General features: G+C 45.9%; 5 protein-coding genes, 1 long non-coding RNA gene and 1 pseudogene across 7 annotated transcripts in view; 2 read left to right on the top strand and 5 right to left on the bottom strand.

Annotated features, from left to right (window-relative positions):
• LOC101765727 (ATP-dependent Clp protease adapter protein CLPS1, chloroplastic) overlaps positions 1 to 1683 on the bottom strand; it is a 4361-nt gene extending 2678 nt beyond the window's left edge. Inside the window, exon 1 of the mRNA XM_004973447.4 lies at positions 1456 to 1683. Within this exon, the coding sequence (XP_004973504.1) occupies positions 1456 to 1528 (73 nt within the window). The 5' untranslated portion in view covers positions 1529 to 1683. The remainder of the gene's footprint in view (positions 1 to 1455) is intronic.
• A 3026-nt stretch (positions 1684 to 4709) lies between these two features.
• On the bottom strand, positions 4710 to 7750 carry LOC101766145 (transcription factor bHLH30). The gene is made up of 2 exons (XM_004973448.3): positions 7037 to 7750; positions 4710 to 5854 (listed from the first exon to the last, which is right to left on the bottom strand). Exons 1-2 carry the CDS (start codon positions 7571 to 7573, stop codon positions 5231 to 5233), a joined length of 1161 nt encoding a protein of 386 aa, XP_004973505.2. The 5' UTR covers positions 7574 to 7750; the 3' UTR covers positions 4710 to 5230.
• A 14495-nt stretch (positions 7751 to 22245) lies between these two features.
• On the bottom strand, positions 22246 to 26038 carry LOC101766551 (GDT1-like protein 5). Its single transcript, XM_004973449.2, has 12 exons — positions 25767 to 26038; positions 25581 to 25649; positions 24652 to 24711; positions 24506 to 24553; positions 23851 to 23939; positions 23713 to 23749; positions 23582 to 23629; positions 23127 to 23195; positions 22982 to 23026; positions 22822 to 22883; positions 22664 to 22736; positions 22246 to 22554 (listed from the first exon to the last, which is right to left on the bottom strand). Exons 1-12 carry the CDS (start codon positions 25785 to 25787, stop codon positions 22477 to 22479), a joined length of 699 nt encoding a protein of 232 aa, XP_004973506.1. The 5' UTR covers positions 25788 to 26038; the 3' UTR covers positions 22246 to 22476.
• A 2940-nt stretch (positions 26039 to 28978) lies between these two features.
• LOC101766971 lies at positions 28979 to 31841 on the top strand. Its single transcript, XM_004973450.2, has 7 exons — positions 28979 to 29275; positions 29911 to 30137; positions 30218 to 30273; positions 30367 to 30445; positions 30546 to 30684; positions 31002 to 31115; positions 31300 to 31841. The coding sequence occupies exons 2-7, from the start codon at positions 29965 to 29967 to the stop codon at positions 31489 to 31491; spliced, it is 753 nt and encodes a 250-aa protein (XP_004973507.1). The 5' UTR covers positions 28979 to 29275; positions 29911 to 29964; the 3' UTR covers positions 31492 to 31841.
• Positions 31842 to 33067: 1226 nt separating this feature from the next.
• On the bottom strand, positions 33068 to 35578 carry LOC101776134. Of its 2 annotated transcripts, none has more exons than XM_004974670.2 (3): positions 33865 to 35578; positions 33414 to 33791; positions 33068 to 33325 (listed from the first exon to the last, which is right to left on the bottom strand). In XM_004974670.2, the coding sequence occupies exons 1-3, from the start codon at positions 35111 to 35113 to the stop codon at positions 33297 to 33299; spliced, it is 1656 nt and encodes a 551-aa protein (XP_004974727.2). In that variant the 5' UTR covers positions 35114 to 35578; the 3' UTR covers positions 33068 to 33296. The 2 variants fall into 2 exon arrangements, with proteins under 2 accessions (XP_004974727.2, XP_022683213.1); XM_022827478.1 differs by having other exon boundaries at positions 33410 to 33791.
• Positions 35579 to 35967: 389 nt separating this feature from the next.
• LOC105914596 lies at positions 35968 to 36758 on the bottom strand (annotated as a pseudogene).
• A 152-nt stretch (positions 36759 to 36910) lies between these two features.
• LOC111257581 lies at positions 36911 to 39094 on the top strand. Its single transcript, XR_002678096.1, has 2 exons — positions 36911 to 37222; positions 38453 to 39094. It is a non-coding gene; the product is annotated as an uncharacterized LOC111257581 (long non-coding RNA).
• Positions 39095 to 71089: the final 31995 nt, after the last annotated feature.

A 71089-nucleotide genomic window follows, 5' to 3' on the forward strand; every position in this document is an offset into this window, starting at 1 on the left:
TGGCCCCAGCAGCATCTTATCTCTTGGAGTTGGAGCTGCAACTCTGCAAGACTGCAAGCATCAGCTACTCGTTTCTTTTTCTCTCTGTTCATCATGGTCGGCAAGGGATGGCTGCAGGCTGCCGCCGGCCGCCGGCTGCCGGCTGCCAGCAACAGGCTGCGGTCTGCGGAGCAGAGCCAGCTGGTGCCGCGGGGATCAGTGCGTGCACCGAGGAGCACCGGAAGCCTACTCCGGGAAGCTCCCTCAGGGATCAGATTCAGTGAAGGGCGCGGCGGCGCTGTGCTGAATGGCTTGCGTGGCGGCGGCACGACAGGAGATACCACCGCCCCAGTAAGCTTCAGCACCTCAACTTCATCTTGCCCCATTTCTCTCCCGTCCTCGTCATCAGCATCGCTAGTTGGCACTTGGCAGTCGGCTGATGGTACTGCTACAAGCTATTGCTATTACTTAGATCCATTTGTAGGATTGTATAATATGTACTATGTGCCTTTCTTGTTTCTTCCTTTTTATCAATTAATTGTGATTAGAATACGTGCAATGAACTACAAACGGAATCCTGACTATGATTGAAATATCAAGCGAAATGGTCATTTGCTACTGACAGATAAGACTTGAGGTTATGGAACTGTAGATTCTAGCAAAAGCTTACAGCCTAGCGAAATTTCTGAATGGATGTCATGGGGTTTCCAATTATTTTCAGAATCTCTCTTTTCATGGGACCAACTATAATCATCAATTATCAGATATATATTATACCGGTTCTTAGTATTTGTGTCCGGTTCGATTCAACGGTCCAAAACTATCGAACCGGCGGTTCAACCGGTTCTGAACGGTTGAACCAATGAACCATTGAACCGATGAGCTCACCGGTTCGATGACCGGTCCGGTCCTAATAACTATAGCGCCTTCAGCTCATTGCTAATATCTACATAATCTGAAAACAAAAGACACACAAATCGCTTGCGTGTTCTTGGAAAAATGGACAAGAGCAGTAATGGAAACACAGTCCATGACTCCACTTCTTGACTAAAGCATGCTGAAGCAATCAAGCAGGGAACCAAAAGCTAGCTAATGGAAAATATTGTTGAAGTTAACCTCCACCTTCCACATTTGTTCTTGCCACTGACTAAAAAAGAAGCGATAACTTGACCATACACAAGTTCCGTTCCTCTTGCCAACTCTAGGCTGCCATTCCATACCACAAACTAAAGGATTTTCCCCTCCCAAACTTAGGAATAACGGAACAATTCTTGCAAACCCGCAATAGTACTTCTCGGGACTCATACTCCAATTGGAATCCCAACCCGAACCGCGTGGACATCGCGAACATCCACTCGCCCTATCAACCTTATCCGATATACGGACCCGAAAGGTACTGACTACTTGTTCCCCAAAATCGCATCCAACAAACAGATAAACAGAAGCCAAGAACTAGGAGCGAGGGAGACGGAGTACCTGCCACCGCGTGGCGATTGGGGAAGCGGCTTGCCGCGGAGAGCGCGACACGGCTGGGCACCGCGGCTTCCATGTCGCCGACCGCCGTCGCCCGCGCCTCGGACGAATTGGGTGGAGGTCGGAGCCTGCTGGCCTCTGAATCTCTGAATCTTTGGGTCCGAGCTGTGCTCAGACTGCTCTCGCGGAGGTGGTGGTGCTCTGTGGGCCGGGCAACGTGCCGCTTAGAGGCGCACGGAGAATATTTGTGGCCCAGTAATTTGGCTGGCGTCGCGAGAGTTCCACGGTTCCATCTGTTACTTCTGGGCCACTGATCCTCTTCAGATTTTTTTTGCTCCGTTCCGTTACTGAGACTTGATGTCCTCTCAAAAAACCAATAAAGAATTGTAAGGCTCGTGATTAATTACTATTGTGCCCTTGTGGCTGCTGGGGGCTGGAATCGGCCATAGGCTTTTTCTTTTCGCTCCCCTTTTCTCTTTGCTCCAAGTCTCTAACTACATGAATTTTATCGAAGTTCGAATCCATTTCAGGAATTTTATGGGAAACAAATCCTCTGTTGTGTTTTTTTCTCGTTTGCAAAATGGTCCTGGTTTTATGGGAAAAAAATTGCTCATCACTTGATTTTCTTTAAGATATTGCTACGCGAGACATTTTTTCATTTAAGTTGTTTGTACATGGTTAACTGACTCCGTAGCTGTGTTGCTCATTTTCAAAACAATTCTAGTACAACTTTAGTGAAACGAGAATTGAAACATGCCCTTAAATCCCAAAATAGTACATGCCAAATGTTTTTCCTTCACATTAATTAATTAAGTCACACCCTTAAACCTTTGCTACAAGAATTTCTACATATGAAAGTTCTTTCCATTAACAAAATGATGGCAAGCCTACAACTCTTATCTAAGATTCTTATCTATAAAAACTTTAATGTGTTATGCACAAGAATTATCAACATTATTATAGTTCTAGAGAATATATAAACCACACAAATAAAATCCTCTATGATTATCTCTACATCTCTAAGGTCCACAATAACAATGTGGGACAGGTAATACATAGTTCTTGGACGAGATGAAAGACAGGAGGAGAAGACGGATGTGAATGGAAGCAAAGGCGGTGGCTTGAACTAACATGGAAACAATATAGTTGTTAGCAATTCATGGTGGGGAAGGTAGCTTTGCATATGCGATGAAGTCTTGGGTTTGTACCAACCGATAAAGATTTTAGTTGAATATTTCTTAAAAATACAGTTTAACTTAGGATTTATAGTATATCTGAACAACATACTAAAAGAACTGAAACCTTTTTATTGGCCCAACTTTCTTCTACTTCTTTTATCGAACTTTCCCAACTTTTCAAACAAAAGGGGAACATTACTTAACTCCACGCTTTACTCCACTAATTTAACCCCGCAACTCCTCTCACTCTAAAAGGCTCTATCCATGTTGTTTCACGTCAATAATGCATGATTGCTTTGGGCAATCCTTCACATGTCTCAATTAACCCTGTTCCCAGGTGGGATCAGACAAGGCTCCACTGTGGTAATCATGGAGAGAGGACGGTAATCATATGGGGGATGGTGGGGTCGTGCGTGCCGATGTACAAGTGGAAAGCCATGGCCCACACCTCGCTTCATGCGCCCGGCCGGCCCGCGCTGCGTGCCGGTGTTGGGCCCTTGCCCTACTCCAGCGTAGCAAAAACACAGCACAGCACATGCACCAGCTTTTTCACCTTTTGGAGCCTGCCGGCTTCTAGTTTTGTCCCATGCATGTTCTCGTTGCATAGAAGTGCACTACCCCTCATGCTAGCTCTCTCTAGCTTGATGGAAGAAAGTCCAAGAAAGAAACGAGAACCCAAATTGATGCACAGGTGAGAAGCTATAGCTTCTCAAGGGACATTAAAGGATCCAGGACATCATCTAGCGTGGTCCTTTATGTCCGTTCATCAAGAATAGCCAGATGGTGCAACGGAATTCCTAGCTAGAATCAATTTAGATTCTACAAACCGCAGTACCGCACTAAATTAAAATTGAAGCTGCTATTTACATTTATAGAAAATATCCCTAGTCAACAGTGATTAGCTACACTTAGCGCTAGCTTAACTTCTAGTATTCAATAGCTAGCTACACTTCTTGTCCATATAGCCATCCTTGGCAAGTTAACAAGGCATGTATATATTCATGCATGATGATAAATACCGCCAGCAATAAGGTTGAATGAGGAGGGCCATTTAAATTCAAAATAATCTGCCCATTTGTCACATGCTCAATTTATATTTTAATATACATATTAAACCTTTTGTTTCAGCATTACTTTGTATAAAAAGAAGTAATCATCTTCCATTTGTATTGCAACTAAAAAAACTTTGGAAGCATATTTTAGTTGAACGATTTATATCATTTGCATAAATCTACCTCTATCATAATTCATACAAGTTAAATCCCAGTGAAAAATTGTTACTTGGATCATACGATCCCCATCCAGCAATCAGATTCTTTCAAGAAATATTAATTCAACTTTTAAGTCTCAGCTCTGACTAGTCTGAAGTGGCCTCCACAAACCTTTGTAATCGCAGGATGACTAGCACTAAAACTTTCAGTTTTTTGCAACCTCTCACCTCAATAAGTAGTAGACTACATTGTACTCTCTAGAACTAGACTGTTTGTGGCTTATGAAAAAAATATATAAAAGATACATAATTTGTATAATGCATGAAACGCATCATAGATTTTCCATACCCTTTAATGTTACTTTAGTCCTCCCCTTTCTTTTGGAAACCCTATGTTTATAGGATCTCTTTGGAATTTACAAATTTGCTGCAGCAATAATCAATGTGATCCCTACTCCGAAATACTTACAGCCCTAGTATCTTGACCAAATGGGGGGTCAAATTCAGTGTGTGAGACAATCAGAAGACAACAATTAAGGTCGATAGAGATCACCAGCACGGTAATATTTAATATAACGATAGCGTAGTACTAGTGCATATATCAACCACAAGCTCTTTCATTTTGTGTTAGATATATTATATTGTTGCTAAAAAAATGTTCACTTATTCGTCCATTGAAGATTAAGACATGGGAGACAAGAATGCTGTACAGCATCACCAGTAAAATTAGCAAGTTGAGAAGATTTTTGAGAATGAGTTCTGAGAAACCAATCATGATACCACAACATTTTTTTTGAGAATACATTATACCACAACATGCGAGACCGGCAAAAAAAACAAAAATGGATAGCATTAGCATGCAAAGGGGGTGCAAAACAACAACAATATGATTGAAAAGTGAACAACGACATTGCACTCTAGCTCCATGCCACACTCATGAAGAAATGACCAACTTAACCCACCAATTCCATCTTCCATTATACGCCAGAGATTATACATGTACACCCTTATCACCCCCATTTTATAAGAGGTTTATCAATAATAATAACCTCTCAAATTCCCCCCATCTCCCCGATACATACGCGACGTAAAAAAAGCACACAAACTTATATAAGGGATACATAAAACTCTACCCCTCTACTACCTCGGACACCATTTTTCTTTCCCTCATCCACACCATTACCATAGCAACAAAAAGGAAGAGCCAGCTTGATCGATCGATCTAAGTTTGAGGTGACTATAGTTTCATAACTATATTAATTAGCTTGAGATGAGTTTCATCCGCTAGTAGCTAGTAGCCATGCAGCATGCTCGCATATTTCATGCGAGCATGGAGGGAAGGCATGGAGCATTGGAGCTAGCTACTAGCTCGTGTTACCATTACCACACACTAGAGCGAACCTTGCTCGTGCGCGCCGCTCATGCGCTGCCTCTTGATGCTCCCGCCGCCGCCGCTAGACGAGGACGTGTCGCCGCTGCTGGCCGTCTTGCGGTCCATGACGCCGCGCAGCGCCTCCTGGATGGACGCGACGAGCTCGTGCCTCCGGTGGTGGTGGGAGGCGCGGGCTCCGCAGCCGTCGGCGGCGTCGTCGTCGTCTTCACCGCCGTGGCCGCCTCCCACGTCGTCGTGTTGGCGACCTTCTTCCTCCTCGCCGCCATCGTCGTCGTCGGCGGTGGTGATGAGGAGCACGTTGCGGACCCGGCCGCCGAGCGTGGCGATCTCGGCGCGGCGCGCGCGGAGGCGGAGCGCGGCGAGCGCGCGGGCGATGTCCGGGATGAGGCCCGCACGGTCCTCGCAGCACAGCGACGCCCGCACGAGGAGCCTCCCCTCGCCGTCCTCCCCCGCGTCCACCGCCAGCTCGTCTGACTCCGTCGGAAGGAGCAGGTTCCGCCGCGCCGCCGCCGAAGCCTCCTCCTCCTCCCCCTCCCCCGCGGCGCCCAGCACCGCCGACGTCTGCCGCTTCAGCTCCTTCACGTGCTCGATCACCTCCGCCAGCAGCGACGCCTTGTCCGTCTGCAGCAGCGAAGTAACCAAACAGAAGAAGAGATCAGCGCCATCATTAGCCGCTTTGAATCGATCAAATCAAGCTAGCTTCGGTTAGATGCATGCGACTATGCGAGTATAATTGCTACAGTGCAAGTAGGCTTGCTGGCTGGCTGTGGCTGCAGGTGTAGTGGAGGTAGGAGAGAGGGAGGCTGGGGGTGATCGAGTGGAGCGAGTGCATGCGAGCATGGAGGAAAAGCTACAAAAATGGCGCGCGTGGGTGCAGCCTTTGCATGCGCGCGGGCCGGCGTCCCCGGCCTGCCTGCCGCTTTTGGGGCGGGCGCGTGAGCTGAGGCGCCTGATGAGCTCTGACACGAGCGTGCGCGCTTGTCTTGCACGGGCCGCTCTCCCTGCAGGAGCGCAGCCAGCGCAGCAGGGGGCGAAGCAGGGCTCGGTCTCCCACGAGCCCAAAGGCTTCTGCGCCATTTTCTGCTAGCTGCCATGTCAGCCGGTGCTACTGCTACCTCCGATCCTCCACTACATGACTACATGGGAGTGCTTTTCGTCCTCTTGGTCTAACCTATGACCATCTCTCATCTTGTCTTTGTCGTCTCCTTTGTTTGTCCTAACTTGAGACCCCTGCAATTTACTGCACTTTGTAGGGATTGTTTAGATCCTGTGAAATGAAAAACCATGTATCATCATGGTATACATGATCGTTGTGAATATGGCATTAGTCAGGGAGGAAATTAGAGATAAGGCCAAGGGATTAAGAAATGGGGAATTGGATAGGGCTCTTGATTTAGTTTCAAGCATGTAATAATCATGCTACGAGTGGGGGTTATTTGTAGAGCCGGCCAGTGTCACTAGGGAGTGTCGAGAGAAACTGGCTAAGCTATTAAGGTAGGTAGCTCGGCGGCTAGATATACTTCTTGTTGCTGCGAGGCCTGCGTTCTTAGCTCATCTCAAGCTGTACGTGTGCTTAATTTGCTCCTCTAAGCAGCCATGGCGATCTTGTTATCGTTTGCTGGATCTGATGAATTGATTAGTGGTCGAGCAAGCCAAGCGGATCCGTGGATCTCGCGATTGCGCATGTGCGCAGGGCCGCCGTGTTCTAGGGTTTGCCCATGAACGCGCGAAGAATAGTCCATGCATCTGCAATCACATATGCACACGGTGCACAAATAAGTAAGCTCGTCATCGATCGATCACCTTGGTGGTGTTGGGGAGGAGGCTGCGGAGCCTTGCGAGGTGGCTGTTGATGCGCTGGCGGCGGCGGCGCTCGGCCTCGCTGTGGCTTCGCGAGGCCGCCAGCGCCTTGGCGTCCATGATCTCCTTGGCCGTCATCCGCCCCAGCTCCGCCTGCAGGGTCCCCAGCAGCCCGGACACCATCCTCGACCCCTGCGGCACCCCCGCGCCGCCGCCAGCAGCAGCCAGCAGGCCGTGCGGCGGCGGTGCTGGTAGATGAGGCGGCTCGAGCCCGAATACCCCGAGCTGCGGCCCCACGCCGCCGGCGCCCTCGCCGTACCCGCCGCCGAAGCCGAAAGGCGCCGCCTCGGCGCCGAAGGGCGGCGGGCCTTGGTGGTGGTGGTGATGGGGGGCCATGTAGGAGAACCCCGGCGCGGCGGCCGTGCCGAGCCACGGCAGGAGGGCCGGGCCGGCGTGGCCGTAGTCGGCCCCCGCTCCCGATCCGGCGGCCTGCAGCAGGAGCGCCTCGTGGCTGCCGTGGACGCCTCCAGCCTCCCACATCCCCGATCGATCTCTATGGATCGATCAGCTAGCAGCTTAGCTTGCTGGGTGGTAGGGATGGATGAATTCTTCTTGGGAGGGGGACGGCTCGCGCGGCGGGTGGCTAGCTAGCTTCTCCCCGGCCGTGGTGCTCTTGTTGCTTCTTCTCTTTTGCCGCCGGTCAAAGGAAAGCGTGGGACGGCCGGGTGGGGGTGGCTTTTAAACTCTCTGGGTCGTGTCGACCTGCCCACTGCGCAACATCATCCGTGTGTGGCTTACTTTTTGCGATGTGTCGTCTGGCCTTTTCGCACCGGGGAGGGGGTGAGGTGAGGTGGTCGGCTAGTGGTCGAGACGGCTAGGGCTCGCTCGTGTACGGCACTACGGTGCTAGGCATCCTCCCGGCCAATTCTTCCTCTTCTTGAAAAGTTGAAATACATTGTCGGGGGCCTTTTCTTTTTCCCTCTCTTCATTAAGGATTATCTATTGCTTATGGTAGACATGATTGGAGATGCGTACTGTAACCTAGCTATATACTTGTCCTTTTTTCGGAACGTGGGATTTTTTCATGGTACTCTTGCATGTAAAAGTGGGTTGTATGTGAATCACAAATGAATGGGATTGCATATATATTTTTTTAAACTAGAGAACCAAAAGGGTATCCCCCTCCCACCAAGAATATATCGACTTTATAGGTCTTACGATCTGTCGGGCTAATTTAAGATCCCACCGGACAAGTTTATACCTTCTTCATCTCAAATTTAGGTGCATATTTTCTTAGAATGAAATTCTTAGTAAATGAAAACACTCGTGCGGTGGGATCTTAAATTACTAGACAATTTTATGTGCATGAATTTAATTTAACCCACTAGACAATTAGGCCCGTCACTTATGCTTTGAAGCTTTCCTTTTGATCTAATGTCATCAATCTAGACACAAGTACTTGGATCATGCTTCTCAGTTCTTTATAAACAAATCCACTCAAAGAAAAGTTATTTATAAGTGGGCTATTTTTCTACTATACCTGCCTATTGCTTGTCGGATTTGCGTACTAAATTTGTGTGTTCTTTTTATGCAAATTGATAATTCCTTTCATTTTATATAGGTTTGCTAAAATTCTACTAGATATTACTCCCTCCATCCAAAATTACTGTTCATTTTAGCTTTCATTTTATATAGGTTCCTTTGATACCTACCAAAAGTTATATATCTAGAAAAGTCAAAATAAATAGTAATTTGGGATGGGAAACATTATAAAAGTCGAGTATTATTTATTGTGCATTTATAAAAACCCTGAGAACGAAATTCCCAACTATTGCGCATTTAGTTTGTATTTTATTAATGAATGCCATTGATCTTGAAATGGACTCCTTTTCGTTGAAAGTGAAATGGTACTCATTTTTCTGTCTTGCACGTAACTTTGTCTAACTGGAAACACTGCAGCGATGCTGGACTTCTCCTGCAGGTTGCGTATAATTATCAGAAATTAACATGCAAAGTCTGAGATGTGACTGATCTGTTGTTTGGATTCCACGTGATCTCGCCCATGGACCCCACAACCAGACCTGGAGAGCCGAATGCAGAGCCGACCAAAGCAAGCGGGCGCTGGTCTACTGTTCTCCTGGGGCTCAAAAGTTGATAAACTGTTGGGTGTGTACAGAAGAACAGAATTCAGAGTACACACAGGAAACTGAGAACAGAGTAACAGTGGAGAGGGCAGGGTGTCTGGGTGTGTGTAAGTGGATCCTCTCGGTTGGGCGATCATTGACCATGCCGATGGTCGTTCTGAGAATCATTTTGTTTTTGCCTGCGGGAAAATAGCTTCGCTACTTCGTACGTGAGTAAAATATTGAAGGTACGCCAATATTACAATTATAATTTTAAATAGAACGCAAATATCTTTACAGAGATGTATGAATTGTGATACTTCTGGAAAAAAAACCCTAAGCATTGATTGGGTAACATGCTTTTAAAACATGAATTTCCAAAACATTATTCGTCGTCGTTGAGTTTGATGAAGAAAAGAAAGTCACGCAGGATTGATATATAATAATGTACGTTGAAGCGGGTGCCTCCACATAATCACATTATTTTGAGGACGCGCCATCACTAGCGAATGGTGCAATGAACGAATTACAAGAAAACTAAAATGATGATAAATGTGGTTGCTCGGTCTCCTAATTTCAGCTTGTGGCAACTATACGGTTCATCAACACAAACAGGGTGAAAACACACGTGACTGCTTCTAATTTAGCCCAAAGAAATGTTCCTTCATGTCACGTGTCTTATGATTTTGGCTACAAGAATTTTCATTTATGATACATGGTAGATGGTCTCATAAATACAAATATTTATATTTTTCATTTATGTTTAAGTGATACTCACTCTGGTCAGCTAAAATCTGACACTTTAGGTCACAAAATAAGCTACATGCAAATCACTTTTTCCTTGCATTGTCTCAAATGTCAACCAAGTTGACTGTTCATGGTTTTATGGGGGTGTTTGGATACTAGGTGCTAAACTTTAGCAGTATCACATCCGATGTTCGGATGCTAATAAGGAGGATTAAACATGATCTAATTATAAAACTAATTGCAGAACCCCTATGCTATTTCGCGAGACGAATCTATTAAGCCTAATTAATCCATCATTAGCAAATGGTTACTGTAGCACTACATTGTCAAATCATGGACTAATTAGGCTTAATAGATTCATCTCGCGAATTAGACTCCACCTGTGCAATTAGTTTTGTAATTAGCCTATGTTTAATACTCCTAATTAGCATCCAAACATCCGATGTGACATGTGCTAAACTTTAGCATGGGTATCCAAACATCCTATATGACTAAATCAGGTTTTATATGACTAAACCACCCATTACATACATGCTGCTGGACCAATGTTCTGATCAATTCTTACAAGATATGAACCAACTAATTCAACCTAAACTTTTAGGAAAAGGTGTGCAATATACTTGTACTTCAACACTTCCCTCATGTCAGTCCTTTTTATTTAATTGCATCAATTAGGGTTCAAACTCGATACTTGTATGTGGTCCGGATACCATATTAAACAACATCCACTAGCCAATCAACCTAAGATCTTAATAGGATGGAGGGAAATGAGCGACACAATTATACTTATCAAACTATTGCTAATTATAGTCATTTAAAGTCTCCATATTTAATCCTCACAAAACAATCTATAAAAAGAGATAAATCATAAAATTTCTCAATTAAAAATGGAAAAATTCGGATTTTAACTCAGTAAACTCTAATCATCATCAGCAATAATATCCATTTGGTCGTTTTATTGCCACCACTGCCACAATGAAAAAATATTCTAAAATAACCTAAATTATCCACCTTTTTCCTTGAAATCTAAAGCAACCCCTAGATCTTCACCAAATTACCCACCATTTACATCACAAAAATTAATCCCCTAAATTTTCTTTAAATTACTCACATATCCCATTATTGAGTATGGATTTTATGGGCATAGTCGTATACAGAAGGCTATGACGGCACCCACCTTGTGACGTGTGAGATCTTGACCCATGAGATTAGCACTGGAGGGTGTCTCTTTTGTCCCGGTTGGAGGCTCCAACCGGGACGGACCAGCATCATAACACTAGCAGAGAATTGACTTTCGATGCGTCTCCTTTTGTCCCGGTTTAAAATTCACCCGGGACAAAAGGGTGCCGCCACCGACGCTCCAGAACTAGCCGTTTTTTGCCTCCACCCGGGACAAACTCTCCCCTCCATTTTTGCCTACGTGGCGCACCCCTTTTGTCCCGGGCCAATTTTAAACCGGGACAAAAGGAGACGCATCGAAAGTCAATTCTCTGCTAGTGTTATGATGCTGGTCCGATGGCTACCAGTGGGGTGGGCATATGCCCCTATGGTCATAGTATTTTTATTATTTATTGAAATTAATATCCTTAAATCAGCATCTAAATTAACCACCTTTGTCATTATAAAAAATCCTAAATACCCACTTGTATTAATAATACAGAGAATACTATAACTCAAGATATACGATTTGTGCTAGAGTGTAGATTATGTATACGACGAATCAATGCGCATACCCATATTATGTTTACACAAATCTAGAAACCCCTTGATTCCTTATCAGCACCCTTCCGAACACAATTAATACATTAAAAAATAACTTGGATTCTAACACCTCTGCCCTTCACATGAACCTCCTATTCTTTTTGGATTGACTTAACTTAATTCTTACACCTATTATTTTATTCTTCTATTTTAGATCCAAAAAAGAAGAATGACTCAAGATAAGATTTCAATTAAGCACATGTTTAACGTAAATGTAGGTGTGATGCAAAAGGAAAAAAAACTACAAATGGATAGAAAAGAATATAGAATAATTTGTAATTAAAGCACATTGCAACCAGATAGAGATTACAAGGTATATCTACATGAGTATTGTACTCGAACATAAACAAACGAGAGAAAAAGTAAAGATAAATTTTGAGTAGTTAGGTTTCTAACGTCCTGTTTGGTTTGCATCGTCATACCATGTGAAACCATCCGAACATAACTCTGATCCTAATCATACCATTTGGTTTGCTGCACGGAACCGCCCCGTCCGTCATCGACCAGTCCATCAGCAGGTACAAATGGGCGACGCGGTCACTCCTCAAAATTCGTCGGACCACCTCGTCCAGAGCCATCCGATCCTACCCTGTGATGAGCCAACTGATTCTGGACACATCGGCTCGTCAAACCAAACAGACCGTAAGTTGATCTAACTCGCAAGGGTCGTCGGACCGGTCGACTTTAGTATAACTTCCGGGCTTTGTTTGAAAACAAATAAATCCCCTCCGATCCATAAATACTCAGAGTGGTTGGAAGGGAAATTATTAATTTATTTTTTCACTCCGATCCACGTAATAGGATTAGTAGGAGGGAATACCTTTATCCAAATAAGCCCTCGCGAATTTAAATTTGAAGTGCAGGCGATCCATCCATATTTGGGTCAGTAGCGCGACACGGAGCATTTGCATTTCCACGGTGAATCCATGCTGCGGGCATAGTGCATAGACATGCACAGGGATCGGAGTCGGCCGGGAGCCGGCCGGGTTGACGAATGGCGATCGCGGCCGACCCAAGGGCAGGCAGGCATGGGAAGCCCCCACCGAGCCGACCAGCGCTGCCGAAAGGCTCGAGGGAGAAAGGCCCAGCAAAGGGCGGCGTTCCCTCCCTCCTCCGGCAGGCCGACGACTAGCCCGCTAGGCAGAGGGCGAGAGGGGACGCGAGGATCGGAGACATGGATCAAGAACCCGCACAGTAGCTGAGCCGAGGGAGGGGGCAGCCGCAGAAAGGCTCCATCTGATCAACAAACCACGCGTGTTTTGTCATTCTCTCTCTCACTCTCTCTCTCTACGCGTATCCCTGGGGTCTCTCGTCTCGTGGGGCTCATGTCTCGTACGCGCCTGCGTCCTCGACAGGAGGGAGCGTGCCGCTTTTGTCGGAACCAGTCAGGCCCCTCTCTCTCTCTCTCGATTCAAGAACGACCGAATGATTGTGCCCTTCCGTGGCCGCGCACACTCTCGAATCGAGATGCCCCGTTCGCGTCGCGTCGGTCGACGCGCCGTCGTCGATCTGGAGAGGAACGAGGTCGAGGAGGACGGAGCACGCTGGCTGCCGGCCGGGCGGAGAATATAAGCCGGCGCGGCGACGTGCCGACCCCCACCGGCGACGCTCTCGATCGCGGGCGCGACCCCCGAGGCGCGGCGTCTGGATTAGCGCGGCCGCGACGTGGTGCCATTAGCGCTGCTGGCTGGCTGCAAAATGCTAATCGAGTGCGGAGGTCAGTGCGCGCGCCAATGGCTGTGGCGGGCTGTGGGCGCGCGCGGTGACGCGCACCACCCCGCGATGGATGCGAAAGAGAATGTGTCCATCGCGGCCGGGCGGGCGGGTGTGATGATGACGACGACGCCACCACCGGCACCCATGATACACTGGGACGTGCCCGGGCCGGGCCGGCGGCCGGGAGGCCCCGCGTGCTGCTCTTGATATCATCGCCACGCCATTATGACGTTGGCGGGGAGCTCTCGTCGGGGCTTTGGCTGTAGCTAGCTGCGCACTCGATGGATATCGCCTCGGTGGCCTTGCTCTTGCTTGACTCCTCCGGAAGAAAGCGGGAGCTTTTTGCCCAGGACCAAGCCGCCTTTTCATCTCCAACCTTTTGCCGTCTCTTGTTACTTTGTTAGCCTATACAGTTTATAAGTAATAAGCAAACGTCATGTCTTGAGACTTCAGAGTTGCAACAGAACCGGGTGCGAAGTTTTTTTTTTCTTTAACGAAACGTATAGACAGGCTCACACTACTACATACACTGCTGCCCAGCATGCTCATCTTACTACATCACGCCCTTCCCATCTTCGGCATCGTTCTTTCTTACACATACTATAATCGTTGCCATCCACGTACTCTCGCAATCACCGCACATGTCCCCATCTGGCCGTCGGTCACCACCACTAGTTCAACACAGTAAGAAGCACCTACTAACATTACACAACTGAAGTTCGCAACTGGTACTACTAAATCGGTACTAAAGCAAAATCCTTAGTTGACGCGCGTTCGCTGCCATCAGGTTGTAGCAAACGGACACGTGGCGCTTCCTCCATCTCTCCACAAGGCCGCGAGCCCGGCCTTATCCCTTCCCCTTCCGTTCCGGTTCTCTTTTCCCCTTCCATTCCCTTCATCCCACTGCCTGCTCCAATCCTTCGCTTCCCCATCCTCTCTCTCAGATCTCAATCCCTCTCCAAAAATGGATTCGCTAGGGCCTATGCTCACCGACAGGCGAGGTGCCATGGCCACATTAGAGAAGAAGGGGTGAGATTAGGGTCATTAGGGTTTGGGGCTACCTATGACGACAGCTTGTAGAGGGAAGCCCGGCCAACGTGGTAGTGGTGACGGTGCCAACGCCCCTCGCCATGGCATTGCAGGTCCTGCTCGCCTCTCTTGCTCCGGCTACGATTTGCCTCCCCTTTCTCCTCACGCGAGCCCGACCATGGACCAAGCAAAGCATGGCACCTCGAGCTTTGGCCACCGCAGGCTAACCCGCACACGCCGTCCTCGACGCCGAACGTGGAGAGCGCTGGCTCAGGTAGCATAGGCACCTGTTTGGATTAATTGATGAATACTTTGCTCTAGTGCTAATTTCATTTTGTTGCGATTAGCCTCAACCTCAATACAGGGGCAAAGGAGGTCCTGGAGGCTGCGAATTGATCTCATGATTTGTTGATGGCCACGTGCTCTCATGTCCGCAAACTTCATCTTTGGTTACCATATTAGGTGCTTGCTGCTTCGGTAACTAAAGTAGTGCTCCCTTGAGCTTGCCATGTCTTTTCTCGCAATGGTAGTTAGGCAACTTTGATTAATTGATTAGCTATCTCAACCAATATCTATATGATCCACCACATGGCATTAGAATAGAGAACACTTTTATTGTTGTATGATCCATGTCATCTCAATGTATACCCTTTGATTTGACAAAAATACTTTTGTTACTCTAGAGTTAACATTTTTCTTCTTAGAGTAATAGGTACTACTATTTGCGTAGGTCTCTCCAAAATGCTTATAAATATTTGATGGGCAAGGATGCAAACTGCATGTTTTTTAAACAAATTATCATATCCAATGTTTATTTCGCTTTAATTTCCTTTGAAGAGGAGTTATCAACAAAAGGCATACAAAAAGGCCCAAAATAATGATTTGAAAGTTTAGATGCTGGGATCATTTCTATATCATTCGTGCATCAATCAAGATTACATTAGTTTTTAGCTTATAGTAAGTATCAGATTAAATGTAGAAGGTTTTGGGCTTGTAATTCAAAGTTGTTAAGATTGTGGCATAAACTTTTAGATATGCATGTTTAAAAAATTATAAAGTAGAAGTTTCTAATTTGTACTTACATAGTTACTGAATTTTGAGCTAAAAGATTTTAGTATATGACTTGAAAGCTAGATATGTACAAACTTTTAAATATATAATTTAAAAGTTTTTGAATTCCGGATAAAAAGGTTTTGATACACAACTTCAAAGATAGCGATATAAAGAGTTAATAGTATATTATTTGAAAGTTTTTTAATCATAGATAAAATTATTTGGTATTCAACTGGAAATATAGAGACGTGAGAAGTTCTAAGTATCTAATTTGAAAGTTTTCAATACCAAATGTAAAATATTTTTAGTATGTGGCTTGAAATCTATATAGTTTTGAATACATAATTTGAAAGTTTTTTTTTAATTTTGAGTACAAATGTTTAGATATGTAACTTAAAAGATAGATAGAGATGTAGAAAATTATGAAATGATTTGTGCTTCTTACTGGTGACTTAGGAAGTAGCCCACTATAGTCTCAATCCTAATACTCAAAGTTCTTATATTTCGTGTATTAAGTTTTTGGGTTTGTAATTTGAAGGTCATATATATCAATAGTTTTTTGTTTAATTCCAAAGCCTTTTGTGTTGTGATTTGAAGGCCGTATAGAAAGTTTTTTGTGTATAATTCCAAAGTTTATTGTATTTGCAGTATAATATTTCCCATCTACTAGTTGAAAGCTAGAGGTGTACAGACAGTTTTACAAAGTATTGAACCTAAGACTACAAAGTATTTGGTATGTGATTATAAGGTATTATATCTGAAAGTAAAAACCTTTAAATGTGCTACTACAAAGTTCTAGAATTTAGAGTGCAAAAGTTTTTAATTCTCAAATTGATCCTAAGAATCTTATGTTCTAACAAACATAGCAATGTTTTTCTTGTTATTGTTTGCTATGCATACATGTGACCGATGCCTCTAATTGATGTAGGGATGAGAGAAATTAAACCATCGCTCTAGTCCTAAATATTTGTTTTCGTAAGTTTTTAGGAATTTGAGAAAATCCTATTGATCTAGTGTCAATGGTCTAGAGACACAATATTTCAATATCATAGTAATAAGGTTGTGACCTACAACCCTAGAGTTTTTTTATATATATCTTAAAAGTTTCTATACTCGTAACATAATGTTTCCTATCTATCACTTGCAAGTTAGAGAATATACAAGTTTTTCATGAAGTATTAGGTCTAAGAGTATAAAGTCTTAATTATGTAAGTATAAAGTATTAGATATGTCCTTACAAAGTTTAAAATGTGCTAGTATAAAGTTTCCTAATTTGGAGTACAAAATTTAAAAATATTAAGTTTAGGATATGACAGTACAAAGTGTATAATATGCTGGTGAAAAGTTTACATATTCGGAGTGCTAAGTTTGGAATTATGAAGTTTTTGATATAAGAGTTAAGTGCTTGAATGTGCATGTAGTAAGTTTCTGATTTGTAGTGCGAAGTTTTTGATCTAGGACTACAATGTTTGAAAATTTCTAGTTAAAAGTTGTTGAATATGTGAGTACAATTTTTTTGCATTTTGCCTACAAATTCTTTAGATTTATATATACTTCTAAGTTTGAGACACTATGTTAAAACTAGGATGTGCAAAGTTAAATATGTTTTCATTTATTTTTTTGATGCGCAGGTTTGAAAGTGTATGTATAAGTTTTATATATATATATATATATATATATATATATATATATTATAAAAGTTTTAACATAGTTGTATAAATCTCGATCACATTCAGGTGAAAGTGGGATGCACAAAGTTTTTAATACATGAATTCAATGTTTTCAAATTAGGGGTATAAAGTTTTGAAAATGTTATTTGAAGGTTAGTGACACTGAGGTATAGACTAACATTTGGATGATTTTAATATTTTTTTTATAAATTACATGAGTCATTTTAAGTATGTTGATATAATTATTTTGGTGTTAACAGTTGTGATGGTGGCAGATTTATGACGAAGCTATGATGGTGGTATATGTCACTTTATTCGAACAAGTGAGTGTATATTCAACTACTATTTCTTTATGTACCTCATCTTGGCCGGTCTGAGTTTTGAAAAAACCTGTTATGTGTTTGCATCTTCACAGCTCAGATATTGTAGTTTGTGCTTTGAACCTTTATTTTTTGTGGTCTATAAGTTGGAATGACAAGAGGTTGAATTATTTGCAATTACACTAGCATAATATGTATGTATGTATGTATGTATGTATGTATGTATGTATGTATGTATGTATGTATGTATGTATAAGTTAGCAAAATCAAGGTACAATGTTTCTCTTGTGTGTGATCAAAGCATGTTGTCATGGGGTTCTCCTGGACAATTTGCAATTAGATTAGCAGAATACTCCTTTTGAATATGTTTGTCCAAAGTTTTAGATATATGATATGAATGCTTTTAAAATCCTTTATACAAAATTTTGAATCTATTTACAATTAAATTATAATATTTTATTTCTAAGATCTTTTTTATCTATAAATTGTTCCCTCAATGTATTTTTTTACAGGATGGCACAGTGTATCAGTACTAAGTAACTGAGGATGTTTGCAAACATTCTCGCTGGATCATGCTCAAGTCCTTAAAAACGAGGAGCAACTTCTTTTCCACCAACATGTTAATGTGGTCATGTTTGTAGTTTGTGTCAATACACAGCCATGAGTCTTGCATCTCGTACTTTTGTCGAACCCTTTTTGTTCTTTTCATATTCTTGCACCATGTATATCAATTATTTTCATATCTTGCAGCAAAAAAATAACACACTTTTTCATGGCATAGCATGGTGTTCTTATTTGTTGAAGTCATGTAGTTCATAGCAAGCCTTTTTATTTTGTATTTTTACATTATTTTAAATTTTTATTCAAGGTATAAATTTTTGGTTGGACGAAACAATGTTCAGCTTCTGCGTGATATGCGTGTGGAAGGAGAAATGGGCTATTGAAGAAGCCAGAGCAAGGGAAACGGTAGTGCAACGCTCACGCGCTGCTATCACCGGGCAGCGATTGCTCGCCGCTGGCCTGTTGCAGCGAACACTCGCCAAATAAGAGGCCCGATACTAAAGGGGCGTCCTTTAGTACCGGGTCAAATAACCGGTACGACATAAAGAAAAAATCCGATGAATAGGCGGGAGGCGCCCGCACACACGCATCATCCCAAGACATAAGTCATGCATAATATTTGCGTGCGCGGTCAGTGGGATTCGAACCCACGACCTCTAACCTCGCACGAGCCTTCCTTACCATCTCACCTACACAACACATGTGATGGAGTTGGATATGCTTTCCTTTTGAAGTAACCCGTGTAGAGACTTTTAGTATCGGGTCGTAATACCAACCGGTGATATTTTAGTATCGGGTGGTATTACGACCAGGTACTAAAGCCAAGCCACGAGAACCTTTAGTACCGGGTCATAACACGGGTGGTGTTATGACCAAGTACTAAAGGTCCTCCGGGAATCTCAAATTTAAACTCGGTACTAATACTAATATTAGTATTAGTACCAGTACAAAGGCATAAGATGAAAGGTCGTTTTTTTATAGTATTACATCGAGTATCCAACCATGTTGTGGATGAGGTGACACTTCCCATTGTTGCACCCAATGCCAATGCAGTGCCTTGATGCATGGTTTATGCCCACGACGATATCTGTGCGATGCTTAATTTGACAAGTGGTTGAAAATGGACGACAACGACCAATGATGGTAACTTAATAATGAATTGTTTAATAAAACTATCCATTCCCAATAAATATGGTTAGAGAGGGAAATGAACCAATTTTCTGCCAATCCCTTCTAATACAGATGAATTATACTGGGAAATTTATCCTATGTATATCCAAATGAAGCATAAGGAGAGGTAATGAACGAGCAAGATATTAATATTGGTGATTGCGTGGATATTCACTTTTAGCCTAGAATTCAGACTACAAGCTCGGTTCGTGGAGCGGTGGAGGTGTGGGTGTTCACCCTGCTGCCACCGATCTTTGACTCCAAATCATGTGCCAGCAAGTACATTGCTATACGTCGGCGGTATACAGTGCCACGTAGAATTTTGATGATGTGGAGGAGAGAGAGCGAGGAGAGAGAAAGCGGTCGTTGTTTCGCAAAACAACTACCTCATGAGCTAAATTTGAGGAGTACGAGACAGCTCAACAACCGTTGTACGAGTTGTTGTTGCCACTCAACTCATAATATTTCTTTTTTCATACGCACAAATTAAGGAATTATATAGCTCTACCAAACAACTTATAAGACAACCCATTGTACGGGTTGTGTGTTGAATCGTCTCGAGGTTGTGTGTCAATGCATGAGACCGCGACGACAGCGAAACCCCCGCCTCATAGGCTAGATTTTAGAACTTCGAGACGATTACTCCACCATTGTACGAGTTGTGGCTACCATGTAGCTTATAATATTTCTTTTTTATGCATAAATTAAGTGAAAAAAGATAATCCATTGTATAGATGGTTTGTTAAGTCATCTCAAAATTACGTGTCAATGCATGAGACCGTCTATTAGACAATACCAATGTATTTGCCTAATACTAGACAAGGTTGCCTGCTGGTCTCAGAAAAGGCAGTGAAAACAAGACAAAAATGCTTTCTTAGCATTCTCTCGGACTGTTGGACCTCCTGAATGCTAAATAAATTCATGTTCTCCCTTGTACGGCAAGGAAAGGAGCCCTTCTTTACCTTAACGAAACACAGGTCAAAAAAGATCAGGGCACCCTTTCATTATGCTTGCCCACTTATGGGAACCAACATTCATTCCGTTTCTTTGTTCTTGCATATGTGAAAAGCAGCAGCAGCATGCATGCATGCATTCAGTAGATCCTGCTAAAATGTTGGCAGGGCATGGCTCCAAAAAGTTGGAAAAGGTTAGACCTACTGCGCCTAAAACGCATACCATCTCTGTTCATTACCTGTTTGATTACTCTTGTTATTTGCTAGGTTGTGCAGCATCCTATTGATTGTGTTCTGCATGCTGATCAGTTGTTGGTTGTGCTTTGGAGGAATTAAACAGTAATGAGTGTGCAAAGTGTTGCAGCTGTTTCATATGATGCGTGTAATAACTTTTGTGTTTGCAGTTTCAAATGATGCGTTTAGCGTACCAAAACCACATTGCAATGTGATGATCTCTCGCAAATTCCAAGTAATTAAGCACAAAGATCGAAGCTTCTTTCTTCTTCTCTTTTTACGAAGAGATGGGAGGATATCGTGGCAGAGGAAACACCATTCACAAGTAAAGGGGAAATTTTAGCTTGAACACTAACATCTTCGATCACAAATGTTATTCATTTTGCACATCAACAACATTTATGTAAATACTTATCAAAATAATTTGGATCATGATTTAAAATCTCTACCTATATATTGTTTTGTCTGAGCAAAAATACCCGCCTGTAAAAATAAGGAAAAAAATTGCTGGCATAGAAAACAAGCAAAGCTTGCTACATTTTTATGAAAAATATTCCAGCCTCTGCGACCGCACACAACCAAGTTTTTACAGCATTCTCAGCTTATAAGCTGATCATAAGTAAAAGGGAGAAGAGTACACAAATGATACGAAGGAATCAAAAACATAGTCTATTATAAAGCTTGCTACATATGAATCTTAAGAATCATCTAGCTCCAATTTATTGCTCGATCGGTGAAACAAGTCAAGGCTGGCTCGCGAGATATCCAAATTAACATGCCCATACTGTGGTAAGTTTAGGGAGTTAAAGTTGCGCTTTATAGAGAGTGTGATGTCATAAAGACATTTTTTTTTGGAGCAGCATGAAAAAGAAAATTCATTAATTTAATGGACACGATGCAACACAAAAAGCAACGATTCTTTTGATATTTTTCTTACTACTCTATACATTCCCCGTTCAAAAGCGAATGAACATCTTCTCAAACTCTTTAAGGTTTTTTCTGGTCGTTCAAAGAAGATTTCCAAAGACAGGATTTGCTGATGTGCATTACAACACTGTTGAAGAAATAATACATATTCGCATGGAATAGTGTTGATGTAATGCAGACTCATAAAGTTTTGAATGCACAGATTTTACTAGATTTTGTACACAAATTTAGAAAATGTCTCAAACCGATGGGGTTATGGAGAAATAATTTTTTTGCCAGTCGAATGGGAGTCCGAAATGGGCCATACTCCATCATTTGAAATTCATGGGTAAAAAGCCCAACAGAGAGAGGAAATGGAAAACCCATGGTTGCATTCCTTGCTCGCACAGGACTTTGCAAGGCCCATTTGAACTGTTGCGCTTCTCGCTGTCTTCCCAAAACAGTTTTATTTTACCGCATCATTCAGAAACTCACATTGCTCACTCTAGTTTCAGAAGCTGTTTGTTTTTGAAAGGAAAAACTTACTCGTTTACAGAAAGGCAAATAAAGCAGTTTACAGCGCCTCAATCAGTATACTGCACAACTGCCATGCCGTTTACTTCACCACACACGCTCGGATAAAACTTACAGGGAGTTAATAATATTATAAGTAAGTAGCATACTACGAAGCGACACGCTAAAATCACTAGTATTTACTGGCATACATGATTCAGTAACAAAGCCTAGTTAACGCATATAACTGCGATAACAAAATTTCAGTACCGGCATAGTGCATCATATTGTTAGCAACGTATACTCCTTCCGTTTCAAATTATATGTCGTTTTGACTTTTCTAAATTTATAGGTGTTTGTATGCATCTAGACATACATTATATTTAGATGCATACAAACACTTATAAACTTAGAAAAAACAAAACAACCTATGAAGTACTGAATATTTTCAAGCGCTGGGCACAACAGAATGCAAATTGCTAAAGATCTCAGTAACAGTCGTAGTTATTTATGGTATGAATGACGAGTGAAAATGTTTACAATATGTTGTCTAAACTAATGAATCGCCATCCTGTTCGCCATTTACGGCTGGCCTTTTCGTTGCCATCATTCATCTACTGCAATATGATAGGTCTAACAAGAGAAAGCTTGTTAATCAGCCATGCTGAACAAGGTTTCCCAGAGGTGTTACAATTCTCCCTCTGGCCCTGAGAGCAACGACATGATGCCGAATAGCAGGAAGAGTACTCCACTTGACAGTTCAACCTACATAACAAGTCAGGCGTCGAATTAGATGCTGGACATTTCATACTTCACAGGGGACAGGCAGTAATGCACTATAGATAATGAGTTCAGACACTAGTTCTGCTCCTACCATCTTCTCAGATATCTGCGAGGCTAGGCTCTTTCCGCCGAGGACAGCAGCAGTTGTGCAGAGTGCTTGCGCTCTAAGCGAAGTGAGAGATTTTATTAGGGACAAAAAATAAACAACTGGAACAGAGGATACTGGTCAATAAAGGAAGCAATTCGTACATGATTCCACCAAGCACAACACCAAATGGGTTCTCATCAGCAGCCAAGCCAATAGTAGCAATCTGACAAGAGATTCATCAATATACAAAAAAAACATTATCTATTTCTGACATCAACATGTAAAGCTTAGAAGGTCGAATAATAATTTCCTACAGCTTACCTGGCTCTTGTCACCCCACTCGCCAAAGAAAGTAATAGAGAATGCCTACAGCACATAGAAATCAAAAGGACATGTTAATCTTCCAGATCAAACACAAGAATGGTACATTTGTCACCATCTGTTGCATATTGTCAGCAATTGGTACCTTTATAAAAATTGGTGAGAAAAACTGCATCAGAAACGGCCTTTGCTGTTTCTTTGTATCCTCATTTGCCTAGCATTGACAAAGTAAACACTGGTAAACAAGGTTTTCACAACTGCCTTGTCCTCTAAAATAACAACTGTCTCCAAAAAGCAATAAAAAACAGAAAATACATGTGCAGACGAGAAAATAGGCAATACAAAGAAAAGTTTTCTAATAGATACACATCAAAACTGCATGTGTTGGTGCATTTATGTAAAGACACAATGCATGCATAATAAACTCATACTTGCAAGGTAGATGAGATTACTGAGGGACAATGACACTCTGAAAAAAGAGTAAAAATGTAAATTCATTTTCCTTCTCGTTTATGTTTTCTATTTAACTATGCAAGCAGAAATGTTCTGCGAGAGAATCTGGCCGACAAAGGACAATGAACATGCCACTTGTGTACTGACCTTAGATTTATTTTTAGATTCACCTTTGTTACTCTTAAAGGCAGCATCCTGAAAATTGCGCACAACTCTGCAATTAGTTATTTGAACTGCAGTCCATAAAACAATACAATAAAACGATGAAATATGCCAACCAGTTCTGCTTCCACTTCAGCCAATTCTTCTGAATCTCTGAAATGAAAATTGCATCACTTAAACAAGTCAATCACTAAAACACCAAACACATAAAGGAGATAATAAGTTAAACTGAAAGGTAACAAGCAGATCAGTACCCGTCTTCTTTGAAGCCTTCCCACAATGACCAAATGCCAAATCCAAAGAACAGAAGAGTGGTCACATGATGAGTCCATTTACGTGATATCTGTTCATCATAATACTGTCAGTTAAGTAACATTTGCAAGGCAATATACCTACGAGTTAACAACAAAATTCTTAATGGCATCACAAGAAAATGATTGAAAGGTACAGCTAAGAGCTAACACTAAGGCAAAACCCTTTGTGTAAAGAAGAGCACCAATCATTGTTTCAACCATTACACTTGACGAGAGTATGCATTTTAATTGCTATGCTAAACATTTGTAAGGATTCAGGATTACAGCTGCTACATTTTAGAAAAAAGAAATATGATGATACACAAAGTAAAGTACAATCAGGACTGAGACTATGGTGTGTCTCCATCACCAAACAAAAATAGTCAAATGTAGTAATAATGCCTCACATTTCAGGACATATTTTCCCTAAATACCCCCAAATATTTAATTTTGCCTTTTCAATACTGACAATCATGTCCTTGTAGGTGCAATATGCTTAAGTCTTCTGAGCAGCACTCACAAAATATACCTAACTTGGTATCGTATAAAAGCAAACAGACAATAAAACAATATTTGCAAGGCATCTACAATTCGACCAATAATTACAATGACTTACCAGATTTGGTGCAGCCCAACCTAGACAGGCTGATAGAGCTGTCATCACCTAAAATTAGTGACTAAATGAATAATTTTTTGTGAAAAAATAAACAGATTAAGAAAAGGATACCATAGAGCAGTATGTCAAAGTTTTTATATACTCACTGTTAGTGCAGTCAAACAGCCTGCCAGGACGAGCTTCCTGGGATGGCGCATGGCCAGAATCTAAACAAAGATAAATAAAGCATGAGTAAATCCAGTACTCGAAACAAGGGCCATAAAGAAAAGAAGCGTATGAAAGCAGGCATTGGAAAAATATTGATGAGCCTATCACGAGAAAGGGGTATGTTTGTCTTGCCCAGACCCTGTCGAATCCCTCATCCTCTCAATTACCCAATCCTTCTCCAGCTACGTTACTTCAAGGATACCCTGCTGAAAAATTCTTGTGGAAACGGACAAGCATTCCATCAGAACTATTGTCCTCCAGAAACAAATGACCCTACCGATATGGCAGGTTAGCGAATTCGGCAAAGTGCAGCAGCACCAGCAAATCGCAGGCCTGGCGCTCCACAGTCCGCCGCACCCACATGCGTGGACCCACACGCACTGAGCTAAATGGAGTAAAATTTTCCCGGCGGCAGCGAATCAAGCGCACAATCAAGTTCCCCAGCTGGTTTCCTCGGTGGAGGAGCATAAACAAATCCGAGAACTCCCAATCTACAGCTACCAACTCGCTTGTCACCACTTTAGCGATAACAGAGCGAGAGAAGAAGAAAAACTAATCTCAGCTGAGCAGTACTGACTGACAAGCGACTTCAGCCAGCAATTCGGTAGCAAGGCGTCTCGCCCGCCCGCTCCACCGGCGAATCTGCCACGATCTCGTCACGGAATCGAGTCGGCGCCGAGCAAGGAGGCACGCCACCGCGGCGGGGGGCGGCGGCGGCATACCGTCGAACACCTGGCGCGAGCGTACCTGACACGGGTACGCAGACGCACGGCGAACGCAAGCGGAGGCGGGCAAGGCAAGCAAAAAGGACAGGAGGAAGAGCGGGTGTGAAGCGTGAGGAGGAGGGGGGAGGGGCTAGCCGGCGTACCGCGGCGGCGAAGAAGGTCTTGTCCCCGATCTCGGAGAGCACCGTCATGGCCAGCGACTTGGTGAACCCCTGCACGCACCACCACCCAGAAAGCCATGAGCGACCGAGTCAAGTCACCTCCCCTGCTTAATTAACACACACGCGACGAACAGAGACGAAGAGAGAGGCTGAGAGAGAGAAGGTGACCCCGAGCAGAGACGGCGCCATGGCGGCGGGCGGCGGCGGGCGATCCCGATCTCGGGGGACGCGCGGCGGGGGTTGGAGGGAGAGAGCAGGCAGAGCGGAGGCGCTGCGGGCGTGGGCCGCGGGGCAGATGCGAGGTAGTAGTAGTAGTACCGTGGCAGCAGCAGCGGCGGGTCAGCAGTAAATAGACCAGACGAGACGGAGAGGAGGGGTAGTGGGTGCGGACGCCAAGGCGCGGTGGGGGGCGCGCGCGCGCGCGCGGGGCCGTCGGATCCGGGACGGGCGGCGGCGGCGCCGTCGCGTGCCGCGGCTGTTTTTTAAAAGGGGAAGCCGCCGAGCCGGCCGTCGCGTGGGTGCGGTGGGAATCGGGGGTTGGCCTGGCCTGCTCTGCTGGCTCGCGCCCGCGCTCGTGCGCTCGTGTGGTGTCTGAGCGAGCCGTGCGGCGGGATGCGAGTCCCGCGGCGCCGTCGATGCCGGATCGTGCGGCTGTGAGAACGGACGGGACGGGTAGTGGGATACGGGGGATGGGCGAGCAGAGCCGGCCGCGGGCGCATGCCAACAGGCAACAGCCAACGCATGAGATTGGCAGGGTGCAGCTCCTTCGGGTTAGCTGATGTCGACTTGCTTTGTTTTTGTTTCTTTTCCTTTCTCTCTCTTTGTTTTTTATTACCTCAGCAAACTTTTAGAGCCTCTCTTTTTAAGGGGGTGTTTGGATCGGGACTAAACTTTAGCCACTGTCACATCGAATGTTGGACACTAATTAGGAGTATTAAACATAGGCTAATTACATAACCAATTTCACAACCCCTAGGCTAAATCGCAAGACGAATCCATTAAACCTAATTAGTTCATGATTTGACAATATGGCGCTACAGTAAATATTTGCTAATGATGGATTATTTAGGCTTAATAGATTCGTCTCGCGATTTAGCCTAGGGTTCTGCAATTAGTTTTGTAATTAGCCCATATTTACTCTTCCTAATTAGCATCCGAATATCCGATGTGACTGGACTAAATTTTAACTCGAGGATCCAAACACCCCCTAAATAAAGTATCCTAGATGCGAATCGTAGAATACAGACAGCCACCATCCTCGAAAAAGAAAAGACGGAAAAAGAGAGAAGGAATACGATCGAACCACCCCGTCCACCCGGCGGCAGCCAACCGGTGCTATTTGTATTATAATTTATTACAAATTCGCGTTCAAATTAGTCGTGCTGCCATGCCATGCCATGGGTTTTATATTTTTTGTAATGTGCAAGTCATTTTACTTCGTTATTAATTGTTTTTTCTTCCGATCAGAGCTCCGGCGTCTCTCCTCCTTGATTAAACCAGATTCGTGACATGTGAAAAGATGCAGAAGAATGTGATGCCGCTAAAGCATCCAAAGATCAAGTCTCACTTTGAGCATGCATAATCACCTTTTTTTTTTCCCTCCTGCCCTACTTCTAGCTACATATGCTCACTTGGACCCCTATCTGCATACTATAACAGATGAACGGCTGTAATTTAAAGGTGCATAGAATGACAGAATTGAATTGGGTTCCTTGGGTCGCTGATCAAAAGGGGTTATTCTTTGGTCTTCGCAAAAGGATGCCTGTTGGCTGTTGCCAGGTTCTTGGATAATATAGTATTCTCTAATTGGATCGAGAAGGATAACAAGAGGACACAAAAAGGGGATGTGTCCATCAATGCTCGCATCCCACGGTAAATAAAATATTATCCATGGTAGTTTAGAAGTATCAGGACACAGGAGGAGTTCTAGTTCTATATTCTTCTAATACCTTAGATTAGGGCATTGAGCCATTGATGATGCAACACATTTTTGAAAGAAACGTGTGGTGACTTGCTGTCTTATGGTTACTCAATTAGCTGTTCCTGTCTCAATGTCAATCCATGACACATAAGGCTAACAAAAACAAATGCACTCCTTCGTCGATTCATTGAAGCGGACAGCATTCCTAGCTTATTACTCCACATTAAGCCAAAAGTATTTACTTGAAGAAAATATCAAAGTAGAATACTTTTCTTTATGTGCGAGAAGATAACAGTACGTGTACAAGTACAATAAGCGCATGAAAATATCTCGGAGATGTGTTTGACTTGATAATATTTTATATTTGTGTTATATAACTCGTGGAGGAAGGAAGTGCATGATTGCATTGCTTGTTCTTTAAAAAAAAGAGATTCTAATTCATGTTCTAGAGGTTAAGGCTAGTTCCAGTGCATGGTTTTATTGTACTGTTTCCAAGGATGCCACATCATCCCATGAGGTGTATTCTTATGAATGAAACAGAGAGTCCCAGTGCACAGTTTTATTTCATGATTTCATAGGATGCCCATGACATTTAATTGTGAGGCATGTGATTGGATATGGTTAGATGAAATGAAACTCTATAGCCTCCAATGCAAGTTTCAATAGGTTTCATAGTCTTGGAAATAATGTATACATAGTTTCATCCTGATGAAACTTCTTCCCTCTCTCACTTCATAACTATCATGCCATGTCATCACATATGCTGATGTGTCACAGTATTTAATGTGCATGAAACCTCTATGAAACTTCCACTGGGATTAGCCTAAGAGGTATACATGATTGTTAGTTGTGCGTACTTGGAATGCAGCTTTAATTTGGTCCTGACAGTGAGACGTCAACTGATAAGGAAGCCAGTTTTATTTATTTAGGTGACAGAAATGATTATATCAAACCTCACGGGTTGACATTGTTGGGCATGGCAGGTGGGTGTGTTTTGTCGATATAAAGATAAATTTTGACTTTGTATAAACTTTCCCGTGAAAAGAAAAAAGATGGAAAAGCAAATGACAATGGCCACTACACAGAAAAGGAGAAAGAATCTAAGCATTTTTCTTGAGCATACATGGATAATATTTTTTAACATACTTAATCACCTACAGATGATAGGAAAATTAGTTCATGTCCCGTCAGCAGTCTAAATTTTGTTTACCGTTCCATTATCTTTTTGAGAAACATTTATCGTCCCATTATCCACCCAAAACTCTTGTAAGTGGTAAGGCCTGTGAGACAGGGCTAAACATTTCTTTCGATCCCAATAGTAAACTATCAACGGCCCACGGGCTGCGTGATATCCGTAGCTCAGCATCTCTCACTCTACGGCCCATGGGTCTCCACGGATAGCGAACAGAGGAAAGCCCGGGAGAGAAAGGAATGTGGGCGAGGAGGGAGGAGGTGCGAATATTCCACGGAGGCGGGGAGGATTCGAGAAAGAGAGCCCTCCTCCCTCCTCCGCCGCTAGCTTCCGCACGGGAGGGGAAGATCCTGTAAGAATCGGGCATCCTCCCCTCCGTCCTACTCCATTTCCCTAGCTCTATCCTCAGCTCCGCTCCCGGCCCTCGCCTCCATTCCCGCGAGACGAGGGAGGAGGGGAGCAATCGCTGCGGGAGGTGGTGAGAGGGGAGCGGGCCACGCCGGGAGGAGAGGGAGAGCGAGCGCCCCCCAATCCTGAGGCGTCGTTCAAATCGGCTCTCCCCCGGTACGTCTCTTCTGCCAATTTGCCAAATGAGCTCCTTTTCCTTACACGAAGTAGCGTAGTGGCAAGCGATAGGAAGTTATGAACAGTTGAGATTTCATTGAAATTTGTCGTGTAGTTATGCTCCGCAAGCGGGCGTGATTGTGGTGGAATTGAGCCGAGGAGCTGCCGCTTGGTTGCTTGGCCGTGGCGTTGGTGTATGCATCTCGTTTCATTGTTGCCAAGAAACGGGAAAGGCGGCTCTTGTTTCTTGTGATGCGCGGTGTTGAGCGAGCCACCGAGTTGGTGGTCGTGCTGCCTCGCGCCTCGTTTGTTTGGTGAGCGTGGGATTCGTAGCTTAGTGCTAGTTGCAGAAATACACTGCGGCAAGCAATGTGGAATTGTGAACAAACTCTTTGTCTGCAGTGTCAGGATAGCAAAGAGCTGAGCACATATCCTCGTAATCAAATCAAAGCAGCATGGATTTCATTTCTGCATAACTAGGGAAGCAGGAGCTATATGATATGTTCACGTCGAGTAGTGCTTCATATGTCTGGTGCTTACATTCTTTTTATGCCATTTGTGTGTTTATGTAGGGTTGTAGGATAAGCTTCAGACCTTCAACAATGCTTCATGCTGACATTTCTTTTTCCCAACAGGATACCACTAGTTCTGCTTAGTGGTCAAAATACAGATACAAATAGGTTAAATAAATGGGAGTCCAAGAAGATCCAAGGCCTTCTGGGGGCCTGCATGGCCTCTACGGGGTACAGTTTGCGGGTCAGTCGCTATACAGTGATGATGAAGCTGTCAAAACTAGCATTATGGATTCTTCAACTTGTGAATCGCAGGAGGGTGTTGGCTCGAGCCGGCGTTTGCTAATCCGGTAAGTTTCTTGCACCTACACAATGAACACCTTTTAGAAATTCATTAATTTGTGCTTAATGAGTTAATTTGTACTTGCAGGCGACTATGGCAGCAGAGACCCCCATGCTTGAAGCCCATCCATTGTAGCCTCTCATGTATGTGTAGTGTAACCTATCACATTGGTAGAATATAAAATTTCCTAGCTGCTCATTTGGTGACTCCATTTTGTAAGTCTTACTTTGAACCAGGTGATAAACATGTTGGCGAAACTATTGCTAATGTTGTCACCTCACTTCCTTTCATTGTTCTTGGACTGCAAACTCCAAGGCAAGCCCACGTCTGAACCACTAAAACTCATTTTTCTACCTTCTGATTTGTTTCTCAGTTGCTACAAGTATCAACTAACGGTTATGTGCCAGCTGTGCAGAAAGAACTTGAATACTGCACTTTATGCAAACTCGTTAATTGGAGTTGGAATAGCTTCTAGCTTGTACCATACTTCACGAGGAGAAATCAGAAAGTATATGAGATGGGCGGACTATACAATGATTGCCACTTCAACACTAGTAAGTGGAATATTCTCATAAGATGGTTATTGAAGCAGAATTTGTGCTACCCTTTATGCATGCCCATTCTGGAAGAACCATGAAAAGCATGTGACCTCACCTTGTTTCATTTGTCTGCTAGATAGCTGTCCTTCAGAATATAACGATATCAGTTACTATCATGTTTCAAATTGGCATGCACATGCAAGTTCCTGTGTATACTTTCGATAGTTGCATGATCTAAACCCTTCTTAAGGCTGTACTAAGACAACAATTAGGATGTTTTATCTGAAGTATTTGATGTGTTGGGCATTTTGACAAGATATCTTTCCATGCAGTGCCTATCAAGAGCTCTTCGGGATGAGAATCCGAAGTTTCTAATGGCAGCATCAACATTACTCCTACCATTTCAACCCTTGATGGTTTCAGCCATCCACACTGGGATAATGGAGGCAAGTAGTTCAAAGCTCGTGGCATCTTATTCGAAATACAATAAACTATTCTGGTTCTAAGCATGCTTACGCGTATACTATATTTGTCTGATTTATATCATGGTTTGTCACTCATGTCATATCCATCGACCATCGTTCTATCTTTCGGATCGACCAACTGTGACATCCTTTCCCCCACCTTTAGGTCTCATTTGCTAAAAGAGCATCAATAGAACCAGAGCTCAAGATGGCGCATAACCTACACAAGATGTCGTCTTTACTGGGAGGCGCCCTATTCATTGCTGATGACGTCTTCCCACAAACTTCCTACCTCCATGCTGCCTGGCATCTAGCTGCGGCACTGGGGGTCAGCACCTGCAACAAGCTTCTTGAGTGACAAATGCAGGCAAGACATGAGTACAAGACGTCCTTCAACCGTTGCTGGCGCTGCTGTTATCAAAAAGCAGTTGATAGTGATTTTATCGACCTGTCGACATTACTCCTACTGTACATTTGCATTGTTTTTAAATTGAGCCCAGACGTTGGAAACTCCTCTAGACAGAATAGCACATTAGATGATCCGGGCATCAGTTTGTGCCCGTATTTGTTGTATGGTATCATGTTTCTGTGCCAACAGATCTAGTATGGAAGTTGGTGTATATAGACCATAGAGATGCTCAAACGTTTCTATTCTGTAGAAACCAATTGAAATGCAGTATCGCGTCCGTACATTTTTTCCCCCTGGCAGGAAGAACTGTGATTGTACCGAGTCAATTTCACCTTTGGCTGAGGAAAGCATGCACTGGGCTGCCCTGATGGCTCCTTGTGTGAAAAATGTCCGGTAATGGAGGTAGAAGACGCCTCCCGTGCCACCACGTGTTTCGTTGCTAATTGTGCCGTCGACCAATCAAAGTGTGCACGGAGACAGCATATAGCAGCGAAAGACGATCGTTTGTTTGGACGAAGGATTCTCCGAAACGAATCAGCAGCAAGCTCTGGCTCGCAGGCCATGGGCCATGGCGTGATGGTGGCGGTATCAACGTCCGAGACTGCTGCCGCGGTGCGCCAGAAGCGGCGCGAGCAAGGAGCGATCTGCCATTCGCAGGCCACGGCGGCGGCATTCTTGTCCGGCGACCGTTGCACGATGGCAGCACCAGGCGCGAATATGACAGGGCACCTGTGGCACCAGCGAGTCAGCGACTATTGCTAATGTTACAATAGCAGAGGGAAGAGCTGCGTCTGTGGTTACTGATGGCGGGAACACGGGACATTTCGGACGAACGGCCGTTTGGATGAAAGCAGTGGCTACCGTACCGGAGGATTGGCCCCGCTGCTCCGATCTCGAGAGGATCACGGTGGCGGTGCACGGTGAGGCTGATCATCTCCTCCTCCGTGCCGAACTGCGCCTCGCCCCACGCGCGCTGGCCGGATCGTTCAGCCGCTTCACAGCCACCGTCGTGCCGTCGGCGAGCCGGCCGCGGTACACGTTCCCGAACCCGCCCTTCCCCAGGATGTGCCTCGCGTTGGACCCGTCCATGGCGGCCTGCAGCTCCCGCAGCCCGAACAGGCGCACGTTCCCCAGCCGCGCCACCGCCACCCCGCCGCCGCCCTCCAGGTCCCGGCCGCCGGCGCCCGTGTCCGAGGGCCGCCGCAAACTCCCAACCTCGACGACAGCGTGCGCGGTTCACCGTTCACGGCGACGGTACAGAGACACGCCTGCGGCTGCGCTGGCGTGCGCTACGCGCAAGAAACGAATCGAGCGATACGTCATTCCCAGGCCACGGCGGGAGGCGGCGGCTGCATAGATGTGGTCGGCGACCGTCGGATCGCAACGGCAGCGCCGCGGCCCGCGGTCATGACAGCCAGAGGCCAGAGCACCCGCGCGGTCGGCCGCGTCTGGACCACCGCCACCGGTAGAAAATTGAGTATTATTCTCGGTTGGTTGGTCCCAAAGATCTCCATCCGAGATAAAATTTTCGAGATGAAATAACAATTGCTTCAGCATTTTAGTACCTTCATTAGCATACCGTCATCACTCATCACCAAGGAATTGTTTGACAATAAGTCTGTTTGCTCAAGAAAACTGAAAACAAGAAATCCGAAAACTGAGAAAACGCCTGGAAGGATTGCTGACAACTAGCTGCTTCCTGGTGAACAAAGAACCGCCTACACTTTCTCAGAGCAGTGAGCATATGGAACCAACTACTTCATCTCCTGGAAGTAGTGCTCATCTGGAACCAACAATCAAAAACGCCATCAGCACACATGCATATCACGCAACAGTTGAAGTATTGAAAAGGTGAATGCATTTTTACCCACATATGTCCATCGTCGGCAGGGTGAAAGGACCACGGAAGGGGCTGTCCATCTCCAAAGCAAAAGCCGATGAAATCTTGCAATTCTGCAAATCAATCCACTTCCCCTCTTCAATTTGAAAGACCTTCATCTCTGCAATCCCTGTGCCAACGATCAGTAGTCCATTCACCTCACCAAACCCAATCAACCTTGTCCAGTAAGAATCCTCTGGTATGTCATGCCTCCCAGCTTCTTCCCATTGCCCCTCTTTGTATCGGAAAGATCGCAAAAGCTTTCTTCCTTTGATCCTCTTAACCTCAGCTTTGCACAAACACAATTCACCTTCTGTGCGCGAAATCATTAACTCGCCAGCTTTGCAATCTTCGGGCAAAGCAATGGAAACTGCAAGAGAATTCAGTTAGACAAACATATGAGGTACAGAAGGTAGCAAAATATGGTTGGGACTTTGAGTTACCGGCTGTCATAAGATGGTGATCAATTCGGACGATGGACTTGTTCCTCTTGTTCAAACTCAAGAAATATATGAAATTGCTACTGTGCACTGAGAAGGGATGTAGCTGGTGCTCCCTGATTTCAATCTCTGCATTTCTCCATGAACCCAACCTGGAACTGTAAATCCTGAGCATTGTGCTATTGTCAGACTGAGCATACATAGCTGCCAGACAAAACTGCCCCTGAGCATCCCCTGGCACCAATGCAGACGCCACATATCTCTCTTGCAAACCAATCTCACACCCAGGCACCGGAACCCAAGCAGTCCTCCTCAAGTATGGGTTCCAGACATAAAATTTCTCATCAGCTCTTTTCAACAACAGGAAACCACTTCTGCAATCTGTGATTCGCGTGCCCTGTGGCATCTCCATGAGTGAAGCACTTATGTAAGAGACTGATCGCATAACTCCTTGAACATCGGCTCTTTTCTGCATTGTCACTACACTTGGCGCCATGGAGGTCATGACTATTGCAGCAACAAAGGGTGGTCTCCGATTCTGCGCTTCTGATCCATACCTCACCACCCGAAGAATGTTACGGCAGCAACATACAGCACGACAACGATCCCTTTGGCTCATTTTGGTCAGGATTTGTAGTATCATATCATCAGGCAGGGAAAAGATGTGGGTTACCGATCGGACCTCTTCTTCGCCGCGGTCCTCTTCCGCAGAGCCCACAGCTTCATTGCTCACATTCTCTTCCACGGCCACCGAGCCCACCACAGCTTCTTCGCCGCCATCCTCTTCCGCAGCCACCGAGTCCACAGCTTCTTCGCTGCCATTCTCTTCCACGGCCACCGATCCCGCAGCTTCTCCGCCGCCATCCACTTCCGCGGCCACTGGCTCTTCCACGCCCTCCATGAGAGCTTCGTCGTGTTGTTCTTCACTCTGCACGATCTGATCGTCACCGAAGTCCTGCTCCTCTGTTCTGTCCGAGCTCGGCGAGAAGGAAGCAGAACAACCCCGCGGCGCCTCCTCGAACTTCGGCACGTGCGGACCGTCCTTCTCGTTCCGGTACCGCTCATGGAGGCGCTGGCGCTCGAGCATCCGCCCTCGGCGTGGCGTGGACGGCGGGGCGCGTGGGCCGTCCCGCTCGCCCTGGCGCCCCTCGCGCTCGGGGCTGCGGAGCGGCGGCATGGAACGTGGACCGTCACGCTCGGCCAGGCGTCCTCCGTCGCGGCTGGGCCTGCGTGGAGACTGCGGCGGCGGCATTGATCGCCGCCCCTCCCGCTCTCCACCGCGATCCTCGAATCCGGACGGCCTCGATGAGCGGGGATCATGGCGTGGTCACTCGCGCGAGCCGTCGCGCCTGGAATCCCTCCCCTCGTGCTCGCTCCTGGAGGGGAAGACCGGCGTGGGCGCGCGCGAGCCGTCGCGCCTGGTATCCCTCCCATCGCGCTCGCTCCTGGAGGGGAAGACCGGCGTGGGCGCGCGCGAGCCGTCGCGCCTGGTATCCCTCCCATCGCGCTCGCTCCTGGAGGGGGAGGCCGGCGTGGGCGCGCGCGAGCCGTCGCGCCTGGAATCCCTCCCCTCGTGCTTGCTCCTGGAGTGGGAGACCGGCGTGCGAGCGCGCGACCTCGACGGCGGGGCGCGCGGGCCGCGCCGCGGTCCCCCGTGCTTCATCTTCCTCGTCGTGGGAGAAGTCGCGGTGGGGATTTCAGGGGCGGGAGGATTTGGCGGTTTGTGGCGATGGCGGTGGTGGTGGTGGGGTGGGGTGGAGGGGAGGAGCACGGAGCACGCCGGTCTAGAGGGGCTTTGCTCTGACATGAGCTTTGTAGGGGCGGTTGAGGGGGCCGGGTCCAGAGCTTAGTCGTTTTCTTGATTGCTGTTTGCTTTTCTTTTGTTTCTAATACTACGTAATTACACAGCCGTAGTAAAATTGTTGCAGCAAATTTCTTATCATTATTTTGAAGAAATATCAGGTGGTAAATTTGTCGAGAATGTATGTGGTGCAAACCATCTACCCCGTGCAACCTTGAAAATTATGAATCAAGGTCACAAGATGCTAATCCAAGGGATAGGGTTAGTGGTGGAATTATTTCGCAGTTAAACCCTCCACCCGCCGGTCATTTTTGCGAATCCTCCCTACTCATTCGCCCGTAACCCGTCCTGCCCCATCGCGAGTAGGCTGCCGCCGCCCATGTGCCCCTGGCGCGCCGCCGGCCCGCGTGCTCCTCGGCGCCGCCCCGCCTGGCGCTCCAGAAGGTGTTGACCATCCTGCGTGCAACCTCCTACTTGTCCTCACTGTCGATGACAACCACCGCGGTGGGCCCCACGCTGCTGATGGTGCATCCCAGTGCCCTGCTTGCAGTGCCGTGGCCTTGACGACGGTCATGCCAGGTATGAGAGGCGTCCTAGTGGGCTCGACGATAGCGTCGGAGGACATAGCAGAGCCGATGAGGTTGGCGTCCCTTTGCAAGACGGCGGCGATGAGCGTGGCGACCTGGCTGGAGTTGCGGATGTGGTGTTGGATGGGGCTAGAGTTGTGGATGTGATGTTGGATGGGCACGGCCTTGGGCAGGGCAGCGCGCTCTTGCTGGTGGACGCCTCGAAGTCAGGGGTGACGAGGACGAAGTGGAGGAGTAGGATGGGTGGGGAGGCGAGCGGGACGAGATGGAAGGGGTCGTAGCTGCGGATGAGGATGAAGCCTCCGAGGATGGCGGGCACGATGTTATCGGCGTGGAAGCACGTGGGCCGGTAGAGCACCAGGGGCGCACGGGCGGCGACAACCTACTTGCGACCGTGATTTGGGGCGGCGGCAACCTACTCGCGATGGGCAGGATGGGTTGCAGGTGAATGGGCATGGGGATTTGCAAAAGTGGCCGACTGGGGTTTAACTGCGAAATACTCCTACCATTAACCCTATTCATTGGATTAGGATATTATGATTATGATTTATAGTATACAAGGTTGCACGGGTAGATGATTTGCACCGTATACATACGTTACCAAATATGAAAATTTGTCATAATCGCTTCTTGCTTCTAGCACTCCGTAGTAATTTGTAGAGTTGTAGGTAGCCATCATGTATGTGACGGCAAAACCACATCATTACACAGCTGCGGGCCCGGTCAGGAGAAAATGACCGAGTGGTCCCTGTCCTCTCCTCGCTGCCGCGCCGCCTCCCTACCGGCGTGGCGGCGCCCCCCTCCCCCCTCCGCCCGCCTCGCCTTCCTGCGCCGGCCGCTCCCATCTCTTCCCCTCCTCCCCATTTCCACATGCCGCCTCCGCGACGCCCCTGCACTCTCCTCGTCCAGTTCCCCAGGCGCCGCCGCGTCCCCGCGCCTCCACCTCGGCCCCGGCGCCGGCGGCAGCATGGAGGTAGCAACCCTCCTCCTGCCTTCCTGGCCGCGACCTCATGTGTGCTCGTATGGTCGTGTGCGTAGGCATCAGCTGCGCAGCGTGACCAACGTTGGGAGCACGGCTCCGTGACACGTCGCTGTTCCTGCAAGCAATTGAGGAGTTGTGTTTTGTCAGATTGTTTTTGCCTTCAACAAGAAATTGATTGACATAGCGTATACTGCATACTAGTGGTGACTCTAGAGTAATAGGACGACTAGATTTAAATGCTACTGATGTTTGGTGAAGATGGGGAAATCTTAGTGCTATTTTGGGGAAGATGGGAAGGAGATTGTTGGTCGACTCTGAATTCCCATCTTTGTGTAATTGGATAGCAAATTTGAAGAATGGGTTCTGTTAATTTTGTTGGGAAGATGTTTTAGACTCTAGAGCCTCTGGTTATGTAGTTTGGACAGTATTTTTATACACTCGAGCTGTTAATGACACAATCCTGTTGACACTCAAAGAGCGAAATAATTCCGAACTAAGAGTCAAATTTATATTACTCTTGCCCAATTGTCCATATAGTTTTTTTTCCCTCAGTTTCAGATAAAATCAATAAGGAATTGTGTCTGACTAGAATGTAACCCTGACCGATCAGTTAAATGTTGTTCAGATTTATTTTGTGCCTTTTACATAGTCCTTTGTTAACTTCCTGTTCTAGCAATCACTCCTATTCCAGGCTGTGCATTGTGCTCTATTCAAAAGAGCCGGAACCCTTTGTTTTTCTGGTAAACCGGTTTAATGGTTTATCTTCGTATGCATATTAGATACAGACTGCCAGGGTAGAAAAAGTTTCTGATGGCGGCAACGGATTGTTAGAATGTGAAAATTTTTTCTCATAAGGGAAGAAGAAGATGATGTATCATCCAGGAGAAATTCAATGGCATGTTTTCTTGAACTAGCAAAATGTTAGGTTGCTCAGAGAACCTTAATATGTTGTTTCTGGCATCTGGAAGAAATGCTCACTGACCAGATTGACTAGCATATTTGTTGATAGCTAATACTGAGTTACTGACAATCAACATTTGAATATTGTAACTAGAAAAGTGTTCTAAACTAACACCAAGCACCTACAGAGCTTCTGATCCGGTGCTATATGCAGTAGTTAGGTCATTGCTGAGGAGTTACTTGCCATTGTGCTTGTGCTTCATTTGGCTGTATGCTTTCCTATTTCCTCTGGCCTAACTTCAGTGTGCCTGTTTGTTCCAGGCAGTGTTGCTTTTGCTCTTACATTCTGGCCACCGGTGCCATTGGAAGCTTCTTCAGTGAGGTTTGGGTCATACATGGGACACCAGCAATTGGTGGCTCTGGTTCCCACAGTCGCTGATGATGTCACAGAAAATTTAATGCATTTGGTCAGCGTGATGGTGTTATAAGAAGCGGGATGTCAGTATTAGTGTGAGGGCTGCATCAGCGACAGGGTGCCTCTGCTATTCCTGGCTGGAAGCGGTATGCATCATCAGGACAACTACACAAGGCTGGGGACTCTGTGGTTGGCACTGGTCCTTGATGATGCGGCTGATGCTAATTTTTTTCAGTCTTCTGTTCTGTTTCTGGATGCAGTTTTGATTGCTCCATGTATGTTCTGCCTATTACATGTTTAATTATGTGGTTCTTCATCTTTCTCTGGTTGAATTCAAGCAAGGAGATGGCTGTGGATGCTCCAAGTCAAGTGGATATGCAGTTATGCACCCCTATGTTGTATGGCATGGCATGACAGGTTCTTTTCTCATTGCCACGGACTTGCTAGCAGTTCTAGAATTCAGGATGCACCCTTTGAACAGTGAAATTGCTAAGCTTGCTTTAACTATTTGTGATCATTTATATGTAGTTCTCACATTACCATGCAAATTTTGTGTTTCCCAGTTTTAGTTGCACATGGTGAAACACCAGTTTTTAATTTCTCCGCGACAAGACCCTGATAATGATATTTATTTTAGCCAATTTATTAATGAAAGGCTGTAATCCCCACAGAAGTGCTTTGCTGCCACTGGAATTATTGACTATCCGATCATTCTAACAATCACTGGGTTTGTGAGGATCAGAGAGATCCGGACAAGAAAATCGAAAGGAAAACAAGAACCAGAGCAAGAACAGAAGGGGAAAAACGGCAGTTCAAAGCAAAAACAGCAGCAACGATTGACTGATAGGCATATTTAGATACAAGTTCCAGCCATGGAGGTGGCGCTAGCTACTGCTACTGCTACTCTAGAGGTAAATCTAGGGTTCTACTTCTTCGATAATGCCCTACATACCACGTCCTCCCCAGCTAAGTAGCCGGTGCAAGGTAAAAGTAAAAGCATGTTTACTGTAGGCATTTACTATTACATATCCGAAAAGGAGGTTGAAACGCAGAGGGGCAAGTGAATCAACGACGGCCGTTGGATGACTGACGGACGGCATCGGCGAAGTCGCTGAACTGTTTTGAAGAGTGCTGACTTGCCCTGTTAGATAACTGACGAACTGAAATGGGGATTGCTATGGTTCCTGACAATACCCCCCTCCTTAGCATCCTTGTCCTCAAGGATGGAAGGATGGAAATACCTTCTGGATGAATGAAGCATCCTCCCAAATTGCTTCAGACTCAGGCATATTCATCCGATGTATTAGCTACTGAACCACCGGTTCATTATTCCTCGGAATCATTCTCCTCTAGAGGATAGGCACTGGAGCCATTTTGATAGTACCTTTATCATCAATCAATGGTAGTTCAGGGCTTGGAATTGCTTGTGGACCTGGATGTTTCTTTAACTGGCTGACATGAAAGACATTGTGCAGTTGACATCCATCTGGAACTTAGAGTTTATAGGCTGCTTTTCCAATTCTGTCAAGGACTCTGAAAGGACCATAGAACTTGGAATGGAGCTTGAGAGATCTGTGTGTACTGAGAGATGTGTGTCTGTATGGCTGGATTTTGAGGTACACCATGTCTCCAATATTGAACTCTCTATCAGATCTGTGTTTATCAGCTTGGTGTTTGATTCTAGCTTGAGCCTTCTGTAAATTGTCCTTGATAACTTGTTGAGCTACTTGTTCGTTTCTTAATTGTTCTTGCACTGTGAGATCAGGATAGTTAGGTATTACTACCTCAGCTACCATAGGAGGTTGGAATCCATACAGTGCTTGAAATGGGGTCTAAACATGTTTAGGGAGGTGTGATAGGATGTGTTGCACCACCATTCTGCTAAAGAAAGCCAGTGATGCCACTTTTAGGACTTGCAAAACACATGCACTTAATAATTCTCTAAACATTGGTTGACTCTCTCAATTTGACCATCATTTTGTGGGTGGTCGGCTGATGTCAAGTGGAGTTGAACAACCATTGATTTGAATAGATCTATCAGTGAGGATGACTTTAGGAAGACCATGGAGTTTGAACACTTGATCAAGGAATCGCTGTGCTACATCTTGAGCAGTGTATGGGTGTGCTAGGGAAATGAAAGGAGCATATTTTGACAGTCTGTCAACTACCACTAGTATCACATCCTTGTTTTGTGATTTTGGTAATCTCTCAACAAAATCCATTGAAATATGAGTCCATGCCATATTTGGTATTGGCAATGGTTGCAAAAGCCCAGGATAGGGTATATTCTCAAACTTGTTTTCTGGCATACAACACATTTTGACAAACTCAGTGATTTGTTGTTTCATTTTTGGCCAGTGAAAATTCAGTTTCATTCTCTGATAAGTAGATCTTTCACCAGAGTGGCCTCCCAAAGCTGAATTGTGGAAGCTTTGTAACAGTTGCTGTTTCAGATTACCGCTGTCTCTAATGAATAGTTTTCCTTTGATTCTTAGTAACCCATTGGACATTGTAAAATGTTGATCAGCTTGTGGGTCAATGCTCAATTTGGTTTTAAGGTCTGAGCACTTGCAATCTTGGTCATAACTCTGAATAACTTGCTCCATCCAGATGGGAATAGCTGTGGATAATGCCAACAACTCAGTGGAGTGGGTAGCTCTTAATAAAGCATTAGCTACTTTGTTGCTTTTTCCTTGTTTGTATTCCACTGTATAATTGAATCTCAACAACTTGATCAATAATTTGTGTTGAGCTCCTTCTACAAGTCTTTGCTCATGGATGTATTTCAGACTCTGCTGGTCTGTTCTGATGATGAGAGCAGTACTAGCAAAATAATGCTTCCACTTTTTGATTGCCTCAAGAATGGCCATAGCTTCCTTTTCATATGTAGAAGCTGCTGTTGCTTTAGGACCTAGTGTTTTGCTGAGAAAAGCAATGGGTTTTCCTTTCTACATTAACACAGCTTCAATGCCATTACAACTAGCATCTGCCTCCAAGATAAAAGCCTGACTGAAATCTGGGAGTGCTAAAACTGGAGGGTGGGACATCACTTCTTTTAGTTTCTGGAAGGCTTGCTCCTGGTCACTTGTCCAGGTGAAAGAGTCTTTCCTTAGTGCATTAAACAAGGGTTTGCAGATAATTCCATATCCTTGGATGAATTTTCTATAATAACCTGCCAATCCCAGGAATGCTCTTAGCTGTGTGACATCTGTTGGTGAGGACCATTGTTGAATGATGCTTATTTTTGAAGGATAAGTAGCTACTCCTTGGTTGCTGATTACATGACCCAAGTACTCAATTTTGTGTTGAGCAAATGTACATGTACTTAGTTTAGCATATAGCTTATTCTGCCTCAACACTTCCAGCACAGCCGTGAGGTTTTTGACATGGCCATCCATTGTTGGGCTGTAAATCAATATATCATCGAAGAAAATCAGAGCAAATTTTCTGAGAAATTCTGCTAAAAATTGTGTTCATTAAAGACTAAAATGTTGCAAGAGCATTAGCCAATCCAAATGGCAGCACCACATACTCAAAGTGACCCAAATTTGTAGTAAAAGATGTCTTGCCAATATCTGACTCTTTCGTTATGATTTGATCTTGACAGTATTTGAGTTGGCAATATCTGAGGTCTATTTTGGAGAATACTGTGGCTCCAAATAATTCATCTAACAGATCTTCTATAATCAGTTAGGATACTTGATCTTGACAGTATTTGAGTTGAGCTGCCTGTAGTCAACAGACATCCTCCAAGTGTCGTCCTTTTTCTTCACCAATATCATAGGAGAGGAGTATGGACTAATACTTGGCCTAATAATATGAGTGTTTAGCATGTGCTGATCCTCCATTGCATTTTTCTGGTGAAAAGGCAACCTATATGGCCTTTGATTCATTGGTTTTGACTCATCCAACAATGTGATAGCATGATCAACTGATCTTTGGGGTGGAAGGTTCTCTGGCTCCTAAAATATATCATCATATTCTTTTAGAAGTGCAGTCACTTCAGGATTGCTATGCAGCTGTTGTACTGTTGTGTCTTGTTTGTGTCCATTATTTAACACCATGACAGCTCCAATAGCTTTTTTTCTTCTTCAGGAGTTTGCATAGCTTCTTTGTACTAATGAGCACATTCCTGTCTAGTAATGTTTCACCAGAGAATGTGATTATGTCTTTGCCTTCCTTGGTGATTGAAAAGTCTCTTGTTCTCACATTGAGGTCAACTAGGCTGTGGGTATATATCCAATCTGCTCCCAAGATAATATCATGCCCTTGAACATCCAACAATCTGAAGTCAGAAACAAAAGAATGACCCTGAATACTGTAAGGATTGCCTACACATGCAGTTTTACTCAACATTTTTTCCCATTTGCAGTAGCTACTTGCATACTTGACACAGTTGAAATAGGAGTATTGGTCTTGATTGCAAATTTTGCACTGATGAAAGAGGTATCATTGCCACTGTAAAATAATGCAGTATCCCAATGCTTCCCTATCTGCACTTTTAGTGTGAATGTGTTGGTGGGATGAGCTGTGCCAGCCAAGGCATGAATTGATAGTTGCATTACTGGAATTTGTGGAGCATCAAATTTTTCTCCTTCTTCTGCCACAATAGAATCTTCAATGACAGCTATTTCTTCCTTGCCTTCATCCTTCTCCATGACAATAACTTAGTAGATTTGTTTGCCTACAAACTTTGGCATGTCCTGGGACCCATGCTTCCCCGCATTTAAAACATTTGCCTGCTGCCCTTAATTCTACAATATTGTTAGCTTCGTTAGTTTCAGGAGCTTTTGTGTCCTTCTACCAAGGTCTCTGTTGTTTATTAGTAGGATTAAAAACTGTAAATTTTCTTGGTATGGGGTTAGCTTGCTCCAAACGTTTGGCTAACCAAAAAGCTTTAGTTAATATTGTTGGTTTGTGGCATTGCAAGTGGTGTTGAATTTGCTCTCTCAGCCTTGAAATAAAACTGTAGGTGAAATATTCATCTTGTAGAGATGGATTATTCCGTTTTACTAAGCCCATTAATTCCTCAAACTTGGCTATATATTCTGTGATAGTTCCTGTTTGTTTCAATGTGTGGAATTGGCCTATTGCTTTATAGGTTGAGACTTCATTGAATCTGTCTCCAAGCATCCTGCAAAATTTATGCCATGGAACTGCTGAAGGGGTACAACCACTGCTTCTCCACCAAAATTCTGCCTTGCCACAATATCCATCACATCAATTTGTACTCTTTCTTCATTTGGTACTCCCACCAACTCAAAATACTTTTCAAACTTCCTGATCCACCCATCAGGATTTGTGCCATCAAATTCTCGAAAAGATAATTTTGGACCTCTAGCAATAGATCTCTGTTGAAATTGCAACTGTTGGGCAAATTGATTTTGCCTGCTTCTGGTAAAGATACTTTGGTGGGTCTAGTTTCTTGATGATGTACAGTTTGATTAGCTTGTTGTTTGGCCAAGAATGCTTCATATTGTAACTAATCTTGCTTTGGATCATAGTTCTCATTGGACTAAATGAAAAATTCCTACGATTCTTTTTCAGTTCAAGGCAGTTAGCAATAACAATGTTACTATTTTCTCCTTGTTGATCAACTGTTGACCAAACATCTCCTTCAGATTTGTGGAATTGAGTTCTACCCACTGGTGGAGGTGTATAAAACTGATGTTGGACTCTTATCCCACTACTACCCATGTGAACAGACTTGTTGGTCATATGAATTGGTATAGAACTCGATTGAATAGTGAGGGATATGGGTACCCCATGGGTCCCTACCGACCAAGATACTGGCTGGACCTGACAAGTGGGCCTGCCCAACCAGGGTGTGTGGGCCAAGGACATGAAGATACTTGGAGTACACGCCAAGGAGGCCGAGCGATTCAAACCAGCCCGGATATTACGGGATACGTATTGTGACCAGGGCGTGCGGGCCAAGGACATGAAGATACTTGGAATACACGCCAAGGAGGCTGAGCGATTCAAACCAGCCCAGATATTACGGGATACGTATTGTAATCCGACTCAGATCACCTTTCATGTAACAACCGAGTAGATTAGATTTGAACCGACTTGTAACCCTAGGTCATCAGCCTATATAAGGTGGCCAAGGGTGTCCCCCGAGGGAGATCCTACATCAACTCTCGAGCAATACAAGCACCAGCATACAGGACGTAGGGTATTACTCGTTGGAGGCCCGAACCTATCTAAAACCTTCGTGTCCCTCGTGTTCTCACAATCATTTTTGAGTTCTTGGTTTCACAATCCCCTCCACATACAAATCAACCACTTGGGTAACCCCCTGGTGGACTGCGGGGCTTATAAATCCGACAGTTAGCGCGCCAGGTAGGGGTGATTGTGAGATCCTCCCAAGCAAGCTCGATGGCATCTCGTCCTGGTGTTGTCTTCCCCGAGAGCATAAAGGACTTCATCGCCAACCCGATCCAGCTCTACTTCGGGAGCATGCCGGTGGACTATTCCACTGTCGTCTCCACCGATTTGGCTCCCACCGGCAGCTCTGCATCCGTCGGAGGATCATCATGCCGCTTGCCCAGCAGGTCAACGATCTCTCTCTCTTTGAGAGTATTCTGCACACCATTGTAGCAACCCGCTCACCCACGCCCTCCGACCTGATCGCGGGGCTAGATCGCATCAACAACACAACTGTTGAGTGCATAGATCTATCTGAGGTGGTGCTATGCTCAACAAGGCCGGCGCAAGGTCCTTCCCTCGCCCTCTTTGGTCTAAGGAACTCGGCCGCTATGTTCTCCATGAAACTCGCAGAGTCCCTTCAGATCCAATCTGGAGGCCCATCCACACCCACTCAGTTTTCGGACTGTGGTGAGTTACAGGTCCCCCGCATCATCCTGACTCCGAATCCCTATGGAAGCAACGATGAGAGCAACTTTTCCATGCCAGATCGCAAATTCTTCGTACTCTCTACCGACGAGCCACCCAGGGATGGCGAAACCTCTTCTTAGGAAGTAGGTCGCAACTCTAGGAACTAGGACCGCATAGTACGGCGCCAATAGGAGCAAGCCAATGCTCAGCAACAACCTGCTACTAACGCGGAGGCTGCAGGCGATCAGTGCCGACCACCGCGTGATGATGGTGACAACGTCGACCAGGACAGTGCTCGGGGCAAGCGCAGACGCCCTATGCAATATACAAGCCGACCTCAAGTAGGTCGGCCACAACATCTTCACCACACCCCAGGCCAACCTGGGAGCTATTTTCACTGACTTGAAAAATCTTCCAGACTCGGAGCAACTGCAGCAGATCCAAGCACGTCTCCACATCACCAACACCCAGATCGAGGAGCGGGCCCACAACCAGTCCGCACACTCCCGGTCCACTGCTACCCGCACTCCCGGGGCTAATCCGAGCACAGCAGATCTGGCCACCACCAAGGCGACAACCGCGCAGGAGGTCGGATGGAGTCAATCCGTGGAGAAGAGGTATAGTAGCCCGCCAACCTACCCGCCAACGATGACCGACAATGTGACAACCACGACAACCGCCGTCACGGCAGGAGAGGCGATGACGAGGACCGCGGCCGGCCAGGTCGGCAACATGATCTTCGTGAAGAGTTGCGCGACCACCGTGACCTCCACCCCGACCTCAACAACCACCACAACGAGCGTGAAGAGGCCGAGCTCCACCGCCGCGCTGAGTACGACCGCAACTACAACACTCCTGTACTCAACCGCGATGCGGAACGTGAGGACCACCACTGCCAGGAAGATGAGATGTGCCGTTGTGCCGACTACGACCACATGTACGGTGCCCCTGAAGACGGCTACGCACCACCTAGGCACGACAACGGCAGACACCCCAGGGCTCCACCCGTTACATAGAACCTTGAGGACAACGACGACATGTAGTGAATGGTTTCGCCGCCTTTACTCCACGCCTCAGGGCTGTTGACTGGCCGGCATCATTCAAGCCAGCCATCAACAAAAAGTACAATGGTCGCTCCGACCCCACCATCTGTCTCAAGACGTACAACACCACGGTTAAAGCCGCCAACGACACCTACGACTAGGTGGCCACCTACTTCCCGGTCAAAATATGGGCCGCGCCCCGCTCCTGTGGCTGGAAAACCTCTCGTCGGGCAGTATCGACAGCTGGGGTCAGCTCGCTAGGGCTGTCACCCAGAATTACCAGGCTACCTGCAGCGACCTGGTAACAAGGAGAATCTTGGGCACGTCCCCTAGTAGAGGAATGAAACTCCATAGGATTACGCCAACTGCTTCGTCGAGAACCGGAACAAGCTGGCCGGTGTCGAGGGCCACGACATCATCTGGTACTTTCGCTCTGGCCTGATGAACCACCCAATGTTCTGTATGTTGTATGAGGCTGCCCCCAAGATGGTCAGGCAGATGATGGAGGTTGACAACACCCATGCAAACATAGAGGAGGCAGCGACACTACAGTTCCAGGGCGGCAAGCATCGGCAGAGCGATGACTATGACCAGCCGACCCATGATGAACACCAAGCACGACCGGAGTCCTGACTTCGAAAAAAGGCCCCTGAGGTCCTCACTGCTGAAGGTGACCCCGCCAGGCCAACCACCTTCCTTCAGGAAGAGTTTGATGACACCCTCAATGCTCCGTGCCCCTTCCACAAGGACGCACATCATAATCTTCGGGACTGCATAGTCCTTAAGAAAGAGCTTGGCACCTTAGTGGAATACAAGCGACCCCACGACAACGACTCCCGCAAGGATGACAACCGTCGTGACTACCGCCGTCGCGATGACCGCAACGATAGCGATGACTGTTGCCGCGATGACCGCGACCATCGCCATGACGATCGCAATGATGACCGCCCCGATGACCACGACAACCGCCGACGCGACGATTAGCACTAAGAGGAGCTCCACGACCAGCCAAACCCAGACGCCCACCGGTACGGCGCCGACTAGAACGGGAAGTTCCCACGACCAAACCGTCAAGTCAACATCATTGTGGGCGGCCACAAGGCTTTCTACAGCAACCGCAAGCAGAAGCTACACCAGCGAGAGATGCACGTTGTCTCCATACGGCCAGTCCAGTATCTACGCTGGTCAGAGCAATCCATAACCTTCTCTAGGGAAGATCATTGGGTCCACATTCCAGATCCCGGGTCCTACCCATTGGTGGTCTGCCCGACCATAGATCGGGACCTACTCCCCAAGGCATTGATCGACGGTGGTAGCGGCCTGAACATCATCTTTACCGAGACCTTGAAGCACATGGACTTCAACTTCGAGCGGCTCTAGTCCTGTAAAGAACCCTTCTACGGCATCACCCCTGACAAAGGATCCTATTCGATTGGCCGAGTTGTTTTGTCGGTCACCTTTGGCACGCCTGCCAACTACCGCACGGAGTACTGCACATTTGAGGTGGCCAACTTCAAGACTTCCTACCATGCCATCTTTGGCAGGCTCATGATGGTGAAGTTTATGACGATCCCGCATCACACCTACCTCATCCTTAAGATGCCAGCTCCAAACGGTGTCCGCTCCATCTACGGTGACATCGAGACTTCATACAAGGGTGACACGGAGGTGGTGTAGCTTGTTGAAGCCCTGGAGTACTCAGCCAAGGCCACTGCCATGGTTGTTGAGGCCTAGAAGGTGGACAAGGACCAGCTCACGATCCCAAAGATGGAGCCGACACCCACGATGCTGCAGCCCGACCCCAAGGTCAAGAAGATCTGCCTTAGCCTAGAAGACTCGACCAAGATGGCCCTCATAGGGTCCGACCTGTACGAGAAATAGGAACTCACGCTCACTAGTTTCCTCTGGGAAAACTCAGACATATTCGCATGGAAGCCATCCGATATACCCGGTGTCCCACGGAAGCTTGCTGAGCACTCCTTGGACTTGAGCAAGACAACAAGACTGGTCAAGCAAAAGCTTCGCCGCTTCCCACTTAATAAGCTCCTTGCTGTCGGATTCATCCATGAATTTAAACATCCTGACTGGTTAGCAAATCCAGTTCTTGCAAAAAAGAAAACTTGTGAATGGAAAATGTGTATCGATCATACTGACCTCAACAAGAACTACCCTAAGGACCCCCTTCCCTCTTCCTCGCATCAACCAGGTCGTTGACTATACGGTTGGGAGCACCCTGCTATGTTTCCTGAACTGCTACTCGGGCTATCACCAGATTACCCCGAATCCCGCCGACCAAGACAAGATGGCATTCATAACACACTTTGGCATATACTTCTACAACACCATGACCTTTGGGCTAACAAACACCGACGCCACCTACCAGAAGGCAATCCAGGGTTGCCTCGCGTCACAGCTACATTGGACGTTGATGCCTACATTGACGATGTGGTTGTCAAGACCAAGGATGAGGAAAGCTTCATAGCAAACCTCGAGGAGACCTTCAACAACCTCCAGGCCTACCGCTGGAAACTCAACCCGGGCAAGTGTGTCTTTGGTGTCCCGTCTGGAATGCTCCTAGGCTTCATGGTCAGCTAGCGCAGCATTGAATCCAATCCTGTCAAGGTAGATGCAATAAGGAACATGTCAAATCTAGCGAACAAGAAAGATGTCATGAAGCTCACTGGCATGATGGCGGCCCTTAGCTGCTTCATCAGCAAACTTGGAAAAAAGGGTCTGTCCTTCTTCAAGCTGCTCAAAAAGGCAGACAAGTTCGAGTAGGATGACGAGGCTAGCAAGGCACTCGAAGAGCTCAAAGCTTTCTTCACCACTGCCCCTATCATGACGGCCCCGACCGACCAATAAACGCTAGACCTCTACATCTCTACAACGATGCATGTTGTCAGCATCATGCTAGTTGTGGAACGCGAAGAGCCCGGCCATGCCCAAATGGTGCAGCAACCAGTGTACTATGTTATCGAGGTCCTCAGCGACTTCAAGATCCGCTACACACAAGTTCAAAAATTGCTCTACATAGTTCTGATCTCATCAAGAAAGCTGCGTCACTACTTCCAGATGCAGAAGATCTGGGTGGTATCCTCGTACCCCATCGGCGAAATCCTCCAGAAAGGGATGTCAACGGCCGTGTTTGTCAAGTGGTCTGTGGAGCTCGGTGAGTTCAACCTCGATTTCTGCCCACGTCATGCGATCAAGTCGCAGATCTTGGTTGAGTGGACAGAGATACAGAAGCCGCCCTCCCTAGGGAGGCCAGAGCACTGGACTATGTACTTTGATGGCACCCTCTGTCGGGCATGCATCCCAGGCCCACGGGTAGGCCCTGTGCAGCCCACCAAGGGGCGTACTCGGACGTAATCAAGACTCGGGGGCTACACAATAAAGCGTATCCTACTCGGACTCCCGAAGACTAGTTAGGTATACATATGGAAACTACTTTGTCTACACCGAGTAGAACTCCGTAACCATATCGACTAGGATTCTAGCTTGTAACCCTGCTCCCTCGATTATATAAGGGCGGGTAGGGACCCCCTCAAGAACAACTCTTTCAACTCACCCGAGTTCAATACAATCAACACACAGGATGTAGGGTATTACGTGATCTAGCGGCCTGAACCTGTCTAAATCGTGTTCCTTACGTCACCATTGACTCCTTGATTCTCGACGGCACTTACTGCACAAAAGACCACCTGGATACCCCTTAGGCGGGTTGCCGGTCTAAAACACCGACAGCTGGCGCGCCAGGTAGGGGCAGTCGCCGAGTTTCTCCGCACGAGTTCAATGGCACCTGTCATTATCATGCCTGTTTTCACCTTTGAGGCAAGCGCAACCTTCATTTTTGGATCTTGGCTCTGCATCACCGATGGCGCTGGATCGTTTCAGCGTCAGATCATCAGCATCCAAGAGAAAAAAACCTCTCGACGAAAGCTTCCCTTAGCCAAGAACGGGAGATTTCGTCAAGAAAAGCCAAATTTTCAAAGTCAGCGACAACGAGTTCGACTACGCTTCGAACTCGACTTCGGTTTGGATTAGTCAACACAAGTCGGAGCCCCAGTCACTTCACAAGTCGATTTCGACTCCAAAACAATTCCCATACGGATTCCGCAATACTGCCGAAGTCTACCAAGGTCTCCTTACTCGAACCCAACTCGAACACGGGGAAGAAAAGGACTCCGACTCCGACTCAAACTACGTCCAAGAAATTCCATTATCAGGGCCAGCCCAAGGTTTGGTAGTCACTTCAATGCCGCAGGGCAGGTTCGTTCACTGGCCAGGGATGAGGCCATATCTCCTTACCCGCGACTATGAGTCACGACTTATAGCTCACATAGACAACCTCCCGTACCAAGAAGGCGTCCTGCTCACTTCAAGTCATGAGGAGAGCACTACAGAAATCGCAACATCAAGCTCTGGAAGCTACTACCCAGACAGAGAAATCTTTGTCATCACTCAAAACAATAATGTGGGCACTAGTCAATAGAGAACCCCTCGACAGATAGCACAGCTCGACAACGTTTCAGAGGATGAGTCATCGGCTAATGCTCCGCAAGACGAAACTTCCGATCAAAGAAATCAAAGAAGGATACGAAACATTACTCGGGCTAAACGTCGACAATCGCTAGCCACAAATATTCCCATCACAAACCTTGAAAGGGCATTTGATGCAGTACAAGCTCAAGAGCACAACACTCCACTTGCAACAATTGCCTCAATCAACCTCATATCAACTCTCATACCTCAGATTAGAGACAACGAAATAACAGCTCAACTTGTGCAGAGAGGCAATGGACTAATTGCACAACTCGCAGAACAAGCATACAAACTACTCGATAGAGAATCACCAATCCCATCTGTCCCCCGCAACTCCGCTCATCAAGAGGGCAGTAGGGGTGCTGCAGTCAACAACGACCTTCAGAAAACTCAAAGAAACAATGAGGCAATCAACCAACCAAGGAAACTTAGCCAAGGACAGAGCAAACACGAAGCTCCAGTACGACATAAGGACGTTAGAGAAGCCAGCTGCACCAATTCCGCAAAAAGTCCACGCCATATCAAGAAAAATCACGAAGTATCAAATTTCAGCGATCTACGAGAAATAATCAATAGTTGCCGTGAACGAGAAGTTGACAACTACAACTACTTTCCCGCCTTCACAACACGGGTAATGAGGACAAGACTACCCGAGAAATTTAAGCTAACAGGAATCACCAAGTATGATGACAAGCAAGACCCAATCCAATGGCTCCGGTGCTACTCCTTGGCAGTCCAAGCAGCTGGAGGCAATAATGACACCAAAGTCATCCATTTTCCCATATGCATGGAACCCGCATCCTTAACATGGCTTGAATCACTCAAGCCCAGAACAATTGACTCATGGGAGGATTTGACAAAGGCTTTCACCAACAACTACGCAGGCTCCATGACCAGACCAGGCAACAAAATCGACCTAGGCCAAGTAAAACAAAAAGAAGGCGAAACACTGAGCGACTACCTACGGCGATTCTTCGAGAAGAAGGCCACTATAGTCGACATTTCAGAAACAGACATCATCGAGTGCTTCCAAAATGGTCTCTATGATCATAGAGCATACCAGAACTTTGGAAGACAACGACCAGTCACCGTCAAAGACCTCAAAATCATGCTGCAACAATGGGTAGATGAAGAAGATAAAGAACGTGAGCGATTCGGCTCCCATCGCAACCGCAGGCGTGACAATAACAGACACGAACAGGACAACAATCGACACAACGATACTCGAAACAACTACTCGAGTAACCAAAATCGCAAACGCAAACCTGACAACACGGTTGCTTCCATGACCAACTCAGGAAAGAAAGGATCCCGCAAACACGATGACGGACCAAGCTTCACTGAACTACTCAAAAAACAGTGCCCATGGCACCCACACAGCAAACACTCAGCAATAGACTGTTACAACATGCGCCGAGTAATGCAAGATCTACCCGCACCACCACCTCCCGAAGAGTACAACCAGAAAAAGGATAAGGGCAAAAACAAAGTCCATAAAGATGAAGAAGGAGAAGGAGACTTTCAGGCCGCCTCCAAAATAGTCAATGTCATTTTTGGCGAAATCCTAGGTATCGCATCGAAGCAATCAAGTAAATTGGTACTCAGGGAAATCATGGCCATCGAACCAAAAGACCCAACACCACTAAAATGGTCTGAGGTACCCATAACTTTTAGCAGAAGGGACCAATGGACAAACTTCTCAGAACCAGGCTGATTTCCCCTGATACTAGACCCTGTTGTTGCAGGATCAAGACTAACAAAAGTACTCATCGATGGCGGAAGCGGACTCAACTTCATTTTCGCTAAAACTCTAAGATAGATGTGTCTTGACATCACGGACATGCTCACTCTAACAGACTCCCTCTTTTATGGGATCGTACCAGGAAACGCAGTGATACCCTACCAGTAACTTTCGGCACTAAGGAACATTATCGAATCGAGTACATCAGATTCGAAGTCGCTAACTTCGAGACCTCTTACCATGCCATACTCGGCAGACCAGCTCTGGTTAAATTCATGGCCATACCACACTACGTCTACTTGGTACTCAAGATGCCAGGACCAAAGGGTGAATTGACATTACAAGGAGACCTATGGCGATCCTATGAATGCGACACCGAAGCCATGGAGATTGCAGCAACTTCTCAAGGACCCAGCCCCATGCAACAAGTTTTTTCAGCTTCAAAGAAGCTTCGTCCAACAGAACTTGAAATCCCAGAAAACAAGTCGGGGCCAGCAAAAGTGAAGCCAACAAGTGAGAAAGACTTCAAAACAGTTGATCTCCAGACCGGCGACCCTTCTAAGACAGCTCTGATTGGGACAGGGCTAGATCCTAAATAGAAAACCGCACTCATCAGTTTCCTTCGGGCTAACCACAATATCTTCGCCTGGAAGCCAGCTGACATGCCTGGTGTGCCCAAGGAACTGATCGAGCATTCCCTAAATGTTGATCCTAAAGCTACCCCAAAACGACAGCGCCTCCGGAGGTTCGTCCAAGACAGACGAGAAGCAATCAAAAAAGAGTTAGCCAAACTACTCGTAGCAGGGTTCATCAAAGAAGTCTTTCACGCAGATTGGCTAGCCAACCCTGTACTCGTTCGCAAGAAGAACAATGAATGGAGAATGTGCATTGATTACACAGATCTCAACAAACACTGTCCAAAGGACCCTTTTGGACTACCCAGGATCGACCAGGTAGTCGACTCTACCGCCGGGTGTGATTTACTATGCTTTCTCGACTGCTACTCAGGCTACCACCAGATAAGACTCAAAGAAGAAGATCAAGCTAAAACAGCCTTCATCACTCCATTTGGGCCTTTTTGCTACAAAACAATGTCATTTGGACTAAAAAATGCTGGCGCGACTTACCAGCGCGCTATACAGATGTGTTTCAAGAAACAATTACATCGCAACATAGAAGCTTAGGTGGACGATGTAGTCGTCAAAATAAGAAACCAGGAGGACCTCATCATCGACTTGGAGGAAACATTCTCAAGCTTACGAGCTTTCCGCTAAAAACTTAACACTACCAAATGCATTTTTGGTGTACCTTCCGGCAAATTACTCGGGTTCATCATTAGCCATTGCGGCATTGAAGCCAACCCGGAGAAAATATCTGCCATCACAAATATGCAAGCACCAGCTAGCATCAAGGATGTACAGAAACTTACGGGCTGCATGGCAGCCCTTAATCGATTCATCTCGAGACTTGGAGAACGAGGACTACCCTTCTTCAAGCTTCTCAAACGACAGGACAAATTTAAATGGACAGAAGAGGCAGACAAAGCTTTGGCACAACTCAAAGACTTTCTGTCAAAACCACCAATTCTCACCGCTCCATCCCCTAATGAGGACTTGCTCCTATACATAGCAGCTACTACTCATGTCATCAGCACCGCAGTAGCAGTCGAATGGTCTGAAATAGGCCACATTTATAAAGTCCAAAGACCCGTTTACTTCGTCAGCGAAGTACTCTCAGATTCCAAAACTCGGTACCCACCAATACAAAAGCTGCTCTACGCAATTCTACTCACCTCATGGAAACTATGGCACTATTTTCAATAACACAGCATTTCAGTCGTCACCGACTTCCCGCTCGGCGAAATCCTCCACAACAGAGATGCCACGGGTAGAATTTCCAAATGGGTAGTAGAGCTCGGAGCTCTATCTTTAGACTTTAAACCAAGGAACTATTAAATCTCAAGCTTTGGTTGACTTCATGGCTGAATGGACAGAAAACCAAGTACCAACACCAGTCGAGAGGCCCGAGCAGTGGGTCATGTACTTCGACGGTTCCCTCAAACTCGAAGGAGCCGACGCAGGAGTAATCTTAATTTCCCCAAAAGAAGACCAACTCAAATACGTACTCCAAATCTTTTAGGAAGTCTCAAACAATGAAATCCGAATACGAAGTACTGCTACACGGTCTTCGTCTCGCAATATCCCTTGGAATCAAACGACTACTAGTATACGGCGACTCGCTAGTCGTTATTAACCCAGTCAATGACGAATGGGATCGAAACAAGGAAAACATGGACACCTATTGCAAAGAAGTCCGTAAACTGGAAAACAAGTTCTCAGGCTTGGAATTTCATCATGTCGTCCGCGACAACAACGTAGCCGCTGACGTGTTATCAAAAATTGGCTCGACTCGTGCAGAAGTTCCAGCAGGAATTTTTGTACACGAACTCCATAAACCGTCCATACCAGAACAAGTCACACCATCAGTGGTCAAGACTACAGAAACTAATCAGGAAATCATGATGATAGAAGTTGACTGGAGGTCACCCTGTATCGACTACATCAAAGACCACAAGTTATCATCTGACAAAAGTCAAGCTGAGCAAATCTCCCGATGAGGAAAAAATTACGTTCTAGTCAGAGACAAACTCTACAGAAAAGGCGCATCATCAAGGGTACTCATGAAATGTGTCACCCGAGAAGATGGCCAAGAAATCTTGGAAGAAATTCACAAAGGGATCTGTGGCAACCACGCATCTTCGCGAATAATTGTGGGCAACGCTTTCCGAGTAGGCTTCTACTGACCCATGGCGTTGGCCAATGCAAAACAGTTGGTCCAAAAATGCCAAGGCTGTCAATTCTTCACTAAACAGCAACATGTCACCGCCTACAAACTAATCACAATCCCTCCAACATGGCCCTTTGCCTGCTGGGGGCTAGATATGATAGGACCACTGCCAACTGCTCCAGGTGGTTTCAATCGAGTACTCGTGGCCATCGACAAATTCACCAAATGGATCGAGGTCAAACCTGTCACCTGCCTTAAGGCAGACCGAGTCCTCGACTTCTTGGACGAAATTGTACACCGTTACGGTTTCCTAAACAGAATAATTACCGACCTGGGATCCAACTTCAACAACCATGACTTCTGGGATTATTGCGAGAATAGTGGAATTGACGTCCGCTACGTCCCAATTGCTCATCCACGAGCTAATGGACAAGTCGAGCGTGCCAACAGCATGATACTCAAAGCACTCAAGAAAAGACTACATGACATTGGCAACACAAAAGGAGGCAAATAGCTTAAAGAACTACCTAACGCCTTGTGGGGACTACAAACCCAACCATGCAAATCTACCGGATTCTCCCCCTATTTCCTTGTGTATTGGTCAGAAGCTATCCTCCCCGCAGATGTCATGTGGCACTCTCCCGCAATCGAACAATACGATGAAGGAATAGCAGAAGAAACAAGACAACTAGATTTGGATAGTCTGGAAGAGGCAAGATGCACAACCCTCATACAGTCAGCTAGATACCTCGACGGGCTAAGATGCTACCACGACCGCAACATTAAGGGGCGATCCTTTAACTTAGGCGACATGGTCCTCAAACGAATCCAGGACACGTCAGGGTTGCACAAACTCAGTTCACCATGGGAAGGTCCCTACATCGTATCCAAGGTCACAGGACCCGGATCATACAGACTACAAGAACTCTCAGGAGAACAAATACCAAATTCTTGGAACATAGAACATCTCTGTCGCTACTACCCATAGTAGACAAACGTGCTCGAGCTTTCGCCCCAAGTCTCAAAACAAACTCATTACCGGCTACTTGGAGCTGACAGCCCGACTCCGGCTACTGATGCTCTACTCTTGATACACGACTTTATCAAAATCAGCTCCTGCAGGCACCGAAACAAAAACTACAAGCCATTGCCTACTGGCGGTCTGCATTTAAGCCTCAGGCTTTTACAATGTCACAAGGCCACACAGGCCTAACGACTACTACAAAGGGAAGGGCCCACATGCAAGGAAGCTGCGCAAAACGCCGCCATATCCAGGTCCTTCTTCGAAACAACACCAGGAACTCCTGCACCGACGCTACCCCGACAGCGGCAACGATGAATCCCGATGCTGCATAAGGGAGAAAAAACAAGACTGCTCCCTTGCTAGCTCCGGCGAGCCATCCCACACTGCATGCCACTGTTGGAGGTATGCCCTAGAGGAAATCATAGAGATGATGATATCTGATTGTATCCATGATTTGTATATTATGTTCATTTAATATCCATTAAAGGCTACTTGAATTGATCTACAATTATGTGAATTGTATGTGGAACTCTTTACTTGTATAGTTATTCTAAAAGTTGTCCCTAGTCAGAGTTCATGTGTGGACACACATGAATATTAGACTAGTACATCTATTAGTTGATGACTATGTTTCACAAGTCATGGACATGGAGATGTCAAACTAATAATGTAGGCGTATGTAGAGACATGTACTAGGACTGACCTAACGCGAGAAGTAGTTCTCTCTTTACATAACAAGTACGCTTTGTCCTTAGACCTGAGATTGTCGCATATACTCAAGATGTGGATCGACTTACTTAGGGGCTATCAACCGCTACACCGTAATAGGGTAGTTAAAAAGGTAGCTTTCGGGTTTGTCAGGAAGCATGCTGTGAGGCATGGTCAATCAAGATGGGATTTGCCCCTCTCTGATTGAGAGTGATATCTCTAGGCCCCTCGAGTGATCGGATCCGGAAATGCATGACCATGCTACGTATGGTTAAGAGTTAACCTACAAAGGGATTCCGAATCACAGGATCGAGAAAGAGCGGTCGGCTTGAAGCTAGACCAAATATCATGAGGCAAAGGGAATAGCATGTACATGATGTTGTGACGGTTCGTCTGATATGATCTTCGTGTGCGTATAGGAGTTGGCACGTCTTGCTAGAGGCCGCTACCGACTATTGGGCTGAGTAGGAGTACTCGGGCCATGTCTATACATATCCGAACCCATAGGGTCACACACTTAAGGGGCTGGAAGCCCAATTCGGATATGATCCGAGTTGGATTAGGTTTAGAAGTACTAATGGGCCTCGGACCTAGAGGCCCATCAGGAACCTCTATAAATAGAGGGGTGGGGCACCCTAGGGTTTCATCCCTTTTGGCCAAAAAATACATCTGCCGCGCCTCCCACGCCCTCACCCTGTTGCAACTCACGGACCTAGCAGTCCGGCTTGCGACGCTTCCTTCCTGCACGTGTGGATACCTTGGAGGTGTTGCACCTGCAGCACTTGGATGAGCCACGATGAGCCGCTGACGAGCCACGACGAGTCGACGACGAGTCGCGGCATGAGGACGACCTTGCTGCACGTGGACGAGCTGCTCAGCGTCGACGTGATTGACTACGTGTTCGACTGCGTTGATCAACTTTGCTGCCCTGATGCGATTCTACATCTTCTGCACCAGTGCGTCGAGTGGTAATCTCGTGATCCATATACGACAGTTTTTCTGGTTTACGCGGTAGAAAAATTTTATGTTGCTATAGCGTAGCCTACCTCGTATCCCAACAGTGGTATCAGAGCCGTAGTTGTTTGATTATGGATTTGGGATGTGTGCATATGGAGATATGCGAGTTTTCAGATTGATCTATGGCCTGTTTTCGTATTCTTGCTGCAATGGTCGTGTAATGATATACTTCTACCGGTCGGATTTCCGCCATCGGAGTTAAGTGATACACGTAATGCCAAGTTGCAGGAAGCGAAGATCAATGTGATTGGTCGAATTGAAATCAAGGTTCATACGCCAGGTGCATGAGATGTGCAATAGTAGATTGGATCTACTACCGGGTCGAAATTTTGCCGTATGCGTGTGTTTCGGTAAAACAGCCGTAACTTTTTGGTACGATCTCGGATTGAGGAGAATTTTATATGAAAATTGATCTACAAAAAAAGTTGCACATAAAGTTCAACCGCTTTGCCATTTTCGGTGAAATTAGATTTTCCCAAATTCAGCTTGGAAGATGGAGTTACGAGCCTCTGAAGTTTGGAACGTTAGAACGCCTAATTCTTTTTTGCAGGATGAATGGATCTTGTGATCAGTATGACCCCTTTGTGTATGTGATGCATGTGTGTAACTCATTCGTGACCTGCGTGTCGCGCGTACGGCAACATGGCTAGAGCCATATGTGTTGTCACTTTAATGTATTCAATGTTCTGCGTACCAATCTATGATGATCCAAGCAACTATGTAATCTTCATTACTAGCTATTAGGTGCAATAGCATGTTCTAGTTCTTGGAGGACTCATCACCAGGAGGATGGTGCACATGGAGCATGGAGATGGAGATCACCATGGTGGACAGGTTCTATGGAGATGGAGATCACCATAAGAAAACGGGCCATACTGTGTCACAACTATGTGCATGTTGTTCTTTATGTTTTACTTCCTGCATGATGTGATGTTAGAAGTAGAATGATCCCTTGCAAAGTTTAAGTTTGTATGCCTTCTCAACTAAAACTTGCATCGTCTCATGTCTTGTACAACTAGTGGTGGGTCTATGAAATTAGGGTGCCACTAGTTTTTCTTGACTAGACGGGTTCGTGTCGGACACTTACATGCATAAGGGTTGGTTTGCTTAAGAAGGTTATCTTAACGGTTGAGGAACTTGGGGCATAAAGGTTGGGCGCCGAGACATGAAGATGTCACCCAACAACAGGAGTCATATGTGATATGATTAGCAAGAAGTTGCTTACCGATCTACCTTGTTTGCTAGCGGTGATGCTAAAGCTCACTAGTAGACTTGTTAGTTGTGGATCCTGAATCACTAAGTATCAATAGAGGGATATTGATTTTAGTGGGAGTAGATTCTGTTAAATAGTTTAATGTGATTTACTCTATCATGGATACATTTGTCTTAGTGTATTTTGCATTACTTTTGTTGTAGATTAAATGGCACCTAGCAACACCACACCGTTTGCTTTGCGTTCGGTCCTTGAGAAGGACAAGTTGAATGGAACAAACTACTTGGATTGGATCCGTAACCTGAGAATTGTTCTCAGGGCTGAGAAAAGGGAAGATGTTCTAGACACCCCATTACCAGAAGAACCTGCTGATGATGCACCTGCTGCTGTTAAGAATGCTCACAAGAAAGCATGTGATGCTAACCTCGAAGTAAGCTGCCTTATGTTTGCTTGCATGGAACCCGAGCTGCAGATGTAGTTCGAAACAAACCATGAGGCGCACGATATGATCGTGGCGCTTAGAGACATGTTCCAAACACAGGCCATGACTGAAAGGTTCAATGTGTCTAAGGTCTTTATGGAGAGCAAGCTAGCAGAAGGCGCAGCAGTAGGACCACACGTAATCATGATGGTTGGTTACACTCAATGGTTGGAGAAGTTAGGCTTCCCACTGGGCCAAGAGTTGGCCACTGATTTCATTCTTTCATCTCTTCCATCTAGCTATGGGAACTTCATCTCGAACTACCATATGCATGGGACGGAGAAGGGTCTGAATGAATTGTGTTGCATGCTTAAAACAGCAGAGGCTGACATTAAGAAAAGCGCTAGTAGCAACCATGTGATGGCTATACAGAACAAACCTAGCTTTAAGAAGAAGGACAATTCTTGGAAGAAAAAGGGCAAGGCTGCCAAGCCAAACCCAGCGCCCAAGGTTAAAGCTGGACCTGGACCTGCTCCAAAAAAAGAGTGCTTTTATTGTCACGAACTTGGTCACTGGAAGAGAAATTGCAAGCAGTACCTAGCTTCGTTGAAGAATGGCGGAAGTAAGAGTACTTCCACCTCAGGTATGCTTGTTGTTAATGTTATAGACAACATATTTCTCATTGATACAATTATTAATTCTTGGGTATTTGATACCGGATCGGTTGCTCATATTTGCAATTCGATGCAGGGAATGATAAGAAGTAGAAGCGTTGAAAAGGGAGGAGTTGATTTCCGCGTGGGTAATAATGCAAGAGTTGCTGCGTTGACCGTCGGGACGATGCAACTCCACCTCCCGTCAGGATTTATTATGGAATTGAATAATTGATATTTTGTTCCTAGTTTAAGTCGAAACATTATGTCTCCTTCATGTTTGATGAAGGATGGTTATTCATTTGTGAGTGAAAATAATGGTTGTGTGATCTCTAAGAATGATATGTTTATGGCTTTTGCACCCATTGTGAATGGATTGTTTGTTTTAAATCTTGATGGTTCACCTGTCTGTAACATAAATGTTAAAAGGCCTCGGCCTAATGATTTGAGTACTACCTACATGTGGTATTGTCGTTTGGGGTCATATAAGTGAGAAACACATGAAGAAGCTCCATACTGATGGACTTTTAACTTCATTTGATTTTGAATCATACGAGACATGTGAGGCTTGCTTACTAGGCAAAATGATCAAGGCACGTTTCACAGGTTTTCCTGAGAGAACATTAGACTTGTTGGAACTTGTACATACCAATGTATGCGGACCAATGAGCATGACAGCCAGAGGAGGGTACCAATACTTCATAACTTTTACTGCTGATTTTAGTAGATATGGCTATGTCTACTTGATGAGGCACAAGTCTGAAACCTTTGAAAAGTTCAAGGAATTTCAAAATGAAGTTGAAAATCAGCGCAGCAAAAAAATGAAGACTTTGCGATCTGATCGTGGAGGTGAGTATTTGAGCCACGAATTTAGCAATCATCTGAAGAGTTGCAGAATTGTTTCACAACTTACGCCACTTGGAACTTGGTTGACCCGCCTAATGGTGTTAAAGCCATAGAGTGCAAGTGGATCTATAAGAAGAAAAAGAACATGGATGGAAATGTTCACATCTATAAACCACGACTTGTCGCAAAAGGTTTTCGACAAGTTCAAGGAGTTGACTATGACGAGACCTTCTCGCCCATAGTGATGCTTAAGTCCATTCGAATTATTCTAGCTATAGCTGCATATTTCGATTATGAGATATGGCAGATGGATGTCACAGCTTTCCTGAATGGAAACCTAACTGAGGATGTGTATATGATATAGCCCGAGGGTTTTGTCGATCCGAAAAATGCTAGAAAAGTATGCAAGCTTCAGAGATCCATTTATGTATTGAAGCAAGCATCTAGGAGTTGGAACATTCATTTTGATGAAGTGGTCAAAGGGTTGGGCTTCACCAAGAACGAAGAAGAGTCTTGTGTTTACAAGAAGGTTGGAAGCTCTGTAGTATTTCTAATCTTATATGTGGATGACATATTGCTGATTGGAAATAACATTCCTATGCTTGAGTCCGTAAAGACTTCACTGAAAAATAGTTTTTCGATGAAGGACTTAGGAGAAGCGGCATATATTATGGGCATTAAGATCTATAGAGATAGATCAAGAAGGCTTATAGGATTAAGCCAAGATACTTACATTGACAAAGTGTTGAAGCGCTTCAGCATGGAAGAGGCAAACAAAGGGTTCTTGCCTATGTCACATGGCATACATCTCAGCAAGACTCAGTGTCCTTCGACTGCTGATGAGCGGGATCGCATGAGTAGAGTGGCATATGCCTCGGCTATTGGATCTATCATGTATGCAATGATAAGTACTCACCCAGATGTTTCATATGCGCTAAGTATGACAAGCAAACACTAGTCTGATCCAGGTGAGAGTCACTGGACAGCGGTGAAAAACATTCTTAAGTACTTAAGAAGGACTAAAGATATATTCCTCGTCTATGGAGGTGAGGAGGAGCTCGTTGTAACAGGTTACATCGATGCTAGTTTCCAAACCGACAGAGATGATTCAAAGTCACAATCAGGATTGGTGTTCACGCTAAATGGTGGTGCTGTTAGTTGGAAGAGTTCCAAGCAGGAGACGGTGGCCGATTCTACAACACGAGCCGAGTACATTGTGGCTTCGGAAGCCGCGAAGGAGGGTGTTTGGATAACGAATTTCCTTATTGAGATTGGTGTGTTCCCAAATGCGTCCATCCCATTGAATCTCTACTGTGATAACAATGGGGCAATCGCGCAAGCAAAGGAGTCAAGGAATCACCAGAAGAACAAACACGTTATGCGGCGATTTCATCTCATTAGAGACTTCATTAATCGGGGTGAGATCAAGATATGCAAAATACAGACGGATTTGAATATTTCTGATCCGTTGACAAAGCCTCTCCCGCAGTCTAAGCATGATGTGCACATAAGAGCTATGGGTATTAGATATATTCTAGATTGACTCTAGTGCAAGTGGGAGACTGTTGGAGGTATGCCCTAGAGGCAATCATAGAGATGATGATATCTGATTGTATCCATGATTTGTATATTGTGTTCATTGAATATCCATTAAAGGCTACTTGAATTGATTTGCAATTATGTGAATTGTATGTGGAACTCTTTACTTGTATGGTTATTCTAAAAGTTGTCCCTAGTGAGAGTTCATGTGTGGACACACATGAATATTAGACTAGTACATGTATTAGTTGATGACTATGTTTCACAAGTCATGGACATGGAGATGTCAAACTAATAATGTAGGCGTATGTAGAGACATGTACTAGGACTGACCTAATGCGAGAAGTAGTTCTCTCTTTACATAACAAGTACGCTTTGTCCTTAGACCTGAGATTGTCGCATATACTCAAGATGTGGATCGACTTACTTAGGGCTATCAAACGCTACACCGTAATAGGGTAGTTAAAAAGGTAGCTTTCGGTTTTGTCAGGAAGCATGCTGTGAGGCATGGTCAATCAAGATGGGATTTGCCCCTCTCTGATTGAGAGTGATATCTCTAGGCCCCTGGAGTGATCGAATCCGGAAATGCATGGCCATGCTACGTACGGTTAAGAGTTAACCTACAAAGGGATTCCGAATCACACGATCGAGAAAGAGCGGTCGGCTTGAAGCTAGACCAAATATCGTGAGGCAAAGGGAATAGCATGTACATGATGTTGTGACGGTTCGTCTGATATGATCTTCGTGTGCGTATAGGAGTTGGCACATCTTGCTAGAGGCCGCTACCGACTATGGGGCCGAGTAGGAGTACTCGGGCCATGTCTATACGTATCCAAACCCATAGGGTCACACACTTAAGGGGCTGGAAGCCCAATTCGGATGTGATTCGAGTTGGATTAGGTTTAGAAGTACTAACGGGCCTCGGACCCAGAGGCCCGTAAGGAACCTCTATAAATATAGGGGTGGGGCACCCTAGTGTTTCATCCCTTTTGGCTGAAAAACACATCTGCCGCGCCTCCCACACCCTCGCCCTGTTGCAACTCGCGGACCTAGCAGTCCGGCTTGCGACGCTTCCTCCCTACACATGTTGATACCTTAGAGGTGCAACACCTGCAGCACTTGGACGAGCCACGATGAGCCGCCGCTGAGCCACGACGAGTCGACGACGAGCCGCGGCACGAGGACAACCTTGCTGCACGTGGACAAGCTGCTGAGGAGCTGCTCAACGTCGATGTGATCGACTACGTGTTTGACCGCGTTGATCGACTTCGCTGCCCCGACGTGATTCGACATCTTCCGCACCAGTGCGTCGAGTGGTAATCCCGTGATCCATATACGGCAGTTTTCCTGGTTTACGCGGTAGAAAAATTTTGTTTTGCGCTAGCGTAGCCTACCTCGTATCCTAACAACCACACCTCCACCTCTAATAAGAGAGCCGGATAAAGACCGCAGTACTCATCACCCATCACTCGCAAGTTCTAGCACGAACTTAGCTGGATCACGAGCTGCAAGATGAGGCACGCGACAAACCCTCCTACGAGGATTCTTCTAGCATCGCGGCTATCCATATGAGCACTAGAGTCTGTGGAGGGAAGGTGGCTCTAATCTACGAGGAATCTTCTAGCACCAGAGTACTCTTTGAAGCTTCTCTACAATCAAATAACAACAATCAAAAACAGTCCATCGCTACTCAAGCCTGATTTTGATCGACCTCCACGATAGTCTATTTATAGCCAAACGCCACAACCACCACCCACTCGAGAGTTACTATCTGCTCGTGACAAGTACTGATGAGTCAGCAAGATGCCCTCTGACCCCATTCACATGAAGGCATTCACGCCACAAAAAGACAAAAGAGTACAGTACACCCGTGCACCTTCCTCGGAGAGTAAAGGGACATAGTACTTTCAAAACAGCAACGACAATAATTGACGACCGCACGACTACTCGGTTGGCACTCAGACTTGCTCCAAAACGACAAGAATTGACAAACAATCACTCAATAGACTTCAAACAAAATTCAGAGATTCTCTCAGGTAAAACAAAGTACTCGGTAGATTACAAGGCTATACAAGCCTAAGGATCTTCCAAAGATACAAACTCAAACATCTTCGAAGCGATTGGCTTAGCCTCCTCAAGATATTGCTTGTAAGCATCCTCCGTGCAGTTCCGAGCAACACCGTCGCCAGCCACTGTCAAATCCGCCCTCGGGTAATATGACTTAACCACCGCAAGGACTTGTTTACAAACAGCCTTGCAGAGGCCAGCAACCTTACTCGGAGCAGTCTTCAGCCGCTCGACTAATGAACGGGGCTCTGCATTATCCTCAGGAGGAGCAATTGCATTCACCACATCCCGCGCAACATCAGTTAACTCTTGGAGCTCACCTCGAAGTCTTCCTATGGTCCGGCCATGATCTCTACAGGCCACCATGGCCATAGCAAGCATAACTCCATTCTGATTCTTCCTATCCCTCTGATGCTCGCATGTAGCCTGAGCTTCGGCTAGTGATGCCCGGAGATGGTCTACTCGATCATGCGCAATCCTCCAGTCAAGAAGCTGACTACTCGTAACAGCCTCTTTTCTCTTGAGCTCTGCAACAAGGCAACAGTTCAAAAACCCTCGACTATAGTCGAAAATACTCACAAATGGCAAGTACTCACCTTGATACTTCCTGTTCAAAGACTTATAACGGCTCTCCAACTTCTCTTGCAACACTTCATGATCCCTCCGCTCCACGGCAAAAGACTTTGCAGCCTCCTCATGAACCTTCAAGGACTCGGTGAGACGGCTGCATTCTTGCTCCAATTGCGCCAACCATTGCACAGAATCATTTCGCTCTTGGAGGGCCCGAGCATTCCTTTGAGCTCTATCATAAAGATCCTACGAATAAAAGGAAAATTGTCAAGTTTTCACCAAAAAATAGTCAAACAAAAGAAATAACTCACCTGAAAACTCTGGATAGCTCTCCGAAATTCAGACTCCGACGGTAGCTCGAGCACTGGACCTTCAACATTTTTAACAATCTGAGGCTCAAAGCTCCGCCCAAGACAATACCTGACAAACGACACATTAGTTGTCACAGGGTATAACACATCGACTTCAATAAAGAACATAAATCCTTCGACTACATACCCGGTGCATCCGCTTTAGCCACATCAACTAAAGCCAGGGTACCACCAGTCGACATTGAAGATGGCACACCTCCAGAACCTGAAGGGACCATCGGGCTCTCCACTGAGCAGAGCACTTCTTGAAGCATGGACATGGTGGCACCAAGGCAGCTTGTGTCAACCTCAGGTACGTCATCAACAGTCAAATCAACCAAGGGACCAGAAACAGTAGTCGAAGGACAAGACTCCACTCCTATTTCCACAAGGATAGTGTCCTCCGCATCCCTGCATCAAAACACGGAGTCATCACACATGCTTCAGAAAGCTCAAAAACACGATACAAAGAAAGGACTCAAAAGCTCACCGGGATGAACGCGGCGGTAGACGCACACGTTTGTTCTCGGTGACCATCGGTCGAGTACTCGGCACCACAGGGTCAGCCGAAGGTGCGATATTTTTGCCAAGTCCTGCAAAGTCGAAGATAAGACTACAAAAACTTCGGACTAGCAAAAATAGTCAGAAAAAACTCACCACTAGCAATAACATTAGACAACAAGGAGCCATCGACAATCACCGGTGATTCTGCCCTCGCAACATCTGCCACCCCAGCAGGCAAACCTAAAATAGCCTGGTCAAGGACCGGCAACTCGGTAGCCGACGGTGTCAGGACTACAGGCTCAGGGGCTGCTCTTGAATCTACAAGCGGCACCCCCACCGGCAAATCTTCATCAGCCGCAACGCTAACGACATCCTTCATGGTAGCGACTTCCTCGGCAGAAGTAGCCTCGTCACCACCAAGAGTCGCATTGACATCCTTCCTAGTCAACTAAAATTATCAAGGATTACAGGACAACTCTACAAAAAATTACCAAGAACAAACGACTATGTACCTTGGTACTCTGTGACCCTTCAGGGGCCAAACTCGATGTCAAAGCAGACTTCACAGAAGCCCACTTTCGAATACTCGACGCTTTTTTGCAGGAGGAGAAGGCTCATCTTCAGAATCAGACACGACTACCTCCTCCCCCTCAGACTGCGACAGATACCCAAAAAGAACACGGGACTGCAAACAAGTTTACTCAGAGATATCCCAACATCTCGAAAACTACAAGTCAAGCAAAAGAACATACCTCTTGCGGCCCATACCAGCTGTCAAATTGACGAAGGACTCCTGGAATAACCGGTACCCCCTGATAATTCTTGAAGAACTTCGCCAGCAAAGCCTCCACATCATCATAAGATATGTCCTCAGGAGATATACGCGATGGGTCATCAAAACCCGAGTACTCCGAGCCTAAGCGAGTACGCTGCTGCAAAGACTGAACTCTCTGCTTGAGAAAATTGGCAGCCACATTGATGCCAGTCAAGCCCAACGACTTCAACTCAACAATTTGAGTCAACAGGTTGGAAATCTCAGGGGTGTCTTCAGGCTCGCTCACCCAATTCTCCACATGCTTTGGTGCATGCCTAGTGACTACCGGCAAAGAAGGGTTATGATTCCCGATATAAAACCATCTTCTCATCCAGTCACCATGCGAGTCAGTCAGATTGTAGTCAAGATAAGCGTCTGAGTTCCTAAGCTAGAACCCGTCACCTCCAAAGACTTCCGTCCTAATTGCGCTAGGTTGAGGCTTACAGTGAAACAACTTCCTAAACAGCTCAAGACTAGGAGGGACACCCAGGTATACTTCACACAAGTGTACGAAGATAGAGATACGAAGTACACCATTGGGATTCAAGTGAACCAACTGGAGTTTGTAGTACTCAAGAATACCTCTGAACAAGTCGAAAGTAGGCACTGCCAGTCCTCTCTCAACAAAGTGTGCAAGCATGACAGTCTCATTCGGATGCTCCTCGAACTACCACGCATTGCCAAAAGCAGGCCTCCACTCGAGTTCTAGCTTTGGCTGGAGAAGCTTGGCATCAACAAGTGCCTGAACCGCCACCTCCTTCATCACAGAACTTTGCCATGTGATCCCAGGCGGTGGCAGCGCAGTCTGGTTTGTCAGACCAACCTTTGGCGTCGGTAGCACAAGCTCTTTCCCCTTCTTCGTTTTGGATCTCAACTTACCAGCTGCCGCAGCCTGGCCCTGAGTTTTCTCAGGTTTCTTCCCCATCTTCTTAATGCACATCAGACGGCCTCGGGGACCGCAATGAGGGGAAGAATCTGCAACAGATCCCTCTCAAAGGCAAGGAGGAAGCAACAATGGCGGTGGCGGCACTGGAAAGCACGACAGCTCAACGATGAATAGGAAAAAGAGGGGTGGGGATAAAGCAGATCTGCTAAAAAAGAAACATAACCCTAACCATAAGGGGGGCCCCGTTATATCTCCATCACCTCCGGATTCCAAGCGTCAATTACGCAATGGTCAGATATAAACCGGATTTATCACCACAATATCCAACGGCTACAAAATACAAGAGGTTTTGACCACTTCATCGACTACGAAAAAATCACCTAAGTGCTCGGGGGCTGCGGATACCGTACCCGCTGGACAAAATTTTCTTTTTTAGAAGACTAATGAAGACAAATAACTAGAACATGAGATTGACCCTCAACCTGATTCTTCGATTCAAACTAAGGCTCGGGGGCTACTCCATATGGAGTGCGATTGTCATCGCACTACCATATAATTTCTCAAGATAGAAGCAACTCGAAAGCAAAAAAACAAATGAAGAGTACCTTCCAACCACACGACAGTATTTGAGTACTCGAAGACACCACAACCGCTGCTGGGAGCTACTTGGATAGCGGCTTCTGAGTACTTGGAACTGTGCCGCTCGACTACAAAGTACTCGGGGGCTTGTCGGGCATGCATCCCAGGCCCACGGGTAGGCCATGTGTGGCCCACTAAGTGGTATACTCGGACGTAATCATGACTTGGGGGCTACACAGCAATGCGTATCCTACTCAAACTCCCGAAGACTAGTTAGGTATACATATGGAAACTACTCTGTCTACACCGAGTAGAACTCTGTAACCATACCCGACTAGGATTCTAGCTTGTAACTGTTGGGATACGAGGTAGGCTACGCTAGCGCAAATCAAAATTTCTACCACGTAAAACCAGGAATAACTGCCGTATAAGGATCACGGGATTACCACCGACGCACTACTGGTGCGGAAGATGTAGATATGCGTCGATGCAGTGAAGACGATCACGTAGTCGTACGTAGTCGATCAACGTAGTCGTACGTAGTCGATCACGTCAATGTCCAGCAGCTCCTCAGCAGCTCGTCCACGTGCAGCAAGATCGCCCCCGGTGCCGCGGCTCGTCGTTGGCTCATCGTGGCTCGTCGGCGGCTCGTCGGCGGCTCGTCCAAGTGCTGCAGGTGCAACACCTCCAAGGTATCCACACGTGCAGGGAGGAAGCGTCGCAAGCCGGACTGCTAGATCCGCGAGTTGCAACAGGCGAGGGCGTGGGAGGCGCGGCAGGTGTGTTTCGCCAAAAAGGTGTCAACCCTAGGGCGCCCCCACCTCTCTATTTATAGAGGTTCCTAACGGGCCTCTGGGTCCGAGGTCCATTAGTACTTCTAAACCTAATCCAACTCAGATCAGATCCGAATTGGGCTTCCAGCCCCTTAAGTGTGTGACCCTATGGGTTCGGATACGTATAGACATGGCCTGAGTACTCCTACTCGGCCCAATAGTCGGTAGCGGCCTCTAGCAAGACGTGCCAACTCCTATACGCACACAAAGATCATATCAGACGAACCATCACAACATAATATACATGCTATTCCCTTTGCCTCACGATATTTAGTCTAGCTTCAAGCCGACCGCTCTTTCTCGATCCTGTGATTCGGAATCCCTTTGTAGGTTAACTCTTAACCGTACGCAGCATGGCCATGCATTTTCGGATCCGATCACTCGAGGGGCCCAGAGATATCAGTCTCAATCAGAGAGGGGCAAATCCCATCTTGATTGACCATGTCTCATAGCATGCTTCTTGACAAACCCGAAAGCCACCTTTATAACTACCCTATTACGGCGTAGCGTTTGATAGCCCCTAAGTAGGTCGATCCACATCTAGAATACATGCGACAATCTCAGGTCTAAGGACAAAGCGTATATGTTGTTTAAAGAGAGAACTACTTCTCGTGTTGGGTCAGTCCTAGCACATGTCTTCACACGTGTCCACATTATTAGTTCAACATCTCCATGTCCATGACTTGTGAAACATAGTCATCAACTAATACATGTGCTAGTCTAATATTCATGTGTGTCCTCACATGAACTCCGACTAGGGACAAGTTTAGAATAACCATACAAGTAAAGAGTTTCACATACAATTCACATAATTGCAAATCAATTCAAGTAGCCTTCAATGGATATTCAATGAACACAACATACAAATCATAGATACAAATGGAATATCATCATCTCTATGATTGCCTCTAGGGCATACCTCCAACAGTAACCCTGCTCCCCCGATTATATAAGGGCGGGCAGGGACCCCCTCAAGAACAACTCCTTCAACTTACCATTAGTTCAATACAATAACCACATAGGACGTAGGGTATTACGCGATCTAGCGGCCCGAACCTGTCTAAATCGTGTTCCTTGTGTCACCATTGACTCCTTGATTCTTGACAGCACTTACCGCACAAAAGACCACCTAGGATACCCCCTAGGCGGGTTGGCGGTCTAAAACACCGACACCCTCAACCTCGAAGGAGCCGGCGCAGGGTCCTCTTCATATCCCCCAAAGGCGAGCAGCTCAAGTACGTGCTCCAGATCCACTACAAGGCCACCAACAATGGCTTGAGTACGAAGCTCTCATCCACAGCCTCCATGTTGCCGTCTCCCTCAGGATCAAGCGCATCCTTGCCTACGACGAATCCAAAGTTGTCATCGAGCAAGTCAACAAGAACTGGGACTGCACCAAGGAGTCCATGGACGCTTACTGCACGAAAATCCGCAAACTTGAGGCCCACTTCGATGGTATTGAGTTCCACCATGTCCCCAGGGACCACAATGTTGCCGTTGATGTTTTGTCCAAGCTCGGCTCCAAGCGTGCGCAAGTCCCGGTCGGCATCTTTGTGCAAGATCTCT

Source organism: Setaria italica, chromosome VI (assembly GCF_000263155.2).
Source record: "Setaria italica strain Yugu1 chromosome VI, Setaria_italica_v2.0, whole genome shotgun sequence".
In the NCBI taxonomy this organism is placed as follows: domain Eukaryota; kingdom Viridiplantae; phylum Streptophyta; class Magnoliopsida; order Poales; family Poaceae; genus Setaria; species Setaria italica.

Coding starts and splice junctions, on each gene's coding strand:
- LOC101766145 (XM_004973448.3), bottom strand. CDS start 7,573: ATGTGGGAGGCTGGAGGCGTCCACGGCAGCCACGAGGCGCTCCTGCTG. Junction 5,855..7,036: donor TCCTCCCCAACACCACCAAG/GTGATCGATCGA, acceptor TCGCTGCTGCAG/ACGGACAAGGCGTCGCTGCT.
- LOC101766551 (XM_004973449.2), bottom strand. CDS start 25,787: ATGGCGCCGTCTCTGCTCGGG. Junction 24,554..24,651: donor GCTGTTTGACTGCACTAACA/GTGAGTATATAA, acceptor CACTAATTTTAG/GTGATGACAGCTCTATCAGC. Junction 23,196..23,581: donor AATCTAAAAATAAATCTAAG/GTCAGTACACAA, acceptor TGTCAATGCTAG/GCAAATGAGGATACAAAGAA.
- LOC101766971 (XM_004973450.2), top strand. CDS start 29,965: ATGGGAGTCCAAGAAGATCCAAGGCCTTCTGGGGGCCTGCATGGCCTC. Junction 30,274..30,366: donor CATCCATTGTAGCCTCTCAT/GTATGTGTAGTG, acceptor ACTTTGAACCAG/GTGATAAACATGTTGGCGAA. Junction 30,685..31,001: donor TGATTGCCACTTCAACACTA/GTAAGTGGAATA, acceptor CTTTCCATGCAG/TGCCTATCAAGAGCTCTTCG.
- LOC101776134 (XM_004974670.2), bottom strand. CDS start 35,113: ATGCCGCCGCCGCAGTCTCCACGCAGGCCCAGCCGCGACGGAGGACGC. Junction 33,792..33,864: donor TCACCATCTTATGACAGCCG/GTAACTCAAAGT, acceptor ATTCTCTTGCAG/TTTCCATTGCTTTGCCCGAA. Junction 33,326..33,413: donor CCTGCCGACGATGGACATAT/GTGGGTAAAAAT, acceptor TGTTGGTTCCAG/ATGAGCACTACTTCCAGGAG.